Genomic DNA, 72,089 nt, shown 5'->3' with positions numbered 1-72,089 from the left:
GATGGAATACCCTCTACAGCTATTCAAACATGCACTCATATGACAGGTAATATCTTACCAACACACAGACAGTCCGAACAGCTACAGGTCACTAAGCATAACCACATCCAATCTACCAGGATGCCAATCTAACCAACGATACTAGCATATAATCATCCATTCTAGTAGAATACCATACTAACATATCACAACAACAATTACTCAAATAACAATTCAAAGGGCCGGCCTTGGTGCCTTAGACCCTTGGTATAGTGAGGATAACTCACCTTGAACTGCTGAAACCCTGCTGGCTGCTATATGAAAATCCCCGCACTTCTGTTCCTCTAGCTCCCTGAACTATCATTGCCACAATAATACATAGCCCAAAATACAATATCCTTCTGAGGGTACTAAGGCCCAAAACCAAAATATGAAAGGCCCAACACTAGGTAAGCTTCTCAAGCCCACTAGTGACCCACTAATGGCCCAATTTGCTATATTGGGCCCAATCCCTTAATGGGCCTCACCCTAAGCCCAAAATATATTCCTTGACCCATATAATATGATTACTGAGGGACCACTAAGGCCCAAATACCCAAACATGCCCCAAACCATGGCCCAAAAACTCATGATCCATACAGGCAGATTACGCGGGGCGTAATTCAATGTACGCTTAGCATACAGACTCGATGATGGTACGTTGGGCGTACCTGCACGTATGCTCAGCGTAGTGCTTTGCTAAGTCATTTCCTCATTAAGTGCTTAACACTCCAATCCAGGTGGTATAATCACAGATCCAAGTCCATTAAGATGTCTTAAGCTATAAAGTCGGATACTTGGTGGCTTGCAACCCACCAAATGAACCCAAACTTGAAATATAACATCATACTTCCATAAAGGTGGCTAGATCTCATGTATGATCACAAATGAGCCCTAAAGGTTGAAACTTTACTGCATAAGGGACTCATATGATACTAAGGTTGACAACCCTGGATTTAGAAGGTTCCTCCTTCCAAGGTTCCAAGGTTCCTCCTTCCCAATATTCTTCCTTTCTCTACCAAGCTAAAAACCACCAAGATGAGCTTTTCAAGGCCAAGATCTCTAAAAATGGAGGTTGGAACGTTCTAGGGTTTCTTCTGAGGTTAGGGAGGCTGATATGGGGGCTAGGGTTGAATCCATTAAGTTCTATATATAATGGCTCAACCTAAATTAGGGTTTAATGAACTTTAGCGTACGCTGGGCGTATGCCTCACACCTCCGTGATCCAAACACCCGTTACGCTGGGCGTATCCACGCGTGTCCCAAAAGCATCCATGCCCCTTTCTCGACAATTTTTCTCCATAAGGGTCATAGTTGCCAATATCCTCAAAGTATCATAACTCCTTCATTCTAGATCCGTTCCCGACGAAGTTTATCTCCACGGAAAGGTGGCGAGAAGCCCTACGCTTCTAGCAACATACCCTGGTCCGAAACCTTCTCAAATGAAAATCCATTTCCCCTAAAAGACCGAAACGCCTTTACTCTTGATCTCAGGAATCCCTAAATAATTACTTTTAGAACGGGTAGGAAAGGAGGGACCGGTTGTGTCAATATGGGATAATGTTTCGATGAAGCTGGTACATAGCCTAAAATATTTCATTGTTTCAAACCCTAACCCTACTATTATGCATCGGCCGCCACCCCACCTCCTCTTAATCTTCCAACCGCCATCACCGATTTTCCCTCTTGTGCTCCGACCAGATGGAGTTCCGACAACCGCCGCCTATGAGTGGTCGGCACGCTTTGCTGTTGGACACCATGTGAACGAAGAAACCACCATGAGTGACTTCTGGAAGGCATGTTAACGTTATCAGATGCTCCTTTTCCTCTTCTACCTCTTCTCCCCCTTCAGCCCACGTCGTTGATGTCGCTAGGGTCCTCGAACACCGTCGTTGTTGCTGCCGTAAGAGCCGTTGTTGTCGCCGATGGTGTTGCTACTGCTGCCGGCCTCAACCACCAGTCCGTTGAAGACTAAGTGGGTACCGGTTTCCCATGGATAGCTTACTCGGAAGTGCCATTATGTTCGCGTGTTGCTTGGCTGAGATTCAAGAAGACTCGCCACCACCGTGGCGTGGTGACTGTCAACGCAAGATCGCCGCCAACCGCCACTAGGTGGCTGTGTGTGGGCGATTAATCTAGTGTGTACATGCTTCAATTGTGTTTCGCAAGCTTGTGGGTGTCTCGGGTTGCTACTGCCGGAAAAAATACCCAAGAAGAACCACCATGGCTGCCGGTTATGGTGGCTGCTGCCTTAAGGACAGCCATGGCGGGTGTGTATGCTGCTGTGTGTGTGTTATTTTTTTTATGTGAGTGTGTATGTTTAGTATTGCTGTAAGTTGTAATAGTGTGGGAATAATGAAAGAAAAGTTTAAACCACCGTAGGGTGGTGGCTGCCGCCTCCGGCTGTCGTACCGGGTGGCGGTGTGCTTACCTTGTTGTGTCTGACTCATTTGGGGGATGCTTGGTCAATGTGGGCCCAATAAAGCCATAATGGGCTCAAGGAAACCCTAATTAACCCAAGGAGACCCTAATGGGCCCAATAAGGCCCAAAGTGACCTAAAAGCCCAACCAGTGGATTAATGGTTTAGTATTGGGTTGGGAAAACCTAATTAGGGTTTGGAAAACCCTAATGGCATAAAACCCTAATTTGTTGGAAATCGATTGGCACACACACACACACGGGAATTAGTCAATAAACTTAAAATATTAAATAATAATCATTGGCAAACTAACTTAAGGCAATAATGGACTTAATGGATTAAGTCCTAAATGGGTTAAGTAAGAAACATTTAACCCTAATCGTCATTTCATGTGAAAACCCTAATTTTGGGATTAAGGGCTTGGACTTATCGGGACCCACATTTGGGCCATTGGAATGGAATACTGTATTAATCCCAATCACACCATATGATTTATTTAGTAAAGTAAGGGACTTAATGGACTAAGTCCTTAATGGGTTAAGTGAGAAACACTTAACCCTAATTGTCATTTTATGTGAAACCCTAATTTCACTTGGGCTTTATGTTGGGACTTTCCATTAGGCTTTGGTAATTGGATTTTAATGGACCATCCAAGAATGATCATATGGACTAGAATATGTTGATGGACTTTAGGGTAAGGCCCAATTTAGAAAATTGGGTCATAGATGAATCATAGTTTGGGCCTTTATGATTATGTAATATTAGGCCATGGGAATACCAAGAGTTTGGACCAGAATAATTGGATGGGCCTTAAGGAAAGACCATGTAGGGGTCTGGGCCCAATTTGGAAAATTGGGCCATATGTTGGGCTTTGGCCCATTATTTGATTATTGGGCCTTTGGAGTGTGAGTTGGACCTAGGCTTGGAACCTAATGATTAATTGGGTGTTGTTTGATGTTGACAGCTCGGGAATCTGTCAACCAATAGCTGGAGTTTTATCTGCGGGACTTCAGCAGTGTCAGGTGAGTTATCCTCAATATATCAACGGGGTCTAAGCACCAAGGTCGACCCTTTATGGATTGTATTAGGATTATTATATGATATGCCTACTGATTTACATCCTGGTAGTTAGGATGCTATGTTAGTGACCTGTTAGGTCGGTGTCCTGGTTATAGGATCATTGCTATGCTGGTAATCTGTTAGATCGGTTTGACTGTTATATGCATGTTATTGTTCGTACTTTATCCATGTGCACATGATTGTTTGTTTGGGGGTTGGGTTGAGGCGGTCCTGCTTCATGTTGTAGGCCAACATACCAGAGGCGGTCCGGATAGGCTGTAGGCCTTGAGGTGGCAGTCCAATCAGGCCGAAGGCCCGATGAGTGGTCCGGATAGGCTGTAGGCCCTGCGAGGCGGTTCAGTCATGTCGAAGGCTCGGAAGCGGTCCAGATAGGCTATAGGCCCTGAGGAGGCGGTCCAGTCATGCTGAAGGCTCATTATACATGTTTGTTATATTTTTTTGGGTAGTATATGTTGGTATTTTGAGGGTAACTCACTAAGCTTTCGGGCTTACATTTTTCAGTTTATTGTTTCAGGTTCAGCGGATGGCCGCGAGAAGGCGAAGGCGTGACCATACACTTCCTCAATTGATAGTTATGATTTCTGGGAACTCTCACGTTTACATATTTTGAAAACAAATTGTAATGACTGAATGGTTTTAAATAACTTAAAAAGTTTTAAATTGGCTTGAATTTTATGGACATTACACATTGGTATCAGAGCCTTGGTTTGAGTGAATTGGAGGAACACTTGTGTGAATCCAGTCTCAAATCAAGGAAAGATTTCAAAAGAACTTTTAATGGTTTTCAAAATAAGTAAAAGAGGATGTGAAGTGTATGATTAGTCGGAGCCAGTAAGTAGACCCCAAAATACCTTACAGTTAGTTGATTATGTGATATGTTAGAACATCATGCTAGTGCTAGGCTAGGGATCTTCAGGAATTGCATGATATAATTGCCTGATTACATGATGCCTGCTAGCCTAGGGTTTCCTTTATATGAGATTGACATCATTACTGTAGTTGTTTAGTGTATGCATCACGGTTATACATAATTAAGATCTTATAGCCTGAGAATGTTTGATTTGGCCTTATGTTCTGTTCTTGTTTGATTGGGGGCTTAGGGCAGGATTTGATATTCGAAAGTCTATAGGGTCCAGTGTTATGTATGGCTAGCATACACTAGTGCTACAGGGTTGGTGGAAGTTTCATGGATAGGTGGGTTGTGTGAGACCGGAATGCCAGCTACGAGATATTTAGCATTCCTCTAGGAGTGAGGTTTGAGCACTCGCCATGTTATGTATATTTTTAGGGTGTTATGTTGATACTTGATATAAATATGGGTAGGTGTGGAAGGTAGTATGGGCTCGTACTACTGAAAGCACAGGACTCATACGCGTAGCAAGGAAGTCACAACCCCTAGGGTTTAGTTAGGAGTTGGTTTCCTGTTATTGTATGGATTATTCGAGACGTCTTGATACCGGATCCAGGTTAGGATCGGAAGCTGGCAGCTAGGATAGGCCAACATTGTTAGAGGACCGTGTCGGTGAGATCATCCGGGAGGATGTGATCGGGGTTGTCCGGGGACAGTTGCCGGAGACATTTGGGTCTATTAAGACCATGATGGTTGAATATATTGATGAGCGCTATGCAGCCCTTGCTGAGACGGCTGCCACAACATCTTCAACACCTGTAACGATGGCAACGGGAAGATCTGGTCGAGCTTTCTAGTATCAAAACTTGTTGCCATGACATATTCTGATGAACAGAGGACTGCAGTTACTTGGGATCAGGGAGACGTTTTGTACTCGTTACATTTTACGGGTTGAGCGGGAGAGGCTAGCACATGAGTTTCTAGATTTGAGGCTCGGGGGTTTGCTCGAGGCTGGAATGTGAGTCACGGGGACTTTGGAAAGGAGTGATGATTATGTTCAGCTGGGGTTTTGCAGCTGGAAGAGGAATGGTTAATTGATGGATTGGATTGTCGTTTTTTTTTGGGCAAGGATTGTGCCCTTTTAGTTTTTCTAGTTCGAAGGAGTGACCAGGCTTGTGACCCAGGATCAGGTTGTATTCCAGCTCGGGGTCAGTTAGTCGTAGGGGTTGGTGACATTATTTCAGCGCTGGTGAGCGCAGGTGGGTCGATGTGGCATAAGTATTTTGTGAAGTTCGGTTTGACTTTGGTCTATTGTATTGGGCGGTAAGGATTGGTTATGCGATCTATTGCACTTTTAGGAGGGATTGGAGGCGATGTCTTGGGAGTATTTTGTAGCCCGGTATAAGGCAGAGGTTGCTGCCGCTACTGTAGTTCAGCTATGGACGACTGAGCTGGTGAGTGAGTCAGGGTGCGAGACCCTGAATGATATGATTTCTAGATCCCGAGAGTGGGAGATTTGTTTGGAGAACTTTGGGAAGAAGGGTATTATATGAGAGGTCTACGGACAAAGTCCCATAGGATGGTTATTCAACATGGTTAGGATTCAGTGGTTTTAGTAACCGTTATTGATTGGCGGGTGAGGGCGCCAAGGGAAGTAGCTCGTTGCTGAGATATTAGTTGAAACACCTATCTTTAGGTCTTCAAGATTTGAGTGTGGGATCATTTAATCATTAGAGACTGTTGGTTTCACTGGGATTCAAGAAGTGTTCAACTAGTTCTTAGAAGTGTGTGATCATTGGGATTGGCTGGTAATGGAGCACTAGTTAGAAAGAGGTGGTTTTTATTGGACCGATCGTTGGAAAGTGAAGACGATTGGGAATTCTCTAGCTTTCATGTATTGTGAAGATTTAGTTGAATCTAAGTGGGGGAGAACTACCCCAGGATTCAGAAGCAGGAGCGGTTTTGAAAATAGGATAAGTTTTGCATCATTGTCAAGAAGGAAGACAACCTAAGTGGCTGTTTGGTTGAGGGTTGTGTGAGTTGGGACTTCGGTAAAACTCCCTAGCATGTGAATCGCGTCTTCTTGGTGCTTGATAAGCAGAATTTGGAAATTTTCAGGTTGAGCATCGGTCATTGAAGGTTTTGTCTATTGCTGCTCAGATTATGGTTTCTAGAATGGTCGGACAGGCATTAATCGGTGAACCTCTCTGGGAGCGGGGATTCTCCGAAGGAATTCAAGAGGTGACAGTTAAGAAGCTAGGAGCGTGTCACCAATTCCCTTATGCAGTGTGTTTATGTTTCCAAATTCTTTGGGGTATGTTTCCACTCGATGATGGAATATAATTTTTACTTGTATTGGACTTGGATTTTGGTAACCTTCGGGATAATTGTGGAAGTCTTCTCGGACTAGTTTGGTATTAGTAGATCGGATCAGTCTCGATCGAGTATGGGCTTTGTGGTGAGTAAATATCGGTTAGGGATTCCTAAATATATGCATGGTAGTGATTCTTTGCGTGTATCTGTGGGTATTCAAGGTGGAAATAGGGTTGGTTCGGCCTACGTGTTTGATCAAGTCCAAGTTATAGTCTGCAAATTAGATCTAGAGTCTGATTATCATCCTATTCTAGGGTCATGTGCGGCCATAGTTTTGTAAGATTTTGCTTGGGTAGCAACTTGTTCTATGGGTGAATAGTGCATGGTGGGATTTCACCATGCTGGCGTTGGTTGGTGTTGTGAAGGATGTTGGTTAGGCCTTTTCTTTTGGACAAGATTGATAGTTTATCAAGAGCATTCCAGTTATGAGTTGAGGGCTAGGTAGGGCATACCAGACTCATGTTGTGGGCTCAGAGGTAATCCAGACCTATGTTGATGACCTTGTAGGGGTATTCCAGCCATAGGCTGTGGGCCTAGTGATCTTAGTAGTTCAATTGTTCTGTTGGAGCGCTTGTGAAATGGACACATTATTGAAGTTTAGGCGAGCCGTAATCGGTTGTGAGGAATCGGAAGTTACGAGTTGAGACCCAAGTTTCGAATATAGTGGTATTCTGATCAAGAGTATTCCATCCTCAGGATGACTGGACCCATTATAGGCATGCCTGGTATTCCATCTCGAAGCTGATTAGGCTAGGTATGAGTGTTTGTGCTTGTGAGCCAGTTATTATATGTATGTGGTTCGAGAACTAAAGGAGACATTGTATTGTTGATCTTAAAAGGGTTCATCTCCTAGTTTACATCTCGTTGTTCATTATATCTGTGGGAGTTGGTTATCAAACGGGCTTCTCTTGAAGGAGTACCTAATCTCTTGTCAAGAAGAGAATTACAGGTGGCAGTGTGGAATTTGTGATTCCATTTTCGGGTGGGAACCCCAGATTATCAGAAGTTGAGTAACCCGTTGGGATTTAAGTGCAATGAATTCAACAATGATCCAGTGTGGGTCGTCTGTCAAGGAGCCAGACCATCTTGAGACTTCAAATTGCTGATTTAGTAAATGTGATTATATTGCAGGGAATTTGTTCATCTTTAGGGTTCAAAAACATGCGAGGGTTTGTTGTGGTTGCCTTGGAAAGGCTGAGGTTATGCTTGTGGTTGTGGCTGTGATGCTTAAGTTGTCTGTCGTGTAAGGAATAACAAGAAACGATTTCGAGGACGGAATTAAATTTAAGTGGGGGAGAGTTGTAACATCCCATTTAAATAGAATAATTAAAATAATAAACCCAGAATAGAAAGAAGTAATTTTACTATTATTTTATATTATTACTGTCCAAAATTAAATAATAATTAGTGGGGTGTTGATTTCGGGGTGCCAAATGATATACTTGTGATTTCCGAGGGTTAAAGAGTAAATATCGGACTTAATCTGAGAAGGATTCTTGAAGTCAGGGTAGAAATGGTAATTTATGGATCTTAATTGAGAATAATTTGTAGAGGAGGGGTTGTTTTGTAACTGTTGGACTTATATAGAAAAGGATTATGGGAACAAGGGTTTAAATGGTAAATTAAGGATTTGTTTTGAAAGAAATAGGAAAGGAGGGACTGGTTGTGTCAATATGGGATAATGTTTCAATGAAGCGGGTATATAGCCTAAACTGTTCCATTGTCTCAAACCCTAACCCTACTGTTATGCATCGGCCGCCACCCCACCTCCTCTTCATCCTCCAGCCGCCATCACCGGTTTTCCCTCTTGTGCTCCGACCAGATGGAGTTCCGACGACCGCCGCCTACGAGAAATAACTTGGAAAGGCCTAATATATCAGGGACCCAATTTTCCCCTCTTCCTAAAGAGAATCACACCTTTCCAAGGTGAGATATTTCGTAACACCATGTCACCAACCTGAAACTTCAACTCGGATCAGCGCCGGTCGGCATAACTCTTCTGTCGACTCTGAGCAGTCTGCAATATGTGTCTGATCTACCGAATCATCTCCGTAGTCTAAAGGACCACCTCGGTCTGTCCCATAACCCTGTGACCAACCTCGCCCCAACAGACCGGGGTACGACATCTCCCTCCATACAAGAGCTCAAAAGGCAGAGCACCAATGCTGGTTGAAAACTGTTGTTGTAGGAGAACTCTGCAAGAGTTAGGTAGGAGTCCCAACTCCTACCCAAATCAATGACACATGCTCTAGAAACTCTTGTTCAACTATTAAACAATTACAATTAGACCCCTGCATTTTTTATTAATCCAATTAATCCCAAAATTAATTTTAATTAATTTATAATTAATTATTAATTAAATAATACTATTTCTAATTAATATATTATTTGCATAACATATTAATAAATTCATTATTGTTATTTATTAATCATATAATAAATCAATAAATCAATCTCTCTCTCTCTCTCTCTCTAAAAGTCATCATATTCAATTACAAGGTCTGAGGGCAATCTAAAAGGACTTTGTTAATAATTCAAGTATACTAATTCAGTTATTTTCTTAGACACCTAATCTAACAATATATATATATATATATATATATATATATATATATAAGTTTCTTAATACTTGGTCAAACTTACAACTCAATGGATCATAATGACTCTCTTCTTTGCTCTTAGGCCTATTTACACACATATACAAGTTCCTTAATATTTGTTTTAGCCTATTAAGAGCTTAATGACTCTCTTTGTCAAAATGACAACTCAATGGATCATAATTCTATCTTCTCAATCTCTACATCTTAATTTATTCCAACCAATGACTTAAAGATCCCATACTACCTATATCGTTATAATCAACATCTAAAGCATCAATTTACTAATCACTAGTTAGGGTTTCGAACCCTAACTCTCATTGGATTGATTCCACCATGGAAATCAATTTATAAGCTTGATTAAAGCTTCTAAACATTCTCTTTAACATCATAATAAAGCTATAGGTTGATTAATTCAACCAATCTACACAAACTATACATTTTACCAAGCATGGAGAAATCACACCTTAATGTGGAGAGGATGAAAATTCACCATGTCTAGTTTCTATTTCCTCCATTTCAACACCAAAATCACCAACATTGAGATCTCATGGGATTTGGATAGTTTTGGTTCGAAATGAGACTCTAACAAGTTTAAAACCTATGTTCTGGCCTCGAAATATCGTCATGGTAAGGTCTCCACTGTGTCGTTGTGACCATTTAACTTCGGTCAATGGCATCCAACTTATGCCATCACACCATAACGATGTGTTTACTCCGTCATGGTAACTGGAGATTAACAAGTAACTACTAAGGCATATATATATATGTGTATTATATGTTGTTAGTGCTATAGAATGAGTTTGGATTGATTTGAAACAAGATTATAGAGCCTTTAATTGACAAGGATTAGCAAGTACTCTGTCTTAATCGACACTTTAGATTACATTGACTTGAAAGTGTCAAATCATAAGAAAGAAGGCATAAAATATTATTTGAAGAACATAACTTAGGATTTTGTTAAGTTGCTCGACATTTTATTATTTAAAATGGTTTGAATTGTTTATTAGATAAATAGTTTTGTTAAAATTTCCGAGCATAAATTTTTTTTGAAAATGATTGAATTTAGGGATGTCATAATGAGTGATTAGTTTTGTGGTGTTTCCTAGTGTTGTTGTTTTAATGTTGGGAAAGAATTAGATGTAGTTTAAAGGAGGTTTTTTTGGATTTTCTAGTAATATTTAGCTCAAACTTTTTGTTATTTTGACCCTATGGATGACACCGATTATGATGCCTCATTCCATGAAAAAGATTCAGGATCGTAAAAGATCTCCAATCTTTAGTATCACTTGAAAAAAAACAGTTTATCGTATCTTAGTCAGAGACCCAAATATACATTTTTATTGTTAAGTCATTATTTTGTGGGAGATTCGATAGAGAATCAAAGAGGTAGAGTTTATGCATGGTATAATTTGACCTATTTTAGGATCTCTATTAGTATATTTATAAGCATGAGTATAGTAAAATTAAGGTAAACGTAACCAGAACATGGTCATGCTAAGCATAGTGCACAACTTGGTTTGAGAATATAGGTGATAAACAAGTCAGTGGCTCTGCAGATCGCTCGACAAGAACTTGGCGACTCGTACTTGCATTCGTAGGGTGACTTGCCCTAGTAGGGTGGCATTGTGTTGGCGAGCTTGCTTGCTTTAAAGGATCGACTTGTCCCGATAGTGTGGTATTGCTACTCTGCTACCTGCAGGGCCGGTCTAAACATATATGGGGCCCGGAGCAAAAAGAAAAAAAGGGCCCTCAAAGATAAATTGTAACAGCCCGGAATCTCAGGTATGGTTAAAATTATGTTTTTGGGGTGTTTTAAGAGGGGACTCGGCGAGTTGGAGTCTAGACTCGCCGAGTAAGATCGCAGACCTGGTCGCGGGTCCGCGACTGGACTCGACGAGTCCGGATATGGACTCGGCGAGTCTGCGCTGTTCAGCGAAAACCCTAACCGTTTAGGTTTGGGACGTATATAGGGGATTTATTGGCTGTCATTGTTCACTTTAGCTTTCTAAGAGAAACCCTAACTCGATTGTGTGCATCTGGAGTAAGGTTGAAGACCATTGTTGATTTTGGAAGAGTTGTTGTGCAAGGAAGAGAAGGCTTGGTGAAGGGAACAACAAGGGGAGTCACGTTCTGAGGATTTGGGGACACAAAGAGCACATCATCCAGGTAAGAATTCGAGTTACATTCTTCTATGTTGATGTGTATATGGATTTAGGGTTTATGGGACCCTTTTGTGACTAGATTGAATGTTACCCTAGTCCCCCCAAACGATTGGAACCCTGTATTGGGACCTTTGGAGGTCCAGAATGTCCCATGTCTGAGCATTTCGGGAATTGATGAAGGTTTTGGATTGGAATCCTTATGCCTTAGGTCAAAATGTAAATTATGAATCATGGGGTGTATTATGAGCACTGAAATGAGGACCTTACGTGATGAATCAGTTTAGGAAGGCCAGACCTATGAATGGTCGGAGCAGTTCTGACCTTAGTAGGCAGTTGGATTGGTTGCATGGCATGGACTCGCTGAGTCCGATGAACAGACTCGGCGAGTAGCTTGAAGATTAACTGGGACTCGTCGAGTTGTTCTTCAGACTCGGCGAGTTGAGTCGGGGTGGCCCCGCAATTCTTCCAGGAGGAACTCGTCGAGTCAAAAAGGGGATACTCGACGTGTAGAAAGGGAATCTTAAGGAATCGGTGAGCTAAGGGCGAGTGGACTCAGAGTGGTTGAACTCGGCGAGTCTTGGGGTGACTCGGCGATTTAGGTCGCGGGTTGAGTGAAGTTCTGAGTAGGGGGACTCGGCGAGTCATAGGGTTGACTCGGCGAGTAGGGTCAGTCAGGGGTTGACTTTGACCTTGTCTGTAACGACCCGTTCCCGGTATGTTAATTTATTGGTTTTGTTGTGGGTTTTGCAAGAGGAACTCGGCGAGTTCATAGCCTGACTCGCCGAGTAGGGTCGCGGCTGCGAGCACGCGTGAGCCGGGGACTCGGCGAGTCCATCCGTCTGGGTGAAACCCTAAATCCCCGGGTTGCCCACTATTTAAACCACCTTATAGCCCCATTCTTGCCTCCCTCACCCTGAGAACTCAGTGAGAAAACCCTAATCCTCCCTTGAGAGCTTATAAGTGATTTGGTGCCATTTTGTGAAGGTGTGAAGAAGGAGAAGAAGAAAGAAGCAAGGAAACGAGTTGTATTGCAAAGATCCAAGGGCAAATCTGAGTTTATTGAGGTATTTTCGGAGTTCTCTTCTTATTTTATGCCCTAAACTTCCATTAGAGCTCTTCTAAGAGCTAATTGATGTTTGTTCCAAGCCTTATGTTTGCATGAATGTCTTAATAAGTCGAAATACCTTTGGATCTGAATGTTGGGGTGTTGTAGAGCCCATATCTTCTGTCTTTTTGGAGTTACATTGCATATTAATCATAGATCTACCCATTTTATGCATCTTTTAGCCTTGTTTCCCTTATTCATGAGGTTGCGCACGTAAAGTTGGAAACTTTACGTGGTAAATCAGCTTATTGGACTCAGATCTATCAATTGTATGCGTTGGATTCAAACAAAACCGAGTAAAAATCAGTTGCATGGCGGCAACTCGGCGAGTCGGGAAGAACGACTCGGCGAGTTGGGTCGCGAATTCCCGAGTCCTTCATTTTGACCAGTGTCGAGTGTATCCAGTGAGTTAGAGAGTGGACTCAGCGAGTTGAGGGCAGACTCAGTGATGGAGGGACTCGGCGAGTTGTTCATACAACTCGGCGAGTCCAAGACAATCTTCTTAGGATCATGAACAACTCGTCGAGTTTGTTCATACGGCTCGGCGAGTCGGATGAAGATTGTCTGAGTTTTGGATCAAGAGGGTACTCGTCGAGTCGATGCCACACTCGACGAGTAGCAGCGGGTAGAACTGAGAAGTGAGAGTAGGACTCGGCGAGTTGGGTGACCCAACTCGGCGAGTCAGCCCCAAAAGTAAGTTGACTTTGACCAAGGGTAAAAGAGTCATTTTTTTTTACCCCAAGTGCAGTGTTTAGTATTTGATTGAGTGTGTTCATGGGCTTGTAGCCGAGGAGATTCAGGAGCAGCAACCGGTAGCTTTCAGAGACACACACTCAGCCGCCAGTTTACGAGGTGAGTTTCCTCCAAGTAGGGACGGGTCTAAGGCCGCAGTGCCGGCCCGTCCAGTTAGCAGTAGTTTCCGGACTTCGGTCCGATGTAGCAGCTAGAATGTTTGATGCCTTCGTGGCTCAGACAGGATTTATGTGCTATGTTTTATGTATTACGTGTTCCGGGCTACGGCTCGATGTAGTATGCAGTATATGTGTTCATGTTAGTTGATATGCTATGATATGTTCAGTCAGTTAGTTCCGGACTCCGGTCCGATGCAGGGGACAAGGTCCCAGTTAGTTCCGGACTTCGGTCCGATGCAGTTAGTTCCGGACTTCGGTCCGATGCAGTTAGTTCCCGACTTCGGTCCGATGCAGTTATTTCCGGACTTCGGTCCGATGCAGTTAGTTCCGGACTTGGGTCCGATGCAGGGGACAAGGTCCCAGTCAGTTCCGGATTTCGGTCCGATGCAGTTTCCGGGTTTCGGCCCGATGCAGTGGGCAAGGCCCAATATGTGTTATATGCTATTGTATGGTATGTGGTATTTTGGGGGAGCTCACTAAGCTTCGTGCTTACAGTTTCAGTTTTGGTTTCAGGTACTTCCGCAAGCAAAGGGAAGAGCTCGGGATGATGGCATCGCACACACCACCGCCTCAGCTTTAGCCTGGGATTGATTTAGATGTTTTGATCTGATGTAGTATGATACAGTTTTCCGCTTAGTATTTTATTATGTTTTGGAATACATCACGCATGGTTTTATTATATGATGCTCTGATTACAGTTTTGATCATATTAAAAACAAAATTTTTGGGTCGTATTTTTGGGTCGTTTCATTGTCTTTGACCAAGGATTGACCAGTGGTTCAAGGGGTATTTTTGTAATTGTTGTTTATTGTTTGAGTTCAGTGCATTGGTGATTGTCCAGAGGTGGAGATCGTATCAGTGATCGGAGCAGCTTGAGCTATCTGTCCAGTCGGCAGTTCGAGGTGAGTTATCCTCACTATATCGCTAGAGTTTATGGCACCAAGGCCAACCTTTTTATCGGATGGAAATCCGGGTAATTGTCAGTTGTTATATGTTGTGGGCCGGAAGGCATTGCTATGTGGACCGGAAGGTCATGGCCTGGAAAGGCGTATGTGTGCATTTAGTATGCTGATTGATTCGTAGGGTGATGTTATGCTAGTGACCGGCTAGGCCGGTATCTTGAATAGAGTAAGGTTATGTTATATGGTCTGTTGATAGATTGCTGATTGTGAACTGTTATATGATTATGTGTTATGCGGATGATTGCTAGACCTGATGTGACCCGGTATGCAGGGTCGTTCCATGTTCTGTTATGATATGTATGCTAATATGTTATGGGCCGGAAGGCAATATGTTATGGGCCGGAAGGCATTGCGTTATGGGCCGGAAGGTGATATGTTTTGGGACCGGAAGGTCGTGGCCTGGAAAGGCGTATATGTGGTTGGTATTTTGGGGGTATCTCACTAAGCTTTCGGGATTACATTTGTGGTTTTATGTTTCAAGTTCTCAAGAGTCTGTGGCAAGGCAAAGGCGTGATCGTACCATTCCTCGCGTTGGTGTTTTATGAATTGAACCTGGGAAATACTCTGTTAAATAATGTATCGAAAACCCTTTTGTAACAACATTATTAAAATGAGTGGCTTTTGAAAAATTTTAATTGTTTTGAAATTTTGGACGTTACAAGTTGGTATCAGAGCCTTGGTTTGAGTGAATTGGGGGAACATTCGTGTGACTCCAGTCTCAAATCGAGGAGGATTTTAAAAAGAGATAGTTTAAAATGGTTTTCAAATTAAGTAAAGGGAGGACGCAGAGGTACGATCAGCCGGAGCCAGTAAGTAACCCCAAGATACCATACATGATATTTGTTTTATTTGAGCTAGATAGAACAGCATGCTAGAGTTAGGCTAGGGATCTTCAGGAATTCATGATAATGTTGCCTGATTTGTGATGCCTGTAGCCTAGGGTCCCTTATGGGATATTCTCAGTGTTCCTCTAGTGGTGAGGGTTGATAGTTGTTATGCATGTCCTCTAGGGTATTGTGGTAGTCCTTCATACAAATATGGGTAGGTGCGGAAGGTAGTATGGGCCCGTACTACTGAAAGCACAGGACCCATACGCGTATCAAGGAAACCATGATCTCTAGGGTAGGGTTGCGAGAGTTGGATCCCAGGATTGTGGGAAGTGTCTGAGATTGGTATGGTGTCTTCGGTATGGAGATTTCGAGGCATGATGATAGTGGACCCGGATCAGGATCGGGAGATGGAGAGTGAGTCCCGGGTGGATCGGTGCTGTCGGAGGTTATCAACCAGACGAGCACGAGTGAGTTGGATGCGAGGATTCGCAGAATCCTGCGTAATGGGGTTGCTGCATTGTTTCGGGCTGAGTTGCCGGAATTGTTTAGGGTCGATCAAGACCGCCATGATGGAGTATTTTGATGAGCGATATGCGGCTCTCGCAGAGACGGTTGCCGCGGTGGCTACAGCGGCTGTAGCAGCGGCAAGGGAAGGAGCTAGTCGGAGTTTTCAGTATCGGGACTTCTATTATACGAAGCCTCCCACGTTCGATGGAGTTCAGGACCCGATTGTTGCTATGAGATGGTTATCAGACGTGGAGGGGTGTTTCTCCACGAGTTTATGCCCTACTGATCAGAGAGTGAGGGGTGCTCTGAACCTATTGAGGCTCGGAGCGAAGGATTGGTGGAGATTGACTGCGAGGTCATTTTCCGACGCGCAGAGGGCTGCGGTTTCAGGGGATCAGCTCCGAGAGATGTTCAGTACTCGCTATGTTCCGCGAGATGAGAGGGAGAGATTGGCTCGGGAGTTCCTTGAGCTGAAGCAGGATTCGGAGTCGGTGACTGAAATCACCAGGATGTTTATTGAGAGGGCGATGTTTTGCCCTGAGTTCGCTTCGGAGCAAGCTCAGATGTCCCGATATCTGAGTATGCTCAAGGGGATATCAGACAGTTCGTGTCTGCACAGAGGAGCGAGACCTTGTTGGTGTTGCAGGAGGCCGCCATGCGGCGTGAGTTAGAGGTTGAGTTGCAGTTGCGTGAGCTGAGGCGGGCTCCGATGCAGTCGCAGCCAGCGCCGAAACGGTCCAGTACCGTTGAAGTTAGAATGGGGGATCGAAGCAGCCACACTGGTGGGAAGTGTGGGAGGGGTTACACCGGAGTTTGCTGGTCCGGTGGTACATGCCGCAAGTGCGGAAAGGAGGGGCACTATGCGCGGGATTGTCGACAGTCAGTGCCGATTCGGGATTTGAGGATTTGTTATCATTATCGGCAGGTTGGACATTTGAGGGTCAACTGTCCGCAGCTTTCTGCAGGACCGGTGCAGGCTCTAGCACCGGCCACCTTGAGGAGTTCAGGAGGAGGACAGGATGGAGCGGAGCCCCAAGGGCTCAGGGTCGTGCGTATCGGCTTGCGGCAGAGGGAGACGGAGCGGTGCCGGAGGCAGCTCCGGGTATGATGCTTTCTTGATGTCTTGATTGTCTTGCGTTGATTGTGGCGTATTGTTTGTGCTGGTATCTTGTGTGGATTTCGATGCGGTATTCGTTGTTTCGCGGGTTTGGCATGGTTATGGATTGGTGTTTCAGGTTTCGCTTTGGCATTCGTTGTTCCCTGATGGTTTGGTATGGTTATAGTTTGGTGTTTTGGTGCCGGTAGCCTTGTGCGGTTTTCGATGCGGTATTCATCCTTTTACAGGTTGTGGGTTTGGTTATGGGTTATTGTTTGGGAATTCCGTTGGTTATCGTTCGTGAGGGTCGATAGTGGAGATGTGGCACTGGGTTGAATGTCGGGTAGCATCTGCAGTCGTGGAGTGGATAATTGAAAGACCGGATTCTTTTGAGCGGATTGATCAGGGAAGAGATGTGTTTTGCTGAGGGTTGCTTATGCTTGTGGGAAGCAGTCAGTGTGTAAATGTTCTCTTTGTGCAGGATTGTTCTGAAAGGTCGTTAATGGCGATCGGTGGCTGTTAGTCAGTGCTTTAAGTGGGGGAGAATTAGAGAATTCTCCGGGAGATCGATGAGTATGTGAGAGTGCTTAGCTGTTGGGATTCAGCAGTGTTCTATCAGCTCAGAGTATAGGCTGACAAGAGCGAGTGTCAGGTATGCGGGGCAGGATACAGACCTAGGGCATTTGATTGTGGAGGCCTGGGAGCAGGCCGGGATCAAGTTTGAGTAAGTAACCGGGGTTATGTGATCAGAGTATTTGTATGCTTGATGTACGTGATGCGTCGTACTGTATTAATCCCACGGGATTTATGTTGTGCATGTTTCTAGAGTTGGAACCGGAAGGTTCCCAGAGTTAGAACCTGAGGGTTCACAGAGTTTGGGTGTACGGACCCACAGAGATATAGCCTCGAGTGGCTAGTGTGTGTTATGAGAGTCGGTCCAGTCATGCTGGGGACTCTGATGGTATTATTGGATCCGGTTGAGATTTCGGATTTTGTATGTTGCGGTGTGATTACATGGGAAGGTCTGGCCCCGGGTTAGTGATTTTGTTTAGTTGAGGTAGTGATTCTGTGGAGTGGAGAGAGTGCATGGGCTTGAGAGCCCCTGCAATGAGAGCCAGAGTATGTGGATAGCGGTTACGCAAAAAAGGTGGTGTCGCTTGGGGCGAGCACCGTGGCGCTGGTTGGAGTAGCATTATGGCCAAGAGGGTTCCTTGGAAAAGGAAAAGAGAAAGGTGTGTAACTCCGAAGGGGAGTGCAAGTTCACGAAAGTGAAAGCTGCAGAGCAGAGTTATGGTTAGAGTATTCGAGTATGGTTTTGAGCATCGTGTGCGCGGCAGTGAAGTAGGAACCCATCCGGTTTGGGATGTCTGTTGAGGCTCAGAAGGGATGCAGGGGGAGAGAGAATCTTGAATTCTCAGTGTGAGTCTGATCAGGGTATAGGGTGGATATTAGTGGTTCATCCTGGGAGATGTTCGAGGATATCATCAGTGTATCGGGTCTTCCAACCTACGGGTGTTGGGGCTAGTTCAGCATGGGTATGTGATTGCAAGAGGAGAACTCGCGAGAGTTGCTCTGAGAGTGAGAATGGGTCTCTCAGTCGGTCCGGTATGGACAAAGTGGGTTTTGGATCGGGGATCCGGTGGTTTCTGGTTTCCTAACCCTTGTGGGTCGAGTGATTGTTGAGATTTAGAGCAGAGTTGCATCTTGGGTAATTCTCGGTTACCGAAAGTGATGGGTAGTACAGAGATCGTGCTTCAAACGACAAAGCAGATTCAGCAGATGAGACAGAGGTTATTGACCGCCCAGAACCGACAAGAAAAGTTATGCAGGCAGACGCCGGTCCGAGCTTGAGTTTCAGGTCGGCGACTTCATACTCCTGAAGGCCTCTTCTTGGAGAGGAGTGATTCGAGTCAGGAAGAGGGGCAAGTTGGGGCCCCGGTATATTGGGCCTTTTCATGTGATTGCGGGGGTAGGCCGGGTGGCCTACCGTTTGGAGTTGCCCACGGATTTGAGACAAATCCACGACACTTTTCCTGTGTCACAATTGAGGAAGTGCATAGCCGATGAGTCGGCAGTGGTTCCATTAGAGGATATTCAGGTGGATGCGAGCCTGAATTATGCCGAGAGACCAGTGGCCATCAGGGATCGGAAGATCAAGGTTCTGAGGAGCAAGGAGGTACCTCTGGTGTTGGTTCAGTGGCAACGCCGGAAAGGATCGGAAATGACTTGGGAGCCGGAACGTGAGATGCGGGAGCAGCATCCGGAACTATTTTACGAGTGAGACTTCGAGGGCGAAGTCTAATCCTAGTGGGGGAGAATTGTAACAGCCCGGAATCTCAGGTATGGTTAAAATTATGTTTTTGGGGTGTTTTAAGAGGAGACTCGGCGAGTTGGAGTCTAGACTCGCCGAGTAAGATCGCAGACCTGGTCGCGGGTCCGCGACTGGACTCGACGAGTCCGGATATGGACTCGGCGAGTCTGCGCTGTTCAGCGAAAACCCTAACCGTTTAGGTTTGGGACGTATATAGGGGATTTATTGGCCGTCATTGTTCACTTTAGCCTTCTGAGAGAAACCCTAACTCGATTGTGTGCATCTGGAGCAAGGTTGAAGACCATTGTTGATTTTGGAAGAGTTGTTGTGCAAGGAAGAGAAGGTTTGGTGAAGGGAACAACAAGGGGAGTCACGTTCTGAGGATTTGGGGACACAAAGAGCACATCATCCAGGTAAGAATTCGAGTTACATTCTTCTATGTTGATGTGTATATGGATTTAGGGTTTATGGGACCCTTTTGTGACTAGATTGAATGTTACCCTAGTCCCCCAAACGATTGGAACCCTGTATTGGGACCTTTGGAGGTCCAGAATGTCCCATGTCGGAGCATTTCGGGAATTGATGGAGGTTTTGGATTGGAATCCTTATGCCTTAGGTCAAAATGTAAATTATGAATCATGGGGTGTATTATGAGCACTGAAATGAGGACCTTACGTGATGAATCAGTTTAGGAAGGCCAGACCTATGAATGGTCGGAGCAGTTCTGACCTTAGAAGGCAGTTGGAGTGGTTGCATGGCATGGACTCGCCGAGTCCGATGAACAGACTCGGCGAGTAGCTTGAAGATTAACTGGGACTCGTCGAGTTGTTCTTCAGACTCGGCGAGTTGAGTCGGGGTGGCCCCGCGATTCTTCCAGGAGGAACTCGTCGAGTCAAAAAGGGGATACTCGACGTGTAGAAAGGGAATCTTAAGGAATTGGTGAGCTAAGGGCGAGTGGACTCAGAGTGGTTGAACTCGGCAAGTCTTGGGGTGACTCGGCGAGTTAGGTCGCAGGTTGAGTGAAGTTCTGAGTAGGGGGACTCGGCGAGTCATAGGGTTGACTCGGCGAGTAGGGTCAGTCAGGGGTTGACTTTGACCTTGTCTTTGACCAAGGATTGACCAGTGGTTCCAGGGGTATTTTGGTAATTGTTGTTTATTGTTTGAGTTCAGTGCATTGGTGATTGTCCAGAGGTGGAGATCGTATCAGTGATCGGAGCAGCTTGAGCTATCTGTCCAGTCGGCAGTTCGAGGTGAGTTATCCTCACTATATCGCTAGAGTTTATGGCACCAAGGCCAACCTTTTTATCGGATGGAAATCCGGGTAATTGTCAGTTGTTATATGTTGTGGGCCGGAAGGCATTGCTATGTGGACCGGAAGGTCATGGCCTGGAAAGGCGTATGAGTGCATTTAGTATGCTGATTGATTCGTAGGGTGATGTTATGCTAGTGACCGGCTAGGCCGGTATCTTGAATAGAGTAAGGTTATGTTATAAGGTCTGTTGATAGATTGTTGATTGTGAACTGTTATATGATTATGTGTTATGCGGATGATTGCTAGACCTGATGTGACCCGGTATGCAGGGTCGTTCCATGTTCTGTTATGATATGTATGCTAATATGTTATGGGCCGGAAGGCATTGCGTTATGGGCCGGAAGGCGATATGTTTTGGGACCGGAAGGTCGTGGCCTGGAAAGGCGTATATGTGGTTGGTATTTTGGGGGTATCTCACTAAGCTTTCGGGCTTACAGTTGTGGTTTTATGTTTCAGGTTCTCAAGAGTCTGTGGCAAGGCAAAGGCGTGATCGTACCGTTCCTCGCGTTGGTGTTTTATGAATTGAACCTGGGAAATACTCTGTTAAATAATGTATCGAAAACCTTTTTGTAACAACATTATTAAAATGAGTGGCTTTTGAAAAATTTTAATTGTTTTGAAATTTTGGACGTTACATAAATATAATAAAGATTCAAAAAAAATATCAATTATTCTTCAATATAAACATATTCAATTAGAAATAACAATCATGTAGCACCTGGTTCCTGGTACGTAAATCTTATTTGAGTATTTTCCATTTTTAGCCTTGGACTCGGCGATTCATAAGTCCGACTCGCCGAGTAGAGACGGGACCCGGGACACGTTTAAGTTGGCGACTCGGCGAGTCCATATCCTGGACTCAGCGAGTCCGCGCTGTCTGATGAAACCCTAATATCCAAGGGTTTGCACCCTATTTAAATGACCATTTGCGCCCCAACTCCGCCCCATTCACCCTCAGAAGCTCTCCATACATCCTAGCCTTTGTTCTTGTGAGTTTGAAGCTTATTAGTGTGTTCCCTTGAAGATTTTGTGAAGGAAGAGGAGTAGATCAAGAGGGAGGGAAGGAAGCCAAGCATCTTAGTGTTCTCTCAGTGATTTCTTTGAGGTATAACCCGTTTTCCCTCTGTTTTTATGCTTATTGCTCCACTAAGTCTTTCTTAAGCCCTTCCCCAAGCTTGTATGTGCAATATAAGTCGTAATAAGTTGATTGGCCTTTAGATCTAGGCAAGATTGAGATCCAGGAGCTCAGATCCGTTACCTTTATGGACCCTTGTTGCTTGTTCACCCTAGATCTACCCCTTTTGAGGCATTTTGAGCCCTAAATCCCTCATTGGTGAATATCTACACGTATATTTGGAAACTTTACGTGTGATTCATGCTCTAGGAACCTAGATCTGTGAATGGCATAGGCTGGAATCGAGCAAAATCGCGTATATAGTGATTGCATGGCAACGACTCGGCAAGTCTGCTCACGAGTCTCCGAGTTGTCCCCTTTTCGTTGTGTCGAGTTTGAGTAGTGAGTCACGGGGTGCGACTCAGTGAGTTGGAAGCCCAACTCATCCATGGAGGAACTCGGCGAGTCGATGCCCTAACTCGGCGAGTTCAAGGCAATCTTCTTAGATCAAGAACCGACTCAGCGAGTTGTTCATACAACTCGGCGAGTCATAGCATAAAGTGTTCTTCGGATGAAGATGAACTCGGCGAGTTGTTCATACAACTCGGCGAGTAGGATGAAGGACTTGAACCTCAGTTTAGAAGAAGAACACGTCGAGTCAACGCCTAACTCGACGAGTAGGGACGGGATGCAGGACAATCGATTGGATAGGGACTCGGCGAGTTAGAGAGCCAACTCGGCGAGTCGGGTCAACTGAAAGTTGACTCTGACTTTGACTTATGGCATGATCAGGGGTAAAATGGTCATTTTACCCAAAGGACAGTTAGCAGTGTTTGATTGAGTATGTTGTGGGAATTGCAGTCGGAGGATTTCCGGAGCAGCAGCAGCAGTAGTAGATAGTTAGTTCCCGATCAGATCAGCAGCTACTTCGAGGTGAGTTACCTTCCAGTAACGGTGGGTCTACGGCCACAATGCCAGCCCACCAGTAGGGTTCATATGATAGATGATGGTCTTTGTGATATCATCTAGGATCGCTACCACCTGGCATGTTATATGCTAGCATGATATGTTGTATGTGATAGTAGTAGTGTTCAGTGGTTAGGACCGCAGGGTACTCAGACACCCCAGATACGTCTGACAGTATGTGATGATATGTTTGTATGCTGGCTTGTGATGTTTTATGCGATACAGGTAGTAGGAGGGGACCAGTCCCCGAGGTTTGGTTGTTAGGACCGAAGGGTAGTCAGCACCCCAGAATGGCTCGACATGGGTAGGTCAGTGCCCCAGAATGGCTTGACATGGGTATGACGGCACCCCAGAATGGCCGCACGGGTAGTCGGCACCCCAGAATGGTCGTACCGGGTAGACAGGCACCCCAGAATAGCCTGGCAGTATGTGTGATATGCGTTTGTATGGTATGTGGTACGATGCGGGAACTCACTAAGCTTTGTGCTTACAGTTTACAGTTTTGATTTCAGTTACCTCTTCATCAAAGGGGAAGGAGCTGGCGCAGTAGCGGCACATCATGCACACACTCTGGTTTCCGCATTTACTAGATTTCCCTGGGATTTATACTCTGATAATTCGATTGGATGTATGATTTGGCTTTTAGACATGATTTACGTTGTGATGTAGTTTGATCAAACAATGTTTTTAATTATTAACGTTTACTAAAGAAATGTTTTAAGGGCGACTTGTCGAGTTAGTTTGGTGCACTCGACGAGTTGGTCACTGAATCATTTCACCCCACACTTAACCTATGCACACTCTCAAGCAGACATGTCCGATGATTTGGAAGATTAAAATTCTAAAAACGAAGGAAAAATTAAAAAAAAAAAAAAAACTAAAAAGTAAAAGAAAGCAAACTGAATTTTGCTTGCCCACACTTGTCTTTTGCTTAATATGAACTAATTATGCACATATCAAAATACCCCACACTTGTCTTTCGCTTGCCCCCAAGCAAAACTGAATTTTAAACATATTAAAATCATATATAACAACTCCAATCTAACCCAGCCATTATGCCAAGACCGCAACGCATGCATTTGTGTCTAAAATTTTTCCTAAAAACCTCCCATATTCCAAATACTCACAATCCTCATAAACACTTGCCCACTCACCCCGAACTATGCTCATTTTATGCAACCCTCCGAATCCATCCGCAGAAAACCTCTTACCCTCAAGGTGTTTTTAATTGAGCAACCCAAGCATACATAATCTAGAATTACAACTTTTTGATACCACTATGGAGCTCTTTTGAATTCATCTCTTCTTTGATATTTGCTTTGATTTCTTTGAATTCACCACCTTTATTGTTTGATTTTTGGGTATCTTCAACTTTTTGGATTCCTTGGAATTTTGATCTTTTGATCTTCACTTTAATTGCTCCAAAATTCATACAATTTCTCTTGTAATTCTCTCTCTTTTTTTTAACATGTACCTCACTTTTTTCACTCAAATCCCTACATGCTTAAGCAGGGGCGCTCAATCTCAACCTTTATTGGCTAACGATAACAATCTTCCTGGATACATTTCAAGTTTAGGCTGCTAAACATATTGCATCCCTCAGGCTGAGCAAGGTTGTGTTTTTGTCCCATGATTTCACTGGAATAAGGAAGCCACAAATGCACTAGAACGTATATAGGCTCAACTAAACATTTGGGTTATCATGCAATTATCAACACAACTCTAACATGGAGTCCTAATTACTTTTACCAAAATTTTCTAAATAAGTCCTAAGTAATACTTTTGGTATGCAAAATTTTAAAATTAACCTAAATTAAGACTCTAAATTTTCTATTATGTAACCAACCCCCTACCCCACACTTATTTGATGCAATGCCCTCATTGCATATTATGCATAATAAAAACATAAAAAGAAACTAAAGAGGGAATTGGAACAAACTCCCCTAGGATAGTAGTGGATAGGTTGATCACTTTTATTTTAGCTCCAACTTCAATTGAATTTAGACATGGTAACATCTCATCCATGCCTTGGGTGTCTCGTCTCGTGTGGGTCGCTCCAAATACGCGGAAATCAGTGTAAGATCTTCAGGAATTAATATGGAAAGAATAAATAGTCAAGTCGTACTCTAATTAGCATCAAATCAGTAGCCCTTTGACATGAAACGAAACGACTCGTCGAGTTACTTCGTGAAATCTTCGGATTTTTTAGAATTAAGGGCGACTCGTCGAGTTAGTTTAGTGCACTCGACGAGTTGGTCACTGAATCATTTCACCCCACGCTTAACCTATGCACACTCTCAAGCAGACATGTCTGATGATTTGGAAGATTAAAATTCTAAAAACGAAGGAAAAATTAAAAAAAACTAAAAAGTAAAAGAAAGCAAACTCTATATAACGGGTTGCCTCCCGCCAAGCGCTTCTTTTTAAGGAGTCATTAGCTAGACTCCTTCCCATCTACGTTTCGTCATCTCCGAGCATCGGGACCGCACGCCTAACTTTTTGTGATTTGTACTTGGTCTTGTAAGCGTGAATCTTTTTCTTGTAAGCCCTTTTCAATGCATCTCTTTTCCTTTTCACAGCCTCATCCTCAACTGATTGGGCTTCCCTTTTCCTCTTTTTCTTCTTTACCCCATTCTTTTTCACCTTCTCTTGCGCCTCCTTCTCTTTAAATTTAATTACTTCACATTTCATGATGGTTCGTGCTTTAGGTTTAGTAGTGAATGGTTGATCAGCTTCCACCCTCCTTTCCTTTGTCTCTTCATCCTTTCCAGTGCTCAACCCATCTTCAAACGGAACCGTGTCAAGACATGCTACATCGGCGTATTGAACTTTCCTTCCCTTTCCTCCTTCTGCTGTTTGTTCTTCTAAAGAATCATGAATACTATCTACATCCACAGAACTAGTAACAAACAGATTTAAGTCGGCCAAGTCTTTGTCAAATTCTACTAGACTCGTCGAGTCCATTAAAGTGACTCGGCGAGTCTGATCGGGTTTCATCACTACTTGAGTGTTTTCTGAGTTGGCTCCTTCCAGTAGCTTTTCTAACTCCTCCAAGTCCTTGTTAACATCTACATCTTCTTCAGAGTGTATCAAAAACTTGCTCGGATCATCTTTTAGCAAAAGTTCAAGCTCTCTTTGTAATATCTCATCATCCAATTGGATAATTGAGATTTCTTCATTCTTTTCATCTTCTTGCTTAGCTTCTGGAATAGCTTTAAACATTATAGATTCATCACCCACCCTTAATGTCAATGTAGACTCACATATATCAATTAAAGCACACGTGGTGTTCAAGAATGATCTCCCCAAAATAATTGGAATTTCGGGGTCTTCTTTCATATCAACTACCACGAAGTCTACTGGGAAAATAAACTCGTCAACTTTTATTAGGAGATCCTCACAAACGCCTTGTGGATGAATTATCGTCTTGTCCGCCAAATGGATCTTCATATTCACCGGCCTTGGTTCTGGTAAATTCAACTTCTTAAAGAATGACAAAGGCATCAAATTGATGCTTGCCCCCGAATCAGCTAATGCTCGGGTGAAAACTTCATTACCAAATTGGCACGGAATCACCATATTTTCCGGATCACCCTTCTTTTCAGGTAGCTCACTCATCAATATTTCCGCGATTTCAGCCAAATCCTTCCTAGCAGCAAAAAGGCCCTTAAGCAAGTTGAAGTACTTAGGTGTTTGTAGCATTGTTTCCACAAATGGCACATTAACTTGTAAAGCTTTAACATGCGTCATGAAGGTTCTGTATGCTTCTTCTTTTTCTGCAGGCATGGCTTTGATTGGGTATGGCAGAGGGGGATTATAAGGCTTCAAAGAACTGATAGTTTTCTCATTTACGCATGGACTCTTCGAGTCCATTGGAGTGACTCGGCGAGTCGGATCGGGTTTTGCTGGGTCCGATTCTTCTACCTTTTCTGCCTTCTTCTTGGAGATTCTCAGTGCTTCTGTAACTGTTTCTTCACTGCTGGAGGTTATTACACTTACATTCTCCATTCTTGGATTGGGTTCGGTGTTACTCGGAAGTTGACCCGGTCTTCTATCATTCACTTGATGCGCAAGCTGCCCCAGCTGTTTCTCAATGTTGGGAATTGATGCTTGTTGATTCCTAAGCATGTTTCTGGTCTCGTGTATGGCAGCATCGTGATCATTGTGTCTTTTTTTGGACACGGCTATGAATCTAGTAAATAACTCTTCTAAATCGGCTTTCTTTTCTACCGGTTCTTCCTTTTGGTATAGTCCTCTCTCCTTCTGTTTGTATTTCTCCTCCTTTGCCTTCTTATACTCCTCGCACGGTAGCCAATCCTTCTTAGGTTTCCGCCAATTTTCATCATATCGATCACCATTTGAATAAAATACTTGAGCTTTCTTATTTCCATTCTCATCCAAATCACAATCCTTTGTGAGATGGGGCCCTCCACAATTTTTGCATCCTACCCTAATAGCATGGATTGCTTGATCCATTTTTGTCATTCTTCGATCTAGACTATCAAGCTTTGCTATCACCGCCGCCATGCTATCATTTGCCGCGTTTACTACCCCTTGACTTACTTTGTTTCTCGGATTGTGGTATTCTCTAGAGTGCTTAGAGAATTCTTCAATTAATTCTTTAATTACCGAGGGCGCCTTCTTTGTGAGCGGGCCTTGAGAATCAAGTAATTGCCTTGTGGTGACATTGACTCCATCATAGAAAATAGAGACCTCTTGTTGGCTATTAAGGTCATGGTGTGGGCAATTTCTAAGTAGGCTCTTGTACCTTTCCCAAGCTTCATAAAGAGATTCTCCGGGTTGTTGCTCGAAGTTGGCAATGGCTTTCTTTAGCTTGGCTATCTTGGAGGGCGGGCAGAAATGGTCTATGAACTCTTCTTTCATCTTGTCCCATGTGGTGACCGATCCGGGAGGAAGTGACTTTAACCAATCTTTTGCAGCTCCTTTAAATGTGACAGGAAGCATGCGAAGAAGCTGGGTCTCGCGTGGAACATTCGGGACGTTGAAGTAATCGGCCACATCATTCACTTCGTCCAAGTGCTTGTAAGCGTCTTCGTGATCCTTCCCGTAAAAAGGAATCTCCTTGAGTTGTGCGAGAATATGGCCTTTTAGTTCGAAAGTGGCGGTCGCGGGAATTGCGGGTTGCACAAGTCCCGGTCCGGTGTCATCACGCATCCTTTTCTTCCATTCGCCCATGGGGACTTCATCAATGTTAGCCATTGTGATAGCTAACTCTTCTTCGGAATCAGTTTCGTGCTCGTAAGTATGCTCTTCTTCTTCCTCGGTCTCGTACTCGATATCTTCTTGAATTGGTTCTTCAACCGTCACCGAGGCACTGGATGCTCCTGATTTGCTGCTCTTCTTCTTGCTGAAAATGGATTTTAAGTTTTTGAGTGGTGAGTTCTTTGAAGATGTGGTTTCTCTAACGGCTTTTCCTTTGCTTATTCTTAGTGCGGATTCCGGGTCTTCCAAAGGAGGTACCTGTTTGGTTGTCAAACCAACAAATGATGGGATAAAATAATATTAATATAACTCAAATCACTGTTATTTCTAATACTAAAGATAGTATAGAGTAAGCAGGGTCGGTCCACAGAGATACGGGACTTTTTATCTTGCCATATTTTCACACATAATACAAGTAATATTAAAATGGGGGTTTGTATTTAAACTTGAATTAAACTTCATAAATAAGAAAGATTGAAAACAAATGCAGCAAAAGAAGTACATTTCCGATTCTGACTCTTATATATGTATTATGTTGAAAGATGTAATATGATTATAACTCATGTTCAATCTAGGTTAGTAAGTTGGATATTAATAAACTCTAATATCCAAATTGGCAAAAGTATTTTATTCAAAATAAGCTCTTTAAATAAAACTTCATTTAACTGATTCAACCCAAATAAGCTCTTGCATTAAATCATTAAATGACATTAGGTTCTTGCACTAATTACCAACAATGTTTAACATTCCTCTTAAGCTTGGGAATATAAACATTTAATCTTTGATTGCACTAATTTTGATCTAATTACAACCAAGTAAGTGAGTGTTACTAACATCAAATCATAAAACATATACGAATTTCATGATTTGATTAACTAGATTGAATAGAACCCTAGTTCATTGATCAAGTGAAAAAGAGAACTAACCAAACACATGATTAAGATCAAATCAAAGATTACTAGATGTTAAACACAAGTCAAATTCAAGTCACAGCCTAACAACACATACTTAAGAATCCAGATTCGGAAATGATAATAAAATCAACCACACATATCTAGGTTGGACTACAAATCAAACAAGTTTAAACTTCAAATTGACTTACAAAAAGAAATTAAAGTGTTTTCCAAGTGTTAATCTACTTGTAAAGGCTCTGAAAATCGTCTCTTCTCCTCCCAAAATCCGACCTAACTCCCATCAAAACTGATTGTCTCAATTATAAGAAGACAAAACCACTTTAAAAACTGCTGAGACGTTTACACGGCCCGTGTAAACCAAAGGGTTCCATTTACACGGCCGTGTAAACAAGAAAAGTAGAATGCTTAATTCTTCCAGGTCTTCGAAGTAGAATGTCCTTGCATATACGTTTACACGGCCCGTGTAAATTATAGTTATACATTTACACGGCCGTGTAAACTCCTGTGAAGCCAAATTCTTCATTTCTTCATTCTCTCTCTTCAAAGCTCCAAAACTTCTACAACTTTGTCTCCAACTCTTGATAACTTCCTCCAACAAGATCTAACCTTCATAAGTCCCTGAAATATCCTAAAAGCGTGTGAATGGAATTGCATCATGAAAAATCCCGAAAATATACAAAATGCATGAGTTTAAACCTAAATGTAATGCACTTTTATGAACTAAAACTATAAAAATGAATGCATGAAATGCACCTAACAAATCTCCCCAAGCTTGAACCTTTCTTGTCCTCAAGAAAGAACAAGAAGATTTAAACTGGAAAAAAAAATAAAATAGAAGAAAAGAAAAGAAAATTAAAGTTAAAACTATTTAAAACTTAATGCATGAAATCAAAACAAACATGAAAAGATCCAACCCAATTACCCTGTTTTGTACCATAGTTGAGAATGTACCTATCATGCCTTGAGTTAACTTTGCTTTAGTCTCAAAATATTAAATGATAATAGAAACAAGACTTTGGCCACTCCCTAATACAACTCAACAGAATTAAAGATCACAACACTTATTCCTTTTCAATATTATCAAGTCAATTCTTGGAACAAATTATGGTCTTACTCTCGTGAAATTATATGTGACAAAACATGCTCAACCATCTTTGTTTCATAAAATATAACAATGTTCGATTCCAGCTATTTGTTGGTCAACAACAATCTTTTTCTGAAAAATCTTTTCTAAAAATTCCCTAATATTTATCCAGATTGGTTACAAACTTCAAACCACTTACACCAGTCGAAGTAATTAACATTTAGTCCAATGTCATAAATTCAAATCCAAGTCCAAGGGAATCTTTTGACAGCCAAGTATTTTTCCTAAACACAACATCTAATTAAACTATAAACACAACAATGTACAAACTTTCTAATTACATTTTTTTTACAAATAAAGATCATGGCTTTCTTTGAAATCCGTGTAACAGGCTTTCAACCAACACATCCAAATCAAATGACCTTAGTGTGCTAGATTTAAAGAGATCCCTCGGGTTTACTTGCCCGAACCTCAAAGGCCACAGATTAGCTTTATTTGCTATTATTAAGTTCATGACTTGCTATGGAACCCGTGTAACGAATTTTCAATTCAATCAGTCCCAAACAATTTAGCTTTAGGAGATTAGGTGTAAAACACCCCTCAGAGTTTACTTGTTCGAATCCCAAAGGTCACAGATTAACTTAATAATAGATTTATTATTATTATTATTATTATTTATTTTTTTTTACATATATACGTAAGATCTATTATTATTATTATTATTTAAATACAAATAACTAAATTAACACATAACACTTAATTTATTTATTTATTTGGCCGATTTCTTTATATTTTCGTGCTTGACTTTTTTGTTATGGGACATCTCACGGTCTATTACCGTGAGTGACTTCTAGACATTTTTCGGGGGACTAAATGTTAACATGCAAAAACCCGTAAGTATAGTTAAAAGTTATGTCCTCAAGCAGGGTATATAAAAGGGAATGAGTAGAAAGAACTTTTAAGAGCGCTGGAAGGCGGGACATTGAGATTTTGCATTCTTTTTATGAACTTTTGAATTTGACATTTTAAGTTCAATTGAGCATTACTACTCATAAGACCGGTCATATGTCCCAAAGAATCGACTCATACCTGTTGTTATGCTCCAGTGTTGACAATCTTCTCATTTTCTGCTTTGCACAAGTAGCTTCGGGAGATGTGCTCGTGTGATTAACTTGCTTTTAGATTTTTTTTTAATAAAAATAGCAAGTAAAATCTCAAGGCACACAACTCACTTACCATCTCAACTGTTTTGAGAAGATTTGGCTGCTTGGAATTGGATCAAAAAATTTTACTTTTACTTTTTTTTTTTTCAAGTTAAATGAAAATGCAAAAATATAGATGCAAAATGCAAAAAGTATAATAAAAATAGAGTAGAAAGAAAATCTTTTTGTTTTTTGAAATTTTTTCTAAAAAATGTCAAAGAAAAATAATGCAATGCAATATGTACAAAATTTACATGCAACCTACATGCAACGGGATAATGCATGGATGGATGCCCCTCCCCAAGCTTAAAATAAGCATCGTCCTCGATGCTTGGAGAGAGGCATAGTTGTCCTATTGAGGACCGGGCGGTTGAGATGGAGGGAACTGTGAAGGATAATCTGCAGGATAGTAGGGCGGCCATTGGGGTTGAGATGTTGATGGTGGCTGCGGTTGTGTGGGAAGGACAAGAACTCTATGGAGATCGCTTAGCAGGTGATGAATGTTGCGGTTGTGCTGCTCTTGAGCGGCCCATCTTTGATCCTGCTCAGCCCAACGCAACTCTTGTTGGGCCCAATGCTCTTCTTGCAAGTTACGGTAGTCTTGAAAATCAGAAGTGATTTCAGCGACACCCGTATAAATTTCTCCGATTTCCTGCTGTATACTTGTGTAACGGTGGTTCAGACGTGCAAACTCACCCATATAAAGATTGTGTTCAGAAGAAGAATTGGGGCGAGATGAACTAGAGGCACCAACAGTATGAGCAGGAGGAGGAGAGGGTGGAGGACTATGATCTACTGTAACACCTAAATTGGATTTGAGCTTCCAAGTGGTTGATGGAATGTCATTGGCTAAATTGAGTATCTTCCTGTTTTTGCTGTCTATGCGTAGATACTCTTTCCCATCTACTGTCCAATGAACATCCCCAGTGGGAAGGCGGTGGAAAAGATGCATTGTTTCCATAACATCAATGGATAGACGAGTACGGCCCATGACTATGTTTGTTGGGTTGTTGGGTAAATGGAGGCCAAGATGCTCAGCAATAACAGAAACCATGCCTCCACAATGTAACTGCCCACCATGGCTCGTAGCATTTCTGAGCATTTTTTGAATAACCCAACACCCAAAATGAGGGACTTCAGCAGGCTTATGAATCATACACCACAAGACTTCTAGCTCTTTCTTATTAGCCTTGCTAATCTCTTCTTGAGGGAATAAGAGAGAAGCAATGATCCAGTGGGCGACTTTCAAGACCGGATGGATAATGCTAGAAGCTTTGGCTGTTCCTGACTGATAATCATACTCACAAGAAATGCTTCTCCAAAAATTTGTACAGTTTTGCTCAAAAATGATATTTTTCTGCCCTTTGCTGTGTATACATCCCTTTTTGCTTTGGGAGCACCAATCATATCACAGAGAATGTCAGCATGAAACTGATGGGTTTGATTGAGCAAACGGAAAGTCAGGAGATGAGTTTGATAGTCAAAGGTAATGGAAGACAAAAGTTCCAACATCGGTGTTTGGTAACTAACTGCATGAAGATTCAAAAGACCCTCCCATCCTATGTTTTTAAAGAGCTTGTGGACACCCTTATAGATATGTAAATCTTTGAGGGCTTGGATATCCACAAATTTTTGAGCACCCATGGTTCTTGTAACAAGATTTGCATACAATAACTCTTGTCTATTGGTCTAAAAAATTAGACCAAATTCATAAGGGTTGTCCATGGGGTATGGGTCTTATTCATCTTGTGAAGTTCCAATTCTAGGTCTTTTACCCCGAGAAGCCATTACCCAAATGAATCAACAAAGAGTTGCACACAATTAAGACAATAGAAGCACAAGAACTAGCAAGTCTCACCAAAAAAAAATCACCCAAAAAAATGAGGTTCTATCTAAATGCACAAAGTAAGAGTGTGGAACAATTATACCAATTTGTGCTTGATAATGGTGGTAAGATGATATCCAATGCTTCCCCAAGTTATCGCCAAGCTTATCCTACAAGAAATTTCAAGCATTAGGTCGAAATTTTGAGGTTCAAAAATTCTAGGGTTTTGCTCAAAAACCCCAAAATCGGCCATGAGAGGTTGAAATAGATGTGAAAGATAAAGAAGATGAAGAAAAGAGAAGAATTTCATACCTTTGGAGCTTGATTTTTTATGCAAAATTGAGTATTTGGAAGGTTTTTTTCGAAGGGGACAGTATGGAGAGAGGGAATCATAGGTATTGAGTGAAGAATGAGTTAGAAAAATCGAGATTTGACCTTAAAATCGTTCAGCCCTGTTTTTGTGTTTACACGGCCCGTGTAAATCAAAGGGGAGGGTTTACACGGCCGTGTAAATCCCTGAATCATAAAACCTGTGTTCAATCGTTTACACGGCCCATGGAAATGGAAGGCATAAGTTTACACGGCCATGTAAACCTCTGAAAAGGCCAAAAATTTTGATTTTTTTCACTTTTTGAAATTGCAACCTGCTAAACCTCTATTACCCGAAAAATGGTTTTTAACCTTCTTTTAGCATGAAAAACAACTTGGAAGTTTGAAAACAAGAAAAAATACAATGAAAATATACAAAATGACAAAAATACCCCCGGGTTGCCTCCCGGTTAGATGCCCCTTTTTAATGTCGTTGGCTCGACTTGGACCCCAACTATTTGTCAATTTTCATACTTTGGATCCATTACTTCCTCCACCTCTTCATTCTTGACTTGAAATCCTTCATAATAAGGCTTCAAACTGTGACCATTTACCTTAAAAATCTTCCCGGTTTTCTCACTTGTGATTTCTATTGCACCATGCTCAAAAACATTAGTGACAACAAATGGTCCCACCCAACGGGACCTTAATTTACCAGGAATCAATTTAAAACGCGAATGGTAAAGTAGTACCTTTTGACCTTTGTGAAATACCTTGCGTGTAATCATTTTGTCATGGAATGCAGTGGTCTTTTCCTTATAAAGAATCTCATTCTCATACGCTTCATTGCGGATTTCCTCAAGTTCTTGTATGTCCAGCTTCCTCTTCTTTCCCGATTCACTTAAATCCATGTTGAACTGTTTGATCGCCCAATAGGCCCTATGTTCCAACTCAACGGGTAATCGACACGGCTTTCCAAAAACGATACGATATGGAGACATTCCAATTGGAGTTTTGTATGCAGTGCAGTACGCCCACAAAGCATCATCAAGGCGTGTACTCCAATCTTTCCTTGTTGTATTAACGGTTTTCTCCAAAATGCCCTTGATTTGTCGATTGCTCACCTCAGCTTGTCCATTTGTTTGTGGGTGGTATGATGTGGAAACTTTATGAGTGACACCATATTTCTTCAAAACACTCCCGAGTATACGATAACAAAAATGTGTACCACGATCACTAATCAAGGCCTTTGGAACACCAAATCTAGAAAAAATGTTAGCCTTCAAGAAATTTATCACAACTTTTGAATCGTTAGTACGGGTAGCCTTTGCTTCCACCCACTTGGAAACATAGTCCACAGCCAAAAGAATATAAATAAAACCCGAACATGATGGAAAAGGTCCCATAAAATCAATGCCCCAAACATCAAAAATTTCACAAACTAATATGGGGTTTAGGGGCATTTGATTCTTTGAGCTTAAAGAGCCCATTCGTTGACATTTATCACAACTTGAACAAAAAACATAAGAGTCATGGAAAATACTTGGCCAGTAAAATCCACTCTCTAAGACTTTTCTTGCAGTCCTTTGAGGACCAAAATGTCCTCCACAAGCATAAGAGTGACAAAATGTTAAGATAGAAGATACCTCATATTGATCCACACATCGTCTAATCATTTGGTCAGCACAATATTTCCACAAATATGGCTCATCCCAAACATACCTCTTGGCTTCTTTCTTGATCTTGTCTTTTTTCCATCGAGTCAAATCTGGTGGAAATTGATTTGTGACAATGTAGTTCACAATATCGGCATACCACGGGGCAACTTTTGTTGAAAACAAGTTTTCATCGGGAAATGCATCATGAATGGGAGTTGAATCATCGGGAGGAACAATCCTACTAAGATGATCAGCTACAAGATTTGACTTTCCGCTCTTGTCTTTGATTTCAATGTCAAACTCTTGCAAAAGTAATACCCATCGAATGAGTCTAGGCTTCGAATCCTTCTTTGCAAGTAAATACCTAATAGCTGCATGATCAGAATAAACAATGACTTTAGAACCTAGCAGATATTGACGAAATTTCTCTAAAGCAAAGACAATAGATAACAATTCTTTTTCAGTTGTTGAATAGTTAGCTTGTGCACTATCAAGTGTTTTTGAGGCATAGTAAATGACATTAGGAACATGGTCTTTTCTTTGCCCTAACACTGCACCAACTGCATGATTACTGACATCACACATGATTTCAAAAGGCAAACTCCAATCCGGTGATTGAAGTATTGGTGCTGTTATCAATAACTCTTTCAACTGATCAAAAGCTTGCTTGCACTGTTTGGAAAACTCGAATTCTGCATCTTTTGTAGGAGCTCACACATGGGACGAGATATCTTGGAAAAATCTTTGATAAACCTTCTATAAAATCCTGCATGACCAAGAAATGAGCGCACCTCACGAACACAAGTGGGATAAGGTAAAGATTTTATGACATCTATTTTTGCTTTGTCCACTTCTAGACCCTTAGAAGACACAATATGACCTAGTATGAGACCTTTGTCAACCATAAAGTGACACTTTTCATAATTCAAAACAAGATTGGTCTCAATACATCTTTGCAAAATCTTTTTCAAATTACCCAAACACTCATGAAAAGAATTACCATAAACTGTGAAATCGTCCATAAAAACTTCAATGATTTCCTCAACAAATTCCGAAAAAATACTTACCATGCACCTTTGAAAAGTGGCTGGCAAAGCCCAAAAGGCATTCGCCTATATGCAAATGTTCCGAAGGGACATGTGAAAGTAGTTTTTTCTTGGTCCTCAAGTGCAACGGGTATTTGATGGAAACCGGAATATCCATCCAAGCAACAATAATGTGTTTTTCCCGCTAACCTTTCCAACATTTGATCAATGAAGGGAAGTGGGAAATGATCTTTCCGGGTTGAGGAATTTAGCCGTCTATAATCAATGCAAACTCTCCACCCGTTTTGCACACGGGTGGGGACTAACTCACCTTGGTCATTCTTTGTAACGGTAATACCTGTCTTCTTTGGCACAACTTGGACCGGACTTACCCACTTACTATCTGATATAGGGTAAATCATTCCCGCATTCAACAACTTCAAAATCTCTTTTTTCACAACCTCCATCATTGGAGGATTCAGACGCCTTTGAGCTTCTCGGGAAGGCTTGTAATCTTCTTCCATAAGGATTTTGTGCATGCAAAGCGAAGGACTTAGCCCTTTGATGTCGGCTATAGTCCACCCAATTGCTTCCTTATATTCCTTCAAAGTGGTGACAAGTTCTTCCTCTTCTTTTGTTGACAACTTGGGGGAAATGATCACTAGCAAAGTTTCCTTGTCTCCAAGATATGCATACTTGAGATGCTCGGGTAAAGTTTTTAGCGCCAATTCCAGTGCCTGCACAATAGAAGGAATAAGTTTTTCATTAGACATTGGTATTTTTAGCTTTGGAACATCAAACCTCATTTTCTTCTTCTCATCCATGCAAGACACAACCTCCATAATCTCTTTATCAATTGTAAATTGATTGGCAAGTTTTTCCACTCTTTCCTTTTGAAGATTCCTGTCTAAAATGAGAGCTAAAACATCAAGATTAGACAAATCAAAACACTCCTCTGTCAATGGTTCAATGACATCCACAAAATTCAAAGATGAAATATCACTTGGATATCTCATAGCATCATAAATATTGAAATTTATCACCTCCCCATCAAATTCCATGGACAATGTACCATCATAAACATCAATTTTCGTCCTAGCTGTTTTCAAAAAGGGTCTTCCTAGAAGAATTGAACTTAAATTTGGTGAGTCATCATCATCCATATCAAGGACATAAAAATCTACCGGAAACACTAGTTCATTCACTTAGACTAACACATCTTCTAGCACACCTTTTGGATGTACTAAAGATCTATCAGCCAATTGAATGATTACCCCGGTCTTCTTCAATGTGCCAATATTTAAAGTTTTAAAGATGGAAAATGGCAAAACATTGATAGAAGCTCCAAGGTCTAGCATAGCTCGTGGAACATGAAGATTACCTAATTTGCAAGGAACCGTGAAAACACCCGGATCCTTACATTTTTGAGGTAATCTTTTTTGTAACACCGCAGACACATTTTCTCCTACTTTGACAGTTTCATTCTCTTTCAGTTTTTTCTTAGATGTACATAATTCCTTAAGGAATTTTGCATACCTAGGGACTTGTTTGATGGCATCAATAAGAGGGATATTTACCTCTACCTTCCTGAACATCTCCATGATTTCATTGTCTTCACTTTCACGCTTTGACTTGTTTAATCTTGAAGGAAATGGAGGAGGAGTGACTTTTGCTTCAATAGGAACTTGCTTGGAAGGTGTTTTTGACTTCTCTTCTTCTTTTTCTAGCTCCATTGTTTCTTCTTCTTCAACCATCTTTGGACCTTCATATTCTTTGCCATTCCTCAAAGTGATGACACATGCACTATGTTTTGGATTCTTCTCGGTTTGCGCGGGTAGTTTGCCTTGTGACTCCAATTTACTCACAGAAGTGGCGAGTTGAGTCATTTGTTGCTCCAAAGTCTTGATGCTCGCTTTGGTCTCATTTTGAAAGGTTTGAGTACTTGTGGCTAAACTCTTAACAATGTCTTCCAAAGACATTCCCGATCCGCTTGAACTACTTCCTTGATGCATATTTTGAGGTTGATATTGAGATTGATGAGGAGGTTGAGTTGGCTGGAAATGTGGTTGATAATTTTGTTGGTGATGCATTTGATTTTGAAATGGGGGTCTTGGTTGATAAGGTGGTGGTCTAGGCTGAAAATTGGTATTAGGTTGATGCCAATTTGGATTGCTTCTTGGCTGGAAGTTTCCTTGCTATTGACTTGAAAATCCCAACTGTTGGTGATTGCACGCCCTTGTCTTTTGCAAGCATCATTACTACCTTAGTCAACTCAGAAAGTTGACTTTCAATTTTTGGAGTAGAAATTTCTTTCACCCCCCTTGGTGCGTCACTGTACCACTCTTCTTCTTGGACTGTATGTTTAGACTCTTCTGCCATGTTTTTTATAAGAACTCTGATTTCTGTTGGAGTCTTATCAGCTATAGATCCACCACTTGATGCATTGAGTAATCTCCTATCCCAAGATGACATTCCTTCACAAAATACTACAGCAACTGATATTCTGTAATCCCATGTTATGGACATCTTGAGCACAATTTCTTGAACCGTTCCCAATAAGTATGCAATGCTTCTCTCTTTTGTTGCTTGATGCCAATTATCTCTCTACGTAAAGCTGAAGCTCTCATTTCGGGAAAATATTTATCCAGAAACATCCTTGCAAGTTCATTCCATGTTGTGACTGACCCCGGTGGTAAGTCATACAACCACTCCTTGGCTGAATCTTGTAAAGCAAAGGGAAATGCGCTTAACTTGATTTGATCTTCTGTGACTTCATGTGGCTTCATACCCACACAAACAACATGAAATTCCTTAAGGAATTTATGTGGGTCTTCATTCTCAAGACCACGGAATGAGGGTAACAAATGGATGAGTCCAGACTTGAGTTCAAAGTTGATTGTTGCAGGGTAATTTATGCATAAAGGTTGTTGGGTGACATCTTGAGTGGCCCATTGTCTAAAGGTTTGTTCAGGTGGGGGATGTGGAGGAATTTGATTTCGTCCATGGTTGTCTGCCATGGTAGGAGTATGTGAAGATGGTGGGGTGATACTTTTGGATGTTGGAGAGGATGTAGTTGATAGATTTGATGAAGAAGCTCCGGATTTTTGTTGTTTCTTTAAAAGTCTGGCTTGCTTCCTTCTCTGTTTAGCAGATTTTTCTATCTCCAAATCAACTGGTAAAGGTGTACCTGTGCGAAAAGATCTTGGCATAAACAATTAGTACTACCGTATCCCCGGCAACGGCGCCAATTTGTTTGGTTGTCAAACCAACAAATGATGGGATAAAATAATATTAATATAACTCAAATCACTGTTATTTCTAATACTAAAGATAGTATAGAGTAAGCAGGGTCGGTCCACAGAGATACGGGACTTTTTATCTTGCCATATTTTCACACATAATACAAGTAATATTAAAATGGGGGTTTGTATTTAAACTTGAATTAAACTTCATAAATAAGAAAGATTGAAAACAAACGCAGCAAAAGAAGTACATTTCCGATTCTAACTCTTATATATGTATTATGTTGAAAGATGTAATATGATTATAACTCATGTTCAATCTAGGTTAGTAAGTTGGATATTAATAAACTCTAATATCCAAATTGGCAAAAGTATTTTATTCAAAATAAGCTCTTTAAATAAAACTTCATTTAACTGATTCAACCCAAATAAGCTCTTGCATTAAATCATTAAATGACATTAGGTTCTTGCACTAATTACCAACAATGTTTAACATTCCTCTTAAGCTTGGGAATATAAACATTTAATCTTTGATTGCACTAATTTTGATCTAATTACAACCAAGTAAGTGAGTGTTACTAACATCAAATCATAAAACATATACGAATTTCATGATTTGATTAACTAGATTGAATAGAACCCTAGTTCATTGATCAAGTGAAAAAGAGAACTAACCAAACACATGATTAAGATCAAATCAAAGATTACTAGATGTTAAACACAAGTCAAATTCAAGTCACATCCTAACAACACATACTTAAGAATCCAGATTCGGAAATGATAATAAAATCAACCACACATATCTAGGTTGGACTACAAATCAAACAAGTTTAAACTTCAAATTGACTTACAAAAAGAAATTAAAGTGTTTTCCAAGTGTTAATCTACTTGTAAAGGCTCTGAAAATCGTCTCTTCTCCTCCCAAAATCCGACCTAACTCCCATCAAAACTGATTGTCTCAATTATAAGAAGACAAAACCACTTTAAAAACTGCTGAGACGTTTACACGGCCCGTGTAAACCAAAGGGTTCCATTTACACGGCCGTGTAAACAAGAAAAGTAGAATGCTTAATTCTTCCAGGTCTTCGAAGTAGAATGTCCTTGCATATACGTTTACACGGCCCGTGTAAATTATAGGTATACATTTACACGGCCGTGTAAACTCCTGTGAAGCCAAATTCTTCATTTCTTCATTCTCTCTCTTCAAAGCTCCAAAACTTCTACAACTTTGTCTCCAACTCTTGATAACTTCCTCCAACAAGATCTAACCTTCATAAGTCCCTGAAATATCCTAAAAGCGTGTGAATGGAATTGCATCATGAAAAATCCCGAAAATATACAAAATGCATGAGTTTAAACCTAAATGTAATGCACTTTTATGAACTAAAACTATAAAAATGAATGCATGAAATGCACCTAACAAATCTCCCCAAGCTTGAACCTTTCTTGTCCTCAAGAAAGAACAAGAAGATTTAAACTGGAAAAAAAAATAAAATAGAAGAAAAGAAAAGAAAATTAAAGTTAAAACTATTTAAAACTTAATGCATGAAATCAAAACAAACATGAAAAGATCCAACCCAATTACCCTGTTTTGTACCATAGTTGAGAATGTACCTATCATGCCTTGAGTTAACTTTGCTTTAGTCTCAAAATATTAAATGATAATAGAAACAAGACTTTGGCCACTCCCTAGTACAACTCAACAGAATTAAAGATCACAACACTTATTCCTTTTCAATATTATCAAGTCAATTCTTGGAACAAATTATGGTCTTACTCTCGTGAAATTATATGTGACAAAACATGCTCAACCATCTTTGTTTCATAAAATATAACAATGTTCGATTCCAGCTATTTGTTGGTCAACAACAATCTTTTTCTGAAAAATCTTTTCTAAAAATTCCCTAATATTTATCCAGATTGGTTACAAACTTCAAACCACTTACACCAGTCGAAGTAATTAACATTTAGTCCAATGTCATAAATTCAAATCCAAGTCCAAGGGAATCTTTTCACAGCCAAGTATTTTTCCTAAACACAACATCTAATTAAACTATAAACACAACAATGTACAAACTTTCTAATTACATTTTTTTTACAAATAAAGCTCATGGCTTTCTTTGAAATCCGTGTAACAGGCTTTCAACCAACACATCCAAATCAAATGACCTTAGTGTGCTAGATTTAAAGAGATCCCTCGGGTTTACTTGCCCGAACCTCAAAGGCCACAGATTAGCTTTATTTGCTATTATTAAGTTCATGACTTTCTATGGAACCCGTGTAACGAATTTTCAATTCAATCAGTCCCAAACAATTTAGCTTTAGGAGATTAGGTGTAAAACACCCCTCAGAGTTTACTTGTTCGAATCCCAAAGGTCACAGATTAACTTAATAATAGATTTATTATTATTATTATTATTATTTATTTTTTTTACATATATACGTAAGATCTATTATTATTATTATTATTTAAATACAAATAACTAAATTAACACATAACACTTAATTTATTTATTTATTTGGCCGATTTCTTTATATTTTCGTGCTTGACTTTTTTGTTATGGGACATCTCACGGTCTATTACCGTGAGTGACTTCTAGACATTTTTTGGGGGACTAAATGTTAACATGCAAAAACCCGTAAGTATAGTTAAAAGTTATGTCCTCAAGCAGGGTATATAAAAGGGAATGAGTAGAAAGAACTTTTAAGAGCGCTGGAAGGCGGGACATTGAGATTTTGCATTCTTTTTATGAACTTTTGAATTTGACATTTTAAGTTCAATTGAGCATTACTACTCATAAGACCGGTCATATGTCCCAAAGAATCGACTCATACCTGTTGTTATGCTCCAGTGTTGACAATCTTCTCATTTTCTGCTTTGCACAAGTAGCTTCGGGAGATGTGCTCGTGTGATTAACATGCTTTTAGATTTTTTTTTAATAAAAATAGCAAGTAAAATCTCAAGGCACACAACTCACTTACCATCTCAACTGTTTTGAGAAGATTTGGCTGCTTGGAATTGGATCAAAAAATTTTACTTTTATTTTTTTTTTCAAGTTAAATGAAAATGCAAAAATATAGATGCAAAATGCAAAAAGTATAATAAAAATAGAGTAGAAAGAAAATCTTTTTGGTTTTTGAAATTTTTTCTAAAAAATGACAAAGAAAAATAATGCAATGCAATATGTACAAAATTTACATGCAACCTACATGCAACGGGATAATGCATGGATGGATGCCCCTCCCCAAGCTTAAAATAAGCATCGTCCTCGATGCTTGGAGAGAGGCATAGTTGTCCTATTGAGGACCGGGCGGTTGAGATGGAGGGAACTGTGAAGGATAATCTGCAGGATAGTAGGGCGGCCATTGGGGTTGGGATGTTGATGGTGGCTGCGGTTGTGTGGGAAGGACAAGAACTCTATGGAGATCGCTTAGCAGGTGATGAATGTTGCGGTTGTGCTGCTCTTGAGCGGCCCATCTTTGATCCTGCTCAGCCCAACGCAACTCTTGTTGGGCCCAATGCTCTTCTTGCAAGTTACGGTAGTCTTGAAAATCAGAAGTGATTTCAGCGACACCCGTATAAATTTCTCCGATTTCCTGCTGTATACTTGTGTAACGGTGGTTCAGACGTGCAAACTCACCCATATAAAGATTGTGTTCAGAAGAAGAATTAAGAATAAAATAAGCGTCAAAATTAAAGTGTGAGATAAGCCCAACATCTTTGAATAAAGTTGTAGTGGTTGAAACAAGGATTCCGGAGATATAAGGAATGCCAAAATCCGAGTTATAACGAAGAAGTTATGACCTGTCGAAGTTTCGAGACAGAACCGGCACGACGCCGAGTGACGTAAAATATGAATTTAAGATAGACCGATATTTAGCCTTAGAAATCTAAACGAAAGTCATAAATTTTGTTAAACCGAGAGCGTGCATAAAAGGAACGCCCAAATCTGACTTCGTATGAGGAAGTTATGATTTTCTGAAGTTTCGACGTGGCAGTATGCAGCCCGAATACTCGATTTGAGATCGAGCGGTTTTTAGCCGAAACAATCTAAATGAGAATCGAAGATCTCGTTGTTAGTAGCGAAACGATGAAAAGTTAGGCGAGAACGGACGTCAGACGAAGAAGTTATGAATTTATAACGAAGTTTTTCTGTCCCGGCCTTCTAAAAATAAATAATAAAAATAAAAGTCAAAATTAGCCGACGAAGTCTAAACGAAAGTTGTAGAGTATGGTCTGACCTTCGCATGGATATAAAGAACGTCGAAAACGGAGCTCGTATGCGAAAGTTACGTAATTTAGAAGTTCGACGAGTCAATTACGCCCCGCGTAATTTGAGTACGCCCAGCGTACTCAGTCGGATGCAACTTGTCTGACCAATACTCGAGTGCCACCAGTCGACGCACGCAGTGACGTCAAAGTACGCCCCGCGTACTGAGTACGCCCTGCGTAATTTGAGATTACGCCCCGCGTAATCCCAGACCCTCAGCCTATAAATAGAACTCAAATTCAGCCATTTTCTCTTGTTCAAACTCTTCCCTCTCTCTAAGTTTTGCCTCGTTTTGCGTGCCGTTTATACCCTGAAGCCCCGGTATCATTCCCGAGCCCCGAAGCAAGATCTGAAGCCCCGAGGATCCCGAAGAGCGTTATTCCTGAGCCGAAGCTCTGCCCGCGAGGAGTTCGATTTTGGTGAAGATCTTCCAGATCTATCGAAGTATACTACTTCTATAAGCCGTAGTGCTGTCGGATCATCTTCTGATCAAGTGAGTGTGTAGTTATTTTCATTCCAACGCAATATTATGAAGTATATTATATAAAATACGTGCTACGTGTATATATTGTGTTGTTATATGTGTGAGTGTATATTCACTCCCTTCTATCTCATAGATCTGACTTACTCTCTATGAAATACGTGTTATGTGTGTATGTCTCATCTGTTATGTGAAATATGTATTGATTAAAGCATGCTATACAGGTTTTTAAACTATGTATAAAAATGTATATTTTTATCTACTAATATGTTGGGTAGAACATGGGTAGATAATTGGTGTGTAATAAACAGATGAGAGGCCTCGGTGTTATTGGTGTTATTCTAGTCATTCAGCAGAGTATGGATGACGACCACGGACTATTCTAGATTGTCCTGTGGAACACTAGCAGGCTCATTACCTATAGGTGTTGTGAACGACGTGTTCACCGGTGTACTCTATCCCCCACATGGTTGCCTTTAGGACACTTATTGTTGAGGAAGCCCCTCTGCAGTAATGTCCGTCCCGATGAAAAATCCTGAAATAGGTTCCTTATAATAGACGTTATTTTTAGGAACGTAAGGTGAGGATAACGGGAATGGGTAATCGGGTTATTTGTTGATTGTTGAAATTAAATATAATTATTGTGGGTTGAAAACCCTATATGCTCACCAGGCTCCCAAGTCTGACCCACTCAGTTGATTTGTTTTACAGGAAGTGGCGCAAGAGCTTAAGATGGGCGAACATCAAGTTGTTTTGTTTGCAAGTCTTTATATGTATATATTTGTTGAATGACTTGTAATGCTATCGTTTATGCTTTATGATCTGTATCGGAACATGACATCCCGACTTTTGATTATGAAATGAAGTCATATTTCTTTATGAAATGTTTTGATAAATATCTATTTTATCATGTTTTGTTTTTGGGAACAAATTCCGCATCTTTTTTAAAACTAAAAGGATTTACTCTGAAAATGTTTAAAAAGCATAAATAAACCGGTCTTTTCTGGTCGAGATTTTGGGGATGTCATAGGCTGGAATCGAGCAAAATCACGTATATAGTGATTGCATGGCGACGACTCGGCGAGTCTGCTCGCGAGTCTCCGAGTTGTCCCCTTTTCGTTGTGTCGAGTTTGAGTGGTGAGTCACGGGGTGTAACTCAGTGAGTTGGAAGCCCAACTCATCCATGGAGGAACTCGGCGAGTCGATGCCCTGACTCGGCGAGTTCAAGGCAATCTTCTTAGATCAAGAACCGACTCGGCGAGTTGTTCATACAACTCGGCGAGTCACAGCATAAAGTGTTCTTCAGATGAAGATGAACTCGGCGAGTAGCATAAAGTGTTCTTCAGATGAAGATGAACTCGGCGAGTAGGATGAAGGACTTGAACCTCAGTTTAGAAGAAGAACACGTCGAGTCAACGCCTAACTCGACGAGTAGGGACGGGATCCAAGACAATCGATTGGATAGGGACTCGGTGAGTTGGAGAGCCAACTCGGCGATTCGGGTCAACTGAAAGTTGACTCTGACTTTGACTTATGGCATGATCAGGGGTAAAATTGTCATTTTACCCAAAGGACAGTTAGCAGTGTTTGATTGAGTATGTTGTAGGAATTACAGCCGAAGGATTTCCGGAGCAGCAGCAGCAGCAGTAGACAGTCAGTTCCTTATCAGATCAGCAGCTACTTCGAGGTGAGTTACCTTCCAGTAGCGGTGGGTCTACGGCCACAATGTCGGCCCACCAGTAGGGTTCATATGATAGATGATGGTCTTTGTGATATCATCTAGGATCGCTACTACCTGACATGTTATATGCTAGCATGATATGTTGTATGTGATAGTAGTAGAGTTCGGTGGTTAGGACCGAAGGGTAGTCAGACACCCCAGATACGTCTGACAGTATGTGATGATATGTTTGTATGTTGGCTTGTTATGTTTTATGCGATAGAGGTAGTAGGAGGGGACCAGTCCCCGAGGTTCGATTGTTAGGACTGAAGGGTAGTCAGCACCCCAGAATGGCTCGACATGGGTAGGTCAGCGCCCCAGAATGGCTTGACATGGGTAGGACGGCACCCCAGAATGGCCGCACGGGTAGTCGGCACCCCAGAATGGCCGTACTGGGTAGACAGGCACCCCAGAATAGCCTAGCAGTATGTGTGATATGTGTTTGTATGGTATGTGGTACGATGGGGGAACTCACTAAGCTTTGTGCTTACAGTTTACAGTTTTGATTTCAGGTACCTCTTCATCAAAGGGGAAGGAGCTGGCGCGGTAGCGGCACATCATGCACACACTCTGGTTTCCGCATTTACTAGATTTCCCTGGGATTTATACTCTGATAATTCGATTGGATGTATGATTTGGCTTTTAGACATGATTTACGTTGTGATGTAGTTTGATGAAACAATGTTTTTAATTATTAACATTTACTAAAGAAATGTTTTAAAAACGAAATTTTTGAACGTGAAAATTGGGTCGTTACAAATCAAACTAAGTTGTTTATCTTTTGAGCTAATTTGTGTTTCAAACAACTTTAAACCCAAAAAATGATTTAGGTAATACATACATATATATATATATATATATATATATATATATATATATATATATATATATATATATATATATATATATAAACTACATAGCCCATAAATTTTGAGCCCCTTGGAGTCGTGGGCCCTGATCGATCGACCGGGTTGTCCACCGTCTGGACTCACCCTGGTTTAATATCATTCGACTTTTAAATTAGATGCCCTTTTGTCAAAAGTCAAAATGTTGGGGTACATAAACATTTAATATCTTATTACAAATCTTTTTATTTTTCTATCCACCAAGTACACATCTTTCATATATTACACATGCTTTAAAATTATAAGGTGGCATTTCTTAATTATTGTAACATTACAATTATTATAAAATAGTTATATCATCGATAATTATAACATCAATAAGCAAACCATTTCATAAAAATATCAAACGTCACTTACTTCTTAAAAATTTAATGTTTACAACTTATAACTATCAAAACATAAAAGAATAAGGTTAGTGATGGATAAAAATGAGTTTGACGTATAAATAATAAATATGAGATACAGGGGTGTGCAAAAAAACCGCAAAACCGAAAAACCGAGCCGAACCGGTCAATCCGAAACCGAAAAAACCGAAACCAAAAAAAACCGTAACCGAAAAAAACCGAAACCAAAAAAACCGAATATCAACGGGTCGGTTTTTGGTTTTCATATTTAGGTACCCGCGGATACCCAAACCGAACTGTTTGATTATATATATATATATATATATATATATATATATATATATATATATATATATATATATATATATATATATATATATATATATATATATATATATATATATTATTTCTGTAATATTGTTTTGATTGATCTATGAGTCCAATAACCTAAACAAAAATCCATATCGACAACTCTAATTTTGTTATTCTATGTTCATTTGATTTTCTTGTTATTTTTATTATTGTATTTATTATACAAATTATAATATATGCTATTTGAACTTCATTACGTTTTTAAACTTCATTATGTTTTTTATAAATTCTTTGATTTACTAATTTAAGAAAGAGATAACTAAAATGGAGTTTGTAGTTTCAATTAAATTTAATTTTTTATATTTTAGCGGGTACTCGTGAACCGAACCGTAGTTATCCGCTTTCATACGGTTCGGTTTTTTTGTCAATACGGTTCGATTTCGGTTAGTGCGCATGAGGTATCCGCTCCATGGTCACGGTTCACAATTTTATTACTATCCGAACCGAACCGAACCGCTCCGTAAAGACTGATCAGATATATCAAGTCATTTGATTAACAAGACGTAACAAGGCCCACAAAAGAAGCCCAAAGCCATCAAGTAACTGCCAGAGGAAGATGTTGGTGATACAGTTGCTTTCCCCTCGAACAACGAAGAGAAATTCAAAAAATAATAATAAATAAACAAAGGAGTGAAAGCATGAATGTCACTAGCGGTGGCGATGGTGGTGGAGACGAGGACGTTCACACATCCTCCGCCTTGACCAACTGGACGCACACCGTCTCCCAAAGATACCAACACCTTCTCGACAAGTCAACACCATACGTCCGCCACCGTTGGATCGGTTTCGGCGTCGTCTTGTTCATCTACGTCCTCCGTGTTTCCTTCGTTCAAGGTTACTACATCGTAACATACGGCCTAGGGATCTACATTCTTCAGCTCTTCATCACTTTCCTTTCGCCTCAGGTTGATCCCGAATTTGAAGAAGATCCTTTCGATGGCCTTGCCCTACCTACCCATGGATCCGAAGAATTCCGCCCCTTCGTTCGTCGTCTTCCCGAATTCAAGTTCTGGTGCGTCCCACATTTTGACCTAATTCTCGTATGTTATTTGCGATTGATTCTATTGCAATTGGCTGCAGGTATTCAATTACAAAAGCAGCTTGCCTTGCTTTTGTGTTGACATTCTTCCGTGTATTTGATGTTCCTGTATTTTGGCCGATTCTATTGTTCTATTGGATTGTATTGTTTGTTGCAACAATGAGGAGACAGATAAGGCATATGATAAAGCATAGATATGTTCCCTACACTTTTGGCAAACGGGTAACAAATTATACCTAAACTTCTCAGATTAATCTCGATCCTGTAAACTGATTGGATGATGCATTTCTCATCTGTTTCTAGCGTTACACAGGAAGAACAGAAGAGGTGGTTGATGATGCATCCCCTGTTGCAAGTTGAATCTTCATTGGTCACATTTGTTGCATATTACAGGTACATTGAAGCAATTAGATGATTATTATAAGTTAGAATAGCGATTTCATTAACTGAATTTGTTATACATTTCACAATCTTGCAATATTGAAAAACAAATTGTTAGTTTGCCTTAATTAGTACTTGTCATGATGTTTGTTATATGTTCAGACTGTTTGCCATTTTGAAACATGATCATTTGGGGAAAATTGTATAGAATAACAAAGGACTTCTGTTCGATTTTATATTAAATAATGCATGGTTATAACTTTATGATGATTGATTGATACCAAAGCAGATTATCAAACAAAGATAATGATGTCACATAAATATGAAAGATTTGTAGTTATCAAAATAAAGAAGAGTGACAAAACATCTCCATTGATGGCTGGTTTTGGACCAATCAACTTACTTTTAGAAGCTTCCTTCCTAAATAGACTCCACGTATTTCTTTTTTACTTAATGTGAAAGACATAATAGGAACACTACTATACATCACCTCTTGATGATCATTCAGTCTCATTCAGATGGTTTATTCAATTAATAGAAAAGGCAAACTTTGTGTATATAATGCTTTATATAAAGAGTTGAAAAATGAAAAAAATTCCGTGCATACAATGTTTTTTATTTAGGCAAATATCACTAATTATTTATGCTAATATTAATTACATGGATAGATATATTCTCTCACTAATCTATACATATGAATTATCTATGCATGAAGTGTAATAATGTATAGTATGTTGAAAAAAGAAGCAGAAATTAACCAAATAAAATATATTGTCATAAAAGATTATTTGCAGACTTAAATTAAAGTTGTGGAAATAGCAGGGAATCTGTTCAAATGCAATAAATAGTACAGGAAGAATCAATGCCAGAGTATTTACAAATCAAAAATCTGATAAACAAAACTATCATATCAGATTTCAACCCCTCAAAGCAAATCGTGATCACCTCTCTCTCTCTCTTCATCTTTCACCTCTTAAGCAATGCTCCTCTTTGCCTTGGTTGGTGTTGCAAGAATCCTCTTGATTGCCATTGTTTCCAACGGGCTGTTCTTGCTCTGTTTCCATCAACAATCAAACCATTAATCAAATACAAAACAACACAAACATCCAAATGAAAGGGTATTCACGTCTTTTTTCACAAACTCCTTCAACCTTTTTGAATGAGAAAAATTACAAATTGTCTTTTACATATTGTAATTCTTGTCCCAATCAAATTTACTTATTTGTAAAACCCAAACATGGCACTGTGTTCTTAATATAACAAACTTTTTGTATGGTACAAAAAGTTTGTTATTTTGTTACATAGGATATGACAGAATAGTCTAGCATTGCAAACCGATACAATGCTAGGATGTCCTATCCTATGTAACAAACATGAGCTTAAGGTAACAAATTTTTTGCATGGTACAAAAAGTTTGTTATTTTGTTACATAGGGTATGACAGAACAGTCTAGCATTGCAAACCAGTACAATGCTAGTATGTCATATCCTATGTAACAAACATGAGCTTAAGGTAACAAACTTTTTGAATGGTACAAAAAGTTTGTTAATCTATTATATAGGATAGGACAGAGTCTGTCCTATCCTACATAATAAACAAGAGCTTAGCTTAAGGTAACAAACTAACCTTTGAGCAAGTACCCCTGCACACATCGCAAATGGGGTAATCATGTGGGCAGCAACTGTAATGATCCTCACAGCAAGTAGCTCCCTCCAACGGGCAGCAGCCCCAAGCAAAGCAATAACCATAATACTCATAGATACAGCAACAGGTAGTTCCTTCCGGGCAGGTGCTGTACTCATCACAAACTGTTTCAGGTGTGACCGGTGATGGTGGAGATGGGCCAGGGTTCGGTGGGTTTTGGCCAGTTTTGATGGGGTAAGATGGCTCCATTGCTATACCACAAAGCCCTGTTTTATCCGCAATGTTTCTTTCCATTTTCAAGTAACCTGATTCACCCCACTCTGCTCCCCATGAGTTCTTCACTATCCAATAGTCTTTCCCGTCTTGGGTCCCGTACCCAACTGCCAGCACACCGTGGTCTAAAGCGGTCCCACATTTTCCTGTGAACACACCCTGCAATAATCCCAACCAATCATAGGTTAGATACTGAGGTTGATTAAAAGAAATATTAAACATGGATGACATATTATTGACATTGCTATAATTAGATAGATTATTCAGAGTAAAAATGTGATAATAGAAAGAAACGAAAATAGGATGCTTGCTATAAATAACAACACATTACCGAAGTGTAGAACTGAAAATCACGACCACCGGCTTCAATAGCAACGGATACAGGCTGGTTTGAGACGGCCTTTTTCAATGCTGACTCATCGTTGACTGGAACATCTTCATAACCATCAATGGAAACAACCTTTGCGTTCTTCTGTATAAACCAAAATTACATAACAAAAAACACCAAAGTTAAATAAAGTAAAGTGAATCCGGATTAACTTAAAAGTAACAAATGGTGAAAGTTATTATTGGGTATGAACGAACCCTATAGGTGTCACATTTCCCATCTCTTCCTGTGTAGGGGTAGTCTTCTTCGGTGTCAATTCCACCATTTTTGATAATGAATTGGAATGCGTAGTCCATGAGACCTCCATTGCATCCTTCATTGTAAGAAGTATCACAGTCCACAAGCTCTTGTTCTGAGATGGAAATCAAATCGCCTGTCACGATCTGGTTGATCCCTTCCACTGATCCTGTGGTTGAAAACGCCCAACAACTCCCTACAAGAAAACATGAACATCAAAGTGTTAAATGCAAGAAATAGCAATTATATTGTATATATTACTTTTTGTTAAAAACTATTTAATAGTTAATTATAAACAAAATTCACTAAATACATTAATTGAATTTCTTTCACTAAAGAGCCAAATATTGGATTGGCTTGATTAGAAGTTATATAAAAGAAAAAGAAACTACTTTTTTTAATGAATGATGTGGTTGGTTGTGGTTCATGAACGTTGATAATAGGTAGCCACTGAATTTCTTTAAAAAAGAGAGTATGCATAGGTTTGATAAGATCTATGATTGTATTTTTTAGATTATTAATAACAAAAGTAAATTACGTTATTGTCCTTCTTCGTTTACCCATTATCCAAATCATCGATAAACTACGACGACACACCCTATAATTTTGACTATGAACAAAACTGATTCGAGTAAAGGACGCCTAACTACTATGCTAATTACCTAAATACCCTTCACTGATACAGGGTTATTTTCGTCAATATGAGTTATATACGTCAGTCATGATTCATGATGCATATACTTTTTTGTTCGTGATTGCGATTATGTTACCGATACTTTTTCAAATTATTTATGGAAAGGAAATAACTCACCGCAGCTTCCTTGATCTTTGACCTGCGAAACGGCGCCTTTTGCTCTCCAATCAATCGATTCCGGCAAGTCATCGGCGGGGCTGGCGGCGTACCGGTCGCTCTTAGCCTTGGAAACCTTCTTCTTAGCGTCGATCGTCTTGATTCCGGTGTAGGTTTTCCGGTACTCTTCGTTTGTCAGATCGGCGAACTTGTTAAGTCCAACCTTATAGGAATGGTCGCCGGAGTTGTGTTCGTCGATGAACTTGAGGTTATCCTTGAAGATCTGAAACCTCCTGTCCTTTTCCCCAAGAGCGTTGTAGGTTTTACCGTGTTTCACGAGCCATGACTCGTACATAGCATTGACTTCATCGTCAGTACGCCAGTTGGTGGAAGAGGAATCGCCGGAGGTCATATGTGTGGCGTCGTAGCCGATGATCGACATGTCGAGGGCGGAGGAGACGGCGAAGAGGGCGAAAAGGAAGAGGATAGCCATGGATACGACCTTCATGGTTGCAGGCGGAGGAGATGAGATAGAGAGAAGAGAATAATGGAGTGGGAATGGTGGGGATAGGGCGTTTGGTTTTATAATGGGAAAAGGAGATGGGGATTGGAATACTTAATTCGAATTTTAATTTTAAATAGAATTATATAACGAGTGGATAGATGAAAAGTGGTATCAAATTATTTGATATTTTCGAAAGATGAATTTATACGTATTTCAAGTATTTGTATAAACATTATCTACTAGAAGATTTTTTTGTTTTAAAAAAAATCTCGAGGAGTGAAGTGTGAATAGTTTGCTGGAGAAGATGCGATTGGTGGAAAATCCAAAAAGTTAGGCCCAACAAGTCGCACATGTCGCTTGCTTCACGTTTGTAATCACTATTAATGGTTGAATTGTACATTAATAAGGTATTTCAGATCAAATTAATTTTGTTTGGTACGAATAAGATATTTCAGATCACATATGTATATGTATTCTTTAATAAGCAGAAATATATTTTGTATTTTGGATTTTTAATTTCAGATGGAAAAAAAAAAAGGAAAATTATTCCAAATTTTTAAAAACGTATATATGATATTTGATGAACATTGCTTCATGAGGTCGGATTGAGATGTCCCTCTATATCCTTGTGGGTAGAATTCCTCTATGGTCAAGCAGTAAGGTTGTATCTAGACAACACGCATATTTGGTCCACTACTGGGGTTCAGCAAGGAGACCCCTTGGGACCACTTCTCTTTGCTCTTGTGTTACACCCGTTCTTGCATAATATTAGCAACAATTGCAAGCTTCTTCTCCATGCATGGTACCTTGATGATGGCACACTTATTGGAGATTCGAAGGAGGTGGCCAAAGTGTTGGACATCATTACGGTGATTGGCCCAAAATTGGGCCTTCAACTAAATATCAAGAAAAACGAGCTCTTTTGGCTCTCGTGCGACGGTAGGAAGCTACATGAGGGGCTATTCCCAACTGACATCGGGAGGCCACATTTGGGGGTGAAACTTCTTGGGGGGGAGCTGTTAGTAGAGATGCTAGTTTCATTAGCAGCTTAGCCATAAAAAGAGCCGAAAACGCTATGAATTTGATGCGCCTTCTTCCTCAATTGTTTGACCCTCAGAGTGAGCTCCTTCTGCTTCGGTCTTGTATGGGTATTGCTAAGCTTTTCTTTGAGCTGAGGACGTGTCAACCCGTTCACATGGAGGAGGCAATATTCTTTGACAATGGGTTGCGCGGGGCCATTGAGGACATTGTGGTCTGTGGTGGCCCTTTCTTTGGTGACATACAATGGCACATTGCTTCCTTACCCATCAGGTTTGGTGGTTTGGGTTTATATTCGGCAGTAGAGGCTACTTCATATGCTTTTGTTGCCTCAAGGGCCCAAACTTAGGTATTGCAAGACCACATCTTACGGGATAGCGACATATATGGTATGGATTCTGATTATGATGGTGCCTTGGCTACTCTTCGTAACAAGATTCCAGATTCTGACCTTAGCAGTTTTACTATTAAAGATACCGCCCCCCCCCCCCCTAAATCCCATAGTACGCTGGCAAGTGCCATTTTTCGTAAAATTGTCCAAGATATGGAAGTTCATCTCGACATGATGGCCCGTCAGAAAGCGGTTTTCCAATGCTTACGTGCACCACATGCCCAAGATTTTCTTCTTGCTATCCCTATAGATGGGCTTGGCCAACATATGTCTCTTGTGGATTATCGTACTATCCTCAAATATCGACTCATGATTCCAATATTCTCAGCTGACGAGATATGTCCGGTGTGTCACAATGCATGTTTGGACTCCTTTAGAGAGCATGCAGTTCACTGTAAAGAACTCTCAGAGTTCAAATACAGGTACGATATGGTCAGAGATGTTTTGTTCGATATATTTAAGCGTGCAAGAGTTTCCGCTAAGAAAGAGGCACATGTGAATTTCTTGATTGACCCGACAGAAGGAATGTCAACCCTTATACCGATTGACATTTTGATTTTTGGATGGGTCGGAGGGAAACATGCATGTGTGGACCTTACAGGGGTATCCTTTTTCGTGGGCTTGAGGGTGGGGGGTTTCACGGCAAGACTGGCTGCTTTAAAAGCTGCTACCGGCAAAGTCGACAAACATGAGAAATCGTGCATGGAAAATCAACACGTGTTCATACCATTTGCGTTTGATACGTTTGGTTTCCTCGCACCGGATGCGGTAGAGCTTCTTAATAGAGTACAACGGATTATGCATTGCAATGGTATATCCCCTAGTTCTATGAATGTAGTCTTTAAAAGATTGAGCTTTGTTATACAAAAAGGCTTAGCGGCGCAGCTTGTTGCCCGTTTGCCATCTCACTTGTTGTACGATGATAATTAAATCGTCTAAACGTTTGGGTTATATATATATATATATATATATATATATATATATATATATATATATATATATATATATATAATATTTTTTCTAAAAAAAATCCAAAATTTCTAAAAAATATTTTGGTTTTCACTTAAAGCTAAAAAAAGTTAAAAAAAAAAAAAAAGAAACACATTAAAAAATAGATTAGGATACAAGAATTATTTGAAAATCTAAACATTTCGGATTTAAAGATGTAGAGAAAATTATTGAGAAATATTTATGCAAATGTGAAAAACATTGAGCGTGTTTAGCAAATTAGTTGATAGTATTAGTTATAAGTTGTAACTTTTATTTATTTAAAAATATTCTATAAAATTAGATGTTAGCTTTTAAAAATCAAAAAATACCTAAAAACATCACAAGTTAAAAGCTACTTAAAGTAGATTTTTTATTATTAGCATTTTGTTTAAAATAAAAGTTAAAATCTTATATAGGGCGTGTTTGACACAAAACGTTTGAGAGCTTTTAGTTTCCGACGTTTAACAAAACACTCCGTTTTATACAAAAAGTTTTGTTTTGCACTACAAGTTTTTAGCATTTAGTTTAAACAAAATGTTGCATATCTAAAAGCTATATCACACAATTTTTAACAAAACGCTATCAAGTACCAGCTAATTTGCCAAACACACCTACTATCGAACGAAACATTTTTTTTCGAGTTTTTTTTACAAGCTAAAAGTTAAAACTGTATTAGAAGTTTTGTGTCATATGGTACTCAACACACCCATAATATATTATCGAATCTAAAATACATGTTTTGAAATTAAAGCTCATAAATATATAAAAATTGGGTTATATTTGAATATTTCTCATAATTATACGGTACCTTTTGTAATTATCCCATTAGAAAACAATATAACATCCAGAGTTGTTAAATGAGATTGTATTTATGAATGTTGATATTTTTAAAACGAATTTGTTTGATATATTTTAATTCAAAATAGTTCGATTTATTAGTTAAGGTAGATATTTATTGGTTGGATTTATGATTAGCCCAAAGAAGTCAAGTCTCATACAAATTGTCTTCTTGCTCTTTTCTTGCTTTAAACTCAACATTTTCTTCTTTTCGTTTAAGGTCCCGTTTGATAGTTTCTGTCTGGGAAATTGCTCTTTGGAAAGGTTTTCTGACTGGAAAAGAAACTCTGTTGTTTGATTGTACATCTGATTGACTTTGCTGAATGATGAAAAAAATAATAATTCAATAAAAACTAAATTTTAAAAAAAAGTTATTAAAAAAAATTAATAATCCAAGAAAAAAGAAAGAAGCGGGGTTTAGTGCATAATTGTCTTTCCAACCCATTCAGCCAGAAATATATGATTTTGGGGCTTTCCGGGAAAGACATATCTTACCAGGAAAGACCATTTTTTTGTGCAAATCAAACAGTCTTTCCGGTCCATTCAGCCAGAAAGATCTGTTTGGACATGGAAAGATGCGTATCAAACGGGACCTAAATGCCCTATGATAATTTTGGAATTATATTTAACATGTTCCATAGTGTCCCAGCTTGTACAATTAAACTTTTAGTTAGATATTACCTAAATATTATATAATTGGATAGAAGAAATCAAATAATAGTCAAATTATCTTTCCTATTTTATGTTTCTATACATTTTTAGACTTGTTAGATTAAGTATCAAAATCTATATAAAAATATTAAGAGAGAAAATTAATATATTTTTTATGACAACAATAGATAGGAGAATATTTAATTTAGAATAATTATCTAGTTTTGTGATGTTATTTGTCATGGCAGATGGCAACCACCGGTGATCAATTATGTGATTCGGTTTTATGACTTGTTATGAAATTAAAAAAATAATATTAGTTTTTAAGGAGGATTTTGGTTTGCCCTCGCTTTGAAAAGATTTAAATGGCATCGAAGGAACAATGTTCTAAATAACACACCATGGCGGCGCCACGGCGTGCCATGACACGAGGCGTGAAGAAGTCGTTAGGAAAACATGCAAAACGTCTTTGTGAGGCATGACACCCAAATAACGTGGCTAGGCGCGCCTTAACGCGATATGACGTAAGTTTTTTCCAAGGCGTGAGTCTCTTTTGTTTTTCTTTTTTGTTTTTTTTTAGATCGGACATGAAAGAATTGAGTTGTTAACTTCTTCATATTAAGTGTTGATATAACACTTCTAAAAACTTGTTATATATTATATAATTCTATAATTATGTGATTTATTTTTTTAATGTATAAAATTTAACATGCAATGAAAAACATCATTGTTCACCAAGAATCGATATGGCTTGAGGCTTGACATTGTCATCACGTCACACCTAATGTCATTTAGAACCTTGCAAATAAATTGGAATTTAACATATTTGCATTTTTTATTCTTTTTTTTTAATTATTATATGCGTTTCGTCTGCAGTTATATCAAATGATTTAAATTTGAAAAAACAACAAACAACTAAATTTCTCTAAATATTTTCTTTTAACTTCATTAAAATACGAAACGCCCCGAATTTCAAAAGGAAAATTTTCATTTTTATTTATATTAAAATATGTCTTACAAAACATTACACTTCATTATTATTTAAAATAGTATCTCAGCGGAAGTCTATAAAACTTTATTGATTTTGATGCAAATACAGTCATTCGTGAGCCTTTTCACGATCTGATGAACAACCAGCAAAGCAGTTATTCAACAACTGTAAGCCAATTTTTAGTGAATTCCCTCAAATCTTCCATATCACAACATATATACAATGCATACACATAATGACCTTCAACATATAGTTGGTCTGCCCCTAGCCTTCTGCATGTAGCTGGACCGCACCTTGGCTTTAGCATAAAGCTAGCTCGCTCGAGTCTATTGGCCTTCAGCACAGGGTTGGTCCCCCCTCAACTCCATATATATATATATATATATATATATATATATATATATATATATATATATATATATACACACACACACACACACACACACACAAACACACACACACACACTAGTTGTTTACTCGCGCTAAGCGACGGGTGCAAATAGTTTTTTCAAAAATTAGTTTCTAGAAGTGATTAGTTTTTTTGTGCAAATAATTTACTACATCTAAACAATTATCAATAAGATTCATTGTAATCTAAACGAAATCAATAATAATTAAAAATGAAAAGTCTTTATATATGTACATGCACACATGATCGATGGTGCATTCTTAATCGTAAGTCGAGACATATAAAAATTGTACAATATTTATGATATTTTATATTTTTATTTTTCTCTACCAAAAGGGTTTTAGCATGATTCTGTTTGTAAAATTCAATTTAAATTTTCAGAAATTTATGATATATACTATTAGGTGTTGTGTTGCTCTTATAAGTTTTAATAGAATTGACTATAACCCAATTTAAGGTTTATTTGTTTTTATGAGTTAAAGTAACTAGTTTAAACAACTCAATTTTTCTTAAACATCAAACTACTTAAATTTTAAATTTATATCATTTTTATTAAAAAAAAAATCATGTTCCATATACATGGTAAACTGTTTTTATAAACTATCTTTTACGTTTTATATTTAAATTTAAATTATCATATGAACTTAAGTTGCATAGTAACTTTTGGTATGTCTTTTATGAAAGATTGTATTAAAGGATGAGGAAGTCTGACTTGACACCGTTGTAATCTATACAAAATACATTACAGGATCAAACATTAAAATTACAAAAATTTTCTAAAACAAAATAAAGAGTTGCTTCACCTTTTTAAAGTGAACATTACAAAGATTTAAGAAAAAGAAATGAGAAATGCAAGCATCAAATCAGTCAAAGTTGTAATCTTACATGGATGTGATATAATGCAAATACTTTTGAATTTCAACAAAAAATTGCTAGTTAAAAACTAAAACACCAATACACTTAAAATGAAAGATTTCAAATCAAAACGAATGGGTGGATAAGACACGTAGTATACAATTTATAATAAAAAACTAAAATAATTATGTGTTTCATGAATATGAAGTTTACAAACCCATATAACTTAAAAAGCCTTCAAATTTATTAAAATGCAATATAAGGGATATCCTTCCAAAAATTCTGTAAATGGATACAAATAAGTGAGTGAGAATAATTACATGTAATAAGACATTTATACAACAACTTGGTGCCTCAAAATTGTCAAAATAACATGTTAGCTTTATTACGTCTCGAAGAGTTTTTTCCAACAAATATATGGATCATATAACAAACCAAAAGAAAAAAGTACAACTTGATCTAAAATAAAATAATCGTGACAACAGAAATGTCATGTGTGAGTTAAAAAGGACCTTTTATAAATGCACCTCTTGCATGGACAATTTTCATGGATACTTTAGCATACACAATTGACTAGTTTTTCCACTAAGTGGTAATCTTCAAGAAGAATTGGACCTATGATATGTAAATGAGGAATTATGATATGTGCATTTTCATGTTGATGACATTCAAATTCCCATATAGTCTAATATGAGAAGTTTGAAAAGAAATGTCAACTTGGATAAGAAAAGATAACATATAACAAAGTAAAGTACCTCTGGTACTAACTGTGAATGATGATTTATTGTTGTAAACTGAAGAATTAGAAATGGTATCCCAAAATGGGCATTTTAAGTGCTTTAAGATTGATACTGCTTCAGGAAAAAGGTAAAATCTATTAAGTAAGAACTATGGGATGCATGTCTGCATATGTATGTGATATGTGTAAGTTCAACAAATACGGATGAAGTAATCCCAAAAACATCAAAATTACAATTAGACAGAAGTTAACAGAACCAATGCTTCTACAATTTGAATAAAAATTTTTAGATGCTCAACTGAACATGTCCATGTGAACATATATTTACGATAAGGAAAAACTTAAAGGGGTAAAAAGGGGACAGAGACAGATGAAAAAGAAGCGAGTAAATAAGGGATAAGTTCATTTCTTGACCGTACCTGTACCCAATAGCCAACAACCAAAATCCCTTAAGAATAGAATTGAAACGAAACCCTTCATCCCAACACCAAAAGGCAATCACTTTTTTATTTTGGAACATAGTTGGGATGATTTCCAGCAACAAGGGATCCAAATGGCGAAACCCCCTTATCGTTCCTTTGAATCGTCTTCATCCATGTTTCTTGAAAAACATTCAAAATGTAAAAGTTTGAGTTTTATAAAAAGGATTAAATGCCCGAAAAATAAAATCAAAACAGAGAGAATCGATGTCAAATCTTACTTCAAGGTAGGTATTTGTTATATTTGATTTCTAGGTAATCAAGGACAGGATTGATGATTGAAAAGCCCTAAAAGTATAAAACCCTAATATCGTTCGCGTTCATTGAAAAGCCATAATTTCGCTTATCTTCTGGTTCATTAAATGAGTGAGATAGAGAGGTTGCGACTCAAATGACAAAATCATATACCATGAAAATAAAAAATTAAGAAATAAAGATGAAAACTAAGATGTTCACTAAAGGCATAAACCATTTGATAGATTTGTTACATGCACCTCCATTCGATCATAAATCGAGATAGAGAGCTACCAATAGAGGGTTCTAGATGCACTTTTTTTTTATGGGAGGCATGTGGCTTTAGTGGTGATTTGGTGGAGTGTAGATCATGTTAGTGGTTGAGGACGTTTATGACAGTGGCGATGAGTCAGTGGTAATGGAGGTTGAGCATTTGATAGAATACACTCTCCATATTCTAAAGTTTCTTCGAGATGGTGGTTCACCAAGGGTGAGAGATAAATAGAGCGAAATGCCTTATAACGTGTATAGAGGGAAAAAACCGATTGATTCAACTGGTTTTGACCAGTTCAATAGGCAGAAATCGAGGGAATACAAGTTTACCTTTGACTCATTCTTTGTTGACCGGATAATTTTGCGATGCATAAACTGATTATAAATAATGAAATAAGGTTTGTACGACTTAAAATTCAACATTTGACTAAATATGTTTTATAAGGTATTTATATATATATATATATATATATATATATATATATATATATATATATATATATATATAGCAACGATCCACATAACAGGCAACTAACTATCCTAGTCTAATTGCCTACGTACATACTACAGTGTAACTATATCCTAACATATAGAGGATACATATTGGAGTATACAATATAGTGAGAATAACTCACCTTGACAGATTTTCATAGGTTTAACAGTTAACCGAACAATTTAGCTGACGACCAACACTTCAACGAGGATTAACCTATATTACTGTAGTTTATTGGTTCTTATGGTAATCTGGTAAAGTAGGTTAGACCTATCACTAATAGCAATGAATACCGATAATTCTATCAAATAAGGATCAACCAGACAGGATAGTTGCGAGGCATGACCATTTCAGCATATAGCCTTTCTGAAATCCAACAACCAAGCTAGCATGACCATTCTAGACACCTCTCCCGTAAGTAGATCAATCAATATTTTGACTCGGAATTATTGATAAGTATTCTTTATAGGTTCATAATAATGACTTGTGACTATAAATATAAGTTACACTGAAAGCGGTAGAGTGTAGCTTAACATGCAAAGCTTTTAGGCGAAAATAAGGAGATTATGCGGGTAGAATTAAGAAACTGAAAGCTTCTAATAGTCGAGCTCCTAGAGGCCTCAAAAGTATTGCAAACTTCTGTAAACACTACGAGAAAATTAGGCTAGGGCGATAGAAGAGAGAGGGATATATATATATATATATATATATATATATATATATATATATAGAGAGAGAGAGAGAGAGAGAGAAAGAGAGGGAAAGAGAGAGAGATGGAGGGAGAGAGAGAGAGAGAGATAAAAGAAGTATGGGGAAGGAATGAGTTCATGAAAGCTATTTATATGCACATTTAGGCACCTACATGCCACTCACAATGCACGCCACGCACATGCGATGTGTGTTGGCCTGGTGCGGTGCCACGTGTCGGATTCTGCCTAGTGCTATGTGGCTGACTTCGGGCGTAAGCTATGAGCGTCGCACGCGTGCCGATTTTTAGATTTTCAAAATTGCATAACTTCTTCATACGAGCTTCATTTTTGACGTTTTTTATATCTATAGAAAGCTCTCGATTAGATGTACAAATTTCATTTATACTTTGTCGGCTACTTTTGAATTTATTGTTTTTACACATGCTTAGACTATTAAAGCCTGTATAAAATGCATAACTTTCTTATTCGGAGTCTATTTTTTATTGTCTTTATATCGTTGAACTCCTATTAACGAGATATTCAATTCTCATTTAGATTGTTTTGGCTAAAAATCGACGGATCTAAAATTCTATTTTTAAGTTGTATACTACTTTGCGGATTCTTAGAAAAATCATAACTTCCTCTAATGAAGTCAGATTTAGACATTCTCTATATGCACGTTCTCGGTTTAACGACTATTACGACTTTTTTTAGATCACTTAGGCTAAAAATTAATTTATCAAAATTTTACTTTTTACGATACGCAGAGTCGTGCCGGTTTAATAATGAAACTTTGAAGAACTATAACTTCTTCATATGAAGTCGGATTTACACGTTTTATATATCTACGTAAACCATATCAATGTTTCCTATGTGTCTATGATGATTATTTTGGATCAAGAGTAATTATTATTTCGTATTCATTACAATATATTGTTATGGTAAAAATGGGGTGTTACAACTCTCCCCCACTTACAAGGATTTCGTCCCTGAAATCTAACTAAATAACTCTGGTTAGTTGTTCTTCATCTCTTCTTCTAGCTCCCAATTCCATCCCGATCCTTTTCAATTTTGCCACTAAACCTTCACTAAGTTGATCACCTTGTTGCGCAAGGTCTTCGTCTTCTTATCCGAGATCGCTACCAGCTTTTCAATGTAGTTCAGACCCTCGTCTACGTGAATTTCTTCCAAAGTTACAATTATGGATTCATCCGTAATGCACTTCCTTAATTGGGAGATGTGGAAGGTGTTGTGGATCTGATGAGCTCTTTCGGCAGATCCAAATGATAGGCAACCTTGCCGACTCGAGCAATGACTTGATATGATTCGATATACCGAGGGTCTAACTTGCCCCTCTTACGGAAGCTGATGAAACCCTTCCATGGTGAAACCTTAAGTATTTTTAGATCTCCTACTAGGAATTCAAGATCCGATCTTCGTCGATATGCATAACTCTTCTGTTGCCTCTGTGCAGTTTTCAGCCTTTCTCATACTTTTTGGATAAGTTTGGTTGTCTTGATCACCACATTAGTGCTCCCCATGACTTGCTAGCCAACTTCTCCCCAACATATGGACATTTGACACTTCCTTCCATAAAGCAGTTCAAAGGGAGGTCTACCAATACTGTAATGGTAGTTATTGTTGTACGAGAATTCCGCTAATGGCAGATAAGTATCCCAAAACCCATTAAAATCAAGCATACATACCCTTAACATATCTTCAAGAGTTTGAATAGTCCTTTCTCTCCACCCATCATTGTAAGGGTGATAAGCTATACTAATATGCAATCGGGACCCCAACTCATTATGGAACTTTCTCCAAAACCGATAATTGAAACGGAAATATCTATCTGAGATTGGTACTCCGTGTCGAGATACTACTTCCTTGACGTATATCTCTTCAAGCTTCTCAGTTGAGGAGCTTTCTTGGATAGACCCGAAGTGGGCACTCTTGGTTAATCTATGCGCTATCACACATATAGTATCTACTCCATGAGGAGTCTTTGGCAACTTGGTGATGAAGTCCATCGTTATTTGTTCCCACTTCCACATCGCGATATCCAGAGTTCGCATCTTCCCATGGGGCATTTGGTGTTAGGCATTAAACTTCCGACAAGTCAAACACCTTTTGACGTACCATGCTACATCTCTCTTCATACATGGTCACCAGTAATTGTGTTTGAGGTCCCTGTACATCTTTGTAGCTCTTGGATGAATTGAGAATTTGGACTTGTGTGCCTCATCCATTAGTATTTTTCGAGTTCCTCCTGAGTATGGAACCCAAACTCTGCCATGTAGGGTCAACAACCCATGACTATCTATGTTGAAAGTTGAGATATGCCCTGCAATTTTATCGCTTTTTCGGTTTTCTTCCTTGACTGCTTTAATCCGAGCGTCCTTGATTATCTCAAGTACTGGAGTGATCACTGTCATCTTTAAAAAAACACCATTCATTGGCGTATTGGTTGTTTTCTGACTTAATGCATCAGCTACTACGTCAGCCTTACCTGGGTGGTAACGGATTTTGTAGTCGTAGTCCTTCACTACATCTAACCATCGACGTTGTCTCATGTTCAGGTTGGGATAATCCATTATGTATCTTAAGCTTTTGTGGTTTGTGTAGATGGTGCACCATACTCCATACATGTAATGCCTCCAAATATTAAGGGCAAAGACTACTGCTCCTAAGTCTAAATCGTGTGTCGGGCAATTAGCCTTGTGAGGCTTCAACTGTCTTGATGCATATGCGATTACTTGACCTCGCTACATGAGGACGGATCCGAAACCCATGATTGATGCACAACACCTTCTGGGAGGGCTAACACTAGAGCTCCACATAACTTTTTCCTTAGCATTTCAAATGCTAACAGTTGCTCAGGGCCCCAACGAAAAGCAACTTCTTTCTTTTTTAAATAGGTCATCGATACCACAATCTTGGAGAAGTCTTGAATGAATTTTCTATAATAATATGCTAATCCTATAAAGCTTCGAATCTCTAAAGTTGTAATTGGGACAATCCATTACAGTACCGCCTCTATCTTGGCTGGATCTACTAAAATACCATCATGGTTAACAAGATGCCTAAGGAACTGGATCTCTCATAATAAAAACTAGCGTTTGGAGAGCTTTGCATACAACTTGTCCTTACTTAGAACCTCGAGTACCTCTGTTAGGTTCTTTTTATGTTATTCTCAAGTCTTTGAAAAGACCAAGATATTGTCGACAAACACGATTACCGATCGATCAAACATATATCTACATACTTGGTTCATTAAGTCCATGAATGCAACGGGTTCATTCATGAGCCCGAAAGGCATCACCACGAACTCATAATGACCATACCGGGTTCTAAAGGCATACTTTGGTATATCTTCTTCTCTTACATGCATCTGGTGGTATCTTGAATGCAGATCAATTTTGGAAAACCATGACGCTCCTTGAAGTGGATTGAAAAGGCTGTATATCCTAGGTAAGGGATAACGGTTCTTCACCGTGAGTTTGTTAAGCTCTCTATAGTCTATGCACATCATGTGCGACCCATCCTTTTTCTTAACAAAACTTCATACTAATAATTCTATCAAATAAGGATCCCAATGAATATCGATAGTTCTATCAAATAAGGATTAGCTAGTCAGGATAGTTGGGAGGCAAGACCATTTCGGCATATAGCCTTTTTGAAATCCAACAACCAAGCCAACATAACCATTATAGACACCTATCGCATAAGCAGATCAATCAATATTTTGACTAAGAATTACTGATAAGTATTATTTATAGGTTCATAATAATGACTTATGACTATAAATATAAGTTACACTGAAAGCGATAGAGTATAGCTTAACATCAGAGCTTTTAGGCGAAAACTGGGAGATTATGTGGGCATAATTATGAAATCGAAAAATTGTAATAATCGTGCTCCTAGATACCTGAAAAGTCTTGCAAAGTTCCCTAAACACCATGAGAAAATTAGGCTAGGGCAGTAGAAGTGAGAGAGAGAGAGAGAGAGTGTGTGTGTGTGTGTGAGAGAGAGAGAGGGGGGCATAGATAAAAGAAGCGTGGGAAAGGAATGAGCTCATGAAAGCTATTTATAGGCACTTTTGGGCACCTGTTCATCGCACACATGGTCAACGTGCTTGTCCTGGTGTGGCGCCACGTGTCAGATTCTTCCTGGTGCTACATGACCGACTTCGGGTGCAAGCTACGTGTGTCTCGCGTACGTGTTGATTTTCAGATTTTTGAAATTGCATAAATTCTTCACACGAGCTCCATTTTTGACATTCTTTATATCCACGGAAAGCTCTCGACAAGATCTATAACGTTCATTTAGACCCCTTCGGCTAACTTGACTTTACTGTTTTCACACAGGCTTTAACTATTAAAACCCATATAAAATGCATAACTTTCTTATCCGAAGTCCGTTTTCGACTGTCTTTATATCGTTGAACTCCTATTAATGAGATCTTCAATTCTTGTTTAGATTGTTTTGACTAAAAATCGACTGATCCAAAATTCAATTTTTGAGTAGTACACTGCTTTGCCGAATCTAAGAAAAATCATAACTTCCACTAATTAAGTCAGATTTAGACGTTCTCTATATGCACGCTCTCAGTTTGGCGACTACTATTTTTTTGAATTAATTTTAAATGGTTCTTAATGGTCCTTAATGTTTAGACGTTCTCTATATGCACGCTCTCAGTTTAGACGTTCTCTATATGTCATTCTAACCCAACATTTTTTTTGAATTAATTTTAAATGGTCCTTAATGTTTTTTCTAATTTTCTAGGTGTATAATGTGGGTTTTGTCGGATTTAGAAGGCTCCTTTTCGAAAAATTGAAGGGGTAAACTGGTTACCTCTTTATCATGTCCTTAAATTAAATGTCACACAATATTCTTTCTTATTAAATGAGGGACACATGAGATTGTGCACTAGCGGTTCTAAACCTTTTGTCTCGATACTTAACTCCTAATCTCAATACCACACAAAGTACTAAACCCTAATATCATGTTTCGCTTGAATCAAAACAAGCAAATTTTTCTTTCTCTATTTTTCTTTTCTTCTTCTTTATCTTCGACGAAACCTAATGCCATTTGATTTATGCAAAGACGATAGGGTTTTTTCTGTGTTAATGTGTCTATCTTGATATTCTTGTGTTTGTGTGTTCATGAATAAAATTGATGAACACAACTCATATTTCGAAATTTATATCTGCGATGGATGAAGTCGAAACCCATATCTTCCATGGATGAAGTTGAAACATATATATGTGATGGATATGCTTCAAAAAACCCAGAAGGCTCTGATTTTAATTTGTGACCGTGTTTGTGTGTTTCATGAACTTGGAACTCAAGAGCTCAACAAATCAAGATCTATAAGCCGATGAAAACTATTTATAGAACAAAGGAGTTAATCTTCCGTGTCGTCCGAAATTTTCAACCAAACAGTTTTCTTTTAAAAATATAAATAAACAATCCAAAAACCATCTATTCTAAAGTACATAAAAATCCATTTATTCCAATATCATAAAAACATAGTATTAAATAAGAGTCATATCATAAAACCAACAAAAGTTTAAAAGTAAAACAAACAATGATGCGAGTACAGTCACACCACGCCCTCTCCTTTTCTCACCAGAACTCTGATGAGATTTAAATTTAATAATGCATAATATACCTTAAAATCTTAAGGGTACATGCAACCTAATTTAATGTATGTCATAACTATATTGAAGCAAGATACTATTGAACAACAAAACTTTTAAACCCTAATGTAAATCAAATTTCACATAAGATAACATACCCCTGATTTGTTAATGTAAACAAACCCTTTTGATCAATCAAATAGTCTGTTGAAAACTAGCTTCAATTGTGTGCAAGCCTCTAATGGTTGACACCCACAACACAAGAACCCCAGAAGATTTAGGAGAGACGGAAGATGTAGGCAATTTTCGGCTATGGTATGTCTGATTGCATTGACCGAAAATTCCAAGTCTAAGGCTCTATTTATAGTTGATAAGGAAACACCTAAAAACCCTAATTTGAACATAAAGTAATATTATTTCAAATAAGTTAATTATCTAGTTCCTTAATTATCTACATGAATGCTTCCAGAAGGCTCCAAGAGGATCCTCCAAACCGTCAACCACATGAGGGTTCAAGAACATGTCATCTGCTCAACTTTTGAACAATTACAACTATAATCCTTCAATTTTTAAATAATTCTAATTAACCCAAAATCAATTATGATTAATTCTAAATTAAATATAACTATTTCTAATTAATATATTAGTCATATAATAGATTAATAAAACATTTATCTCTATTTAAAATCAATCTAGACAGTTTCTTGGTTATGAGGGCAACCCAAAAATGACTTTACTTTTATTGATCAATATCATACCAATTTATTTAGGACCTTAGACACCTTAATCCAACAGTCTCCCACTTGGATAAGTCGCTAACTATAACTGCTCGTACAACTCCAAATAACTAGTAAAAAGTGTTTTCAAGACAATATCAGACTCTGTTCGTCTTAAGATAAGTGATCACATATTCCTTCGCTTTTCATGATATCATACTCCTATCGAAGATTCTGGTTCTCAATAATCTCGTTTTGTGATGACATCATTAGATTACTAACCGAACACATCAATTTAGTCGTGGTTGGGCCCAACACTATAATGTCAACATCAAAACACCAACGAGCCTAAAGATATTACGTTTTCCTATTAAGGAAAAAGGAGCGAATAAAATTTAACTATATAATCATACAATTTCACTCATGGTGTGTGACAACCGTCAAATTCTAGTCAAGTGAAAGTCAAATAAAGTCAACAAGTCAAACCAGTCAACTCAGCTAACCCTTGCGTACTAGGGCTTATGTTAGGTAATTACTATACAACTCGCTATTCTAATGAGAAATCAATAATTGAGAAGTACGTACATCTAGATTTCCTTAACCTAAAACTATTGTAAGTAACGAACCAAACCGATAAATCAATGGTGCATACTCATCAGGAGTGTGTAAGATCCATAAACATGGCTTAACGGGGTTTACGGACCTTGCGTTGCGAAACCGGACACTCAAAAATGTCACACACGAAACCTCTCTCAATCGTTTTCACTCTATCTCTCTAAGTATGTGAAATCTCTCCCAAATCTCTCTAAGTATGTGAAATCTCTCCCAAATCTCTCTAAGTATGTGAAATCTCTCCCAAATCTCTCTAAGTATGTGAAATCTCTCCCAAATCTCTCTAAGTATGTGAAATCTCTCCCAAATCTCTCTAAGTATGTGAAAGCTCTCCTAAATCTCTCTTTGTATGAGAAATCTCTCCAAGTTTGTGAAATCTCTCCCAAATCTCTCCCAAAAGTTCCTTAAACTTTTTATAGTCTTTCGGGCCATCCCGACCCTTAACCAGGTCAAAAACCGCTTAAAACGGGGTAAAAACGGATAAAATAGACTTAAGGACCCGAAACCCCTCTTAAGGAGTCGAACCCTCTTAAGGAGCCGAACCTTCTTAGGAACCGAACTTGTCAGAAGCGAAGGTGTCAGAAACGAAGGTATCAGAAGCGAACTACCCTCTCGGACCGAGGCTCAGTAGACCGAACCGGAAGGTCTCTTCGGACCGAACCTCGCATAGACCGAACCCTACCTTCGCCTTCACCTCCTACCCACCTTTCGCTCCATTTCGCCTTCGGCCCAGCAGCAGAAGGGACCGAACCTCGGCCTAGGACCGAGAGGTCTCGCAGGAAGCTCTTTTTCACCCGGTTTTCGACTAGTTTTGCGTTTTAGGCCCGTTTTTAATTATTTTAACGCGAGATTTTCACCCAAAACTTTATTTTAACATATAAGGCCCCATATTTATTAAATAATCACGTTTTTGGGGATAAACCTTATCCAAGAAGAGTGGGTGAAGTACAAGAGGTGGAGTGTTGACTTTTCTTTAGTTTATGACACAAGTAACCACCCACACCCACTCCATGACCAGCCACACTCCTCCTACCATACCTAGGTCATGTCAAAGTACTTTATCATGATTTCCAGCCATTTCCCACGTTCTTAGAGATGGAACATCCATCCTCTCTCCTCACACTTCATTGATTCTCTCATTTCCACCAAAAGATCAAACACTTTTCTCTCAAACTTTTTCTCTCTATTTCGAGACTCCAAGGCTGATCATCAAGCTTTATTATAATCTTGGTAAGTATAATTCATCCTCCTTATGATTATTACACTTCATTCTACTCCAATCATCGATTGCTTACACAAACTCCATCACTTTGATGTTAGATTCACGAAAATCTTCAAGGCATCTTCAAGTGCTCTTGAGTTGAACACTTCCTTTCTCCAACATTCATCTACTAAAATCACATAAGGTGAGTTCACACCCCTACATTTTCATGTTTTCTTAAGTTCTTTTTTTTTTTGGGGGGGGGGGGGAATACAAGTTAAAACACCAAGAACATTACTAAACTTTTCAAACAGCTTTCATCAGAAAAGTTGGACTCCATTCACGGACTGTTTTGGACAACTTAAAATTTTAGTTTCAAAACTGTATTAGGTGCAAATAGTTCAAGTTCTTATCTTTAAAATGACTACCTGCACATCTCAATAATTTATGGTGATTTTTAGAAAACTGCCTAACATTTCAAACATCAATCCGGACCAGTCTGTGATTATGGACTTTTTCACACAAGTTGGGTGTCATTAAAATTCATAATAAAAATTATGAACAAACTAGACTCATTTCTTAAACTCTCAGAATTTACGGATTCTGATTTGGACCTTTGATGATTTTTCTATAAATTTTCTAAGAATAGTAAATGAAAATGCTAACAACAGAAAAATACTATCAATTTCATTTCACCTTGTAACATGTTGAGCAAGGTGTATATCTTTATGTGAATATATGTTTTTGCAAATAGATGACATTTTGCCTTAGTTTATAGTCATACATCAGAAAACAAATGGATTTTCTTTTTACCTACAAAATTATGGTAATCAATTAGTTGTTATATTGCACGTTGCTTCACTTTAGCAAAAGTGTATATACATATCGGTAAAAAAAAAGAGTTTTTACCTTCACAAATACAGTAGTTAACCATAGTAAACAAATTTATAACTATTACATTTAAACGTTTTGATAAACTATAATAGGTATGGTTTATGTTTCCATTAACACAACAAACACATTTCGGAAAATATTATTCCTACAGAAAAAGGTTCTACACTCACGCACACCACACGTAAACTTGTTAACTTAGGTTGTGAGACAATTCTCTCCCCGTACGTTCGAGTACGGGATCCAAATTCCTGTAAGTTACAACCAGAATCTCTTGTAGGGAGAGCGTGATGATTATGTATAAATCTATATTGGGGTTGACATCCCACACCTCGCTGCTAGCTACAGCCGGACCGGCAGGTCTGCGGGTGACAAGAGTCATAGGATCAGGGCGTTTGAAAGACGTTGTGCAGGTTACCTCTAGTCATAGTATGGTTATAGCGACTCACATAGGGAGTTAACAACACATAAATTTACGGGAATTTTTATAAATCAAAAGGGGTTTTATGTCGATTTAAAATCACTTTTTATATCAATAAGTATGGATATTACTGTACACTTTCGGTCTTGGTATTTAAGACTACACATTATTCGTTACGGGACTTTCCTTCAATTCAAAAAGGGTTTTATTCCGATTTAAAACCACTTTTATATCTTTAAGTATGACAAATACTTGTTTATTCCCGGTCCTGGGAATTAGGACCACATAACTTTTATAAAGAAAATATCGGATTTTCTGGATACATACTCTATCGCTTTTACAAGGAAAACGGTTTACTTCTCTAACGAAATCTCTTATGAACTCACCAACCTTTGTGTTGACACTTTTTCAAACAACTTGTATTCTCAGGAAATCAGTGAAACAGGAAAACCAACATCATTTTGAGGATGGGACGTTGAATCGTCAAATAGTTCATTTTGTCATCACAATGTAATTGATTTGAATCATGTAAACATATACTTTGGTGTAACTTTTTCAATTATATTTATGATGGTTGTATTGAGCACTATTATACTCGTTGTTGTGATACTACATGGAGTCCTCCACCCCCGGACGTTTCCACCATCCTTGGTTTGGGGGTGTGACAGATTGGTATCAGAGCATTGTTTATAGTGAACTAAGTATATCGAACCACATAAGATATACAAACTATAAATGCATTGGGACTAAGGTCTCTAATTTAAAGTTTTCAAAACAACTATACTTTTAGAAATAAATAGTTTCTTGTTAAAAGTATACATACATGCATACATACTAAGGTCAGCATCATCCTAGAACAAAACAAAAGTAATGATTGTTGAATATCTGTCACACCCCAAAACCAAGAACGGCGGAAACATTCCGGGGTGGAGGACGTCATGTACAGTATCACAACAATGTAAAATAGTAAACAAGCAATAATATCATCCATTGCATTATAAGTAAAGTTTTAATATATGTGTGTTCTTTCATTGTAATAAGACACCAAAAATATATAATCAAAATAAAAGACGAGACTTGTCTGCTCCGTC

The 72,089-nt window shown here is 39.1% G+C and overlaps 2 protein-coding genes and 1 non-coding gene across 4 annotated transcripts; 2 read left to right on the top strand and 1 right to left on the bottom strand.

Annotated features, from left to right (window-relative positions):
- Positions 1–27,346: 27,346 nt before the first annotated feature.
- Positions 27,347–27,453, top strand: LOC128134015 (small nucleolar RNA R71). The gene has a single exon (XR_008232349.1). It is a non-coding gene; the product is annotated as a small nucleolar RNA R71 (small nucleolar RNA).
- Positions 27,454–47,712: 20,259 nt separating this feature from the next.
- Positions 47,713–48,773, top strand: LOC111894710 (protein RER1A). Of its 2 annotated transcripts, none has more exons than XM_023890808.3 (3): positions 47,713–48,204; positions 48,273–48,453; positions 48,545–48,773. In XM_023890808.3, the coding sequence occupies exons 1-3, from the start codon at positions 47,831–47,833 to the stop codon at positions 48,644–48,646; spliced, it is 657 nt and encodes a 218-aa protein (XP_023746576.1). In that variant the 5' UTR covers positions 47,713–47,830; the 3' UTR covers positions 48,647–48,773. The 2 variants fall into 2 exon arrangements, with proteins under 2 accessions (XP_023746576.1, XP_023746580.1); XM_023890812.3 differs by having other exon boundaries at positions 47,722–48,204; positions 48,535–48,773.
- A 592-nt stretch (positions 48,774–49,365) lies between these two features.
- On the bottom strand, positions 49,366–52,529 carry LOC111894705 (low-temperature-induced cysteine proteinase). The gene is made up of 5 exons (XM_023890797.3): positions 51,966–52,529; positions 51,115–51,350; positions 50,861–51,001; positions 50,239–50,688; positions 49,366–49,666 (listed from the first exon to the last, which is right to left on the bottom strand). Exons 1-5 carry the CDS (start codon positions 52,450–52,452, stop codon positions 49,586–49,588), a joined length of 1,395 nt encoding a protein of 464 aa, XP_023746565.1. The 5' UTR covers positions 52,453–52,529; the 3' UTR covers positions 49,366–49,585.
- Between the last annotated feature and the right edge of the window lie 19,560 nt (positions 52,530–72,089).

Source organism: Lactuca sativa, chromosome 4 (assembly GCF_002870075.4).
Source record: "Lactuca sativa cultivar Salinas chromosome 4, Lsat_Salinas_v11, whole genome shotgun sequence".
In the NCBI taxonomy this organism is placed as follows: domain Eukaryota; kingdom Viridiplantae; phylum Streptophyta; class Magnoliopsida; order Asterales; family Asteraceae; genus Lactuca; species Lactuca sativa.
This window is presented reverse-complemented; position numbering and strand designations above follow the sequence as displayed.

Excerpts from the sequence above, each read along its gene's own strand:
- LOC111894710 (XM_023890808.3), top strand. The coding sequence starts at position 47,831 with ATGAATGTCACTAGCGGTGGCGATGGTGGTGGAGACGAGGACGTTCAC. Across the intron at positions 48,205-48,272 it reads CTTCCCGAATTCAAGTTCTG|GTATTCAATTACAAAAGCAG; the intron begins GTGCGTCCCACA and ends AATTGGCTGCAG. Across the intron at positions 48,454-48,544 it reads CCTACACTTTTGGCAAACGG|GAAGAACAGAAGAGGTGGTT; the intron begins GTAACAAATTAT and ends AGCGTTACACAG.
- LOC111894705 (XM_023890797.3), bottom strand. The coding sequence starts at position 52,452 with ATGAAGGTCGTATCCATGGCTATCCTCTTCCTTTTCGCCCTCTTCGCC. Across the intron at positions 51,002-51,114 it reads GGAAATGTGACACCTATAGG|AAGAACGCAAAGGTTGTTTC; the intron begins GTTCGTTCATAC and ends TGGTTTATACAG. Across the intron at positions 50,689-50,860 it reads ATTTTCAGTTCTACACTTCG|GGTGTGTTCACAGGAAAATG; the intron begins GTAATGTGTTGT and ends GGATTATTGCAG.